General features: G+C 38.3%; 2 protein-coding genes across 3 annotated transcripts in view; one reads left to right on the top strand and one right to left on the bottom strand.

The window, feature by feature from the left end:
* The first annotated feature begins 13,678 nt into the window (after positions 1-13,678).
* Positions 13,679-64,522, top strand: DHX36 (DEAH-box helicase 36). 2 transcript variants are annotated; one of them, XM_007502346.3, is made up of 25 exons: positions 13,679-14,013; positions 20,200-20,324; positions 21,154-21,406; positions 23,620-23,658; positions 26,982-27,152; positions 30,998-31,077; positions 31,968-32,042; positions 32,198-32,364; positions 34,499-34,580; positions 35,794-35,934; positions 36,991-37,093; positions 40,159-40,246; positions 43,513-43,568; positions 45,144-45,208; positions 45,570-45,713; positions 47,901-48,018; positions 48,495-48,593; positions 49,384-49,557; positions 49,721-49,807; positions 50,358-50,441; positions 54,599-54,698; positions 54,781-54,871; positions 62,419-62,539; positions 63,289-63,441; positions 63,845-64,522. In XM_007502346.3, the coding sequence occupies exons 1-25, from the start codon at positions 13,786-13,788 to the stop codon at positions 64,028-64,030; spliced, it is 3,030 nt and encodes a 1,009-aa protein (XP_007502408.2). In that variant the 5' UTR covers positions 13,679-13,785; the 3' UTR covers positions 64,031-64,522. The 2 variants fall into 2 exon arrangements, with proteins under 2 accessions (XP_007502408.2, XP_007502409.1); XM_007502347.3 differs by having other exon boundaries at positions 13,717-13,853.
* A 6,145-nt stretch (positions 64,523-70,667) lies between these two features.
* The window catches only part of ARHGEF26 (Rho guanine nucleotide exchange factor 26), a 156,919-nt gene continuing 155,497 nt past the window's right edge, over positions 70,668-72,089 (bottom strand). Inside the window, 2 exon segments of the mRNA XM_001372560.3 lie at positions 70,668-70,957; positions 72,019-72,089. The exon segment at positions 72,019-72,089 is cut by the window's right edge and continues 34 nt beyond it. Of these exon segments, the coding sequence (XP_001372597.2) occupies positions 70,815-70,957; positions 72,019-72,089 (214 nt within the window). The 3' untranslated portion in view covers positions 70,668-70,814.

The raw sequence follows: 72,089 nt of genomic DNA, 5'->3' as shown, positions 1-72,089 counted from the left end.
GAACACCAAAAACAACAAAAAAAAAAAAAACAGAAAACAGAAACCCCAGAAAATGGGACACCAGCTCTGGAAGAACTCAAAATACAATTCAAAACACAATTAAGAGAGGTTGAAGACAACTGGGAAAAGAACATAAAAACTAAGATAAGTCATCTGGAAAGAGAGGCACTTGAACTAAAACAAGAAAATAGTGTATTGAAAACCAAAATCAACCAGCTTGAAAATTAGGCAAACGAGATGAAAGATGAGGCAAGAGGAAAAGAAGATGAAAGATGGCCTCCAAAGAAAATCAGACCAGAAGGAGAAGGATGACCAAAAAGCCAGGGATGAAATCCAGTCCTTAAGAACCAGAATACAACATCTAGAAACAAGCAACTTCACAAGGCAGCAGGACACTATAAAACAAAACTTATGAAAAAATTGAAGAAAATATGAAGCACCTCATTCACAAAACAGAAGAATTAGAAAATCTTTCCAGGAGAAACCACATAAGAATCATTGGTCTACCAGAAGACCATGACAAAAGAAAAAGCCTTGACATCATACTACAGGAAATTATCCAAGAAAACTGCCCCAATATTCTAGACCAAGAGGGAAAAGTGGAGATTGAAAGAATCCATAGATAACCTCCTGTATTTAATCCCCAATTGACAACACTGAGGAATGTTATAGCCAAATTAAAGAACTATTAGACCAAGGAAAAAATATTACAAGCTGCTAAGAAGAAATCATTCAGATGCCATGGAACCACAGTGAGGATAACACAGGATCTAGCTGCATGTATACTGAAGGACTGAAAGGCATGGAATATGATATTCTGGAAAGCAAGGGAACTAGGTCTACAACCAAGAATCAATTATTCAGCAAAACTGACTATATTCTTACAGGAAAAAAGTATGGTCATTTAACAAAATAGAAGAATTCCAAGCATTTGTAAAGAAAAGAACAGACCTAAACAGAAAATTAATGCACAAGCACAGAACTTAAGAGAATCAAAAAAAGGTAATTAAGAAAGAGGGAAAAAAACAAAACAAAAAACAACAACAACAAAAACAAAAAACTTTTTTTAAGAGACCCAATAAGTTAAAATGATATGTATCCCTATAATAAAAGAAGTCATAGGTAACTCTTAAAAATTGTTATTATCACCTGGACAGCTAGAAGAATTACACTTAGAGGAAACAGTGACAAACTGCATAGGATAAAATGCCAAGACACAAATATGTATATAGATATATGTATGCATAAATACATATATATTTACATAATATATATAACTAGAGCTAAAAAAAGAGGTTAATACTAAAAGAAATGGGAAAAGAAACAAAAGGGGGTAAATTTATGTCACTAATAAGGTGGGATGGGGGAGAACATCAATACACTAGAAGGGTAAAGAGGTTGGAGATAGGAAATACTCCACCCTTGCGTGCATTGAAATTGACTCAAAGAGGGAAGAACAATCAAATACATTGGGGCAGAGAATGGATTTGTGCCCTATAGGGAAGAAGAAGGGTAACAAACGGACTGGTGGGGAGGAAAGCAGTACAAAGGAGGGAGAGGGTGGGGGGTAGTATAAAAAGGCTTTAAAGAAAATAAGGGAGGGGGTAGAAAGGGAAGTAAAATAAGGGTGGGAATTAGGGAGACTGATTAAAAACAAAACATTGGTGTAGAAGGAAATAGTGAAAGAAGAAAAGGCAAGAATAGGAGTGGAAATCAAAATGCTGGGAAATACACAGCTGATAATCATAACTCTGAATGTGAATGTAATGAACTTACCCATAAAACCCAAGCAAATAGCAGAGTGGATTAGAAATGAAAACCCTACCATATTCTGTCTACAAGAAACATACATGAGGAAGGTAGACATGCATAGGGTAAAAGTAAGAGGATGGAGCCAAATCTATTGGGCATCAACTGATAAAAAAGAATGCAGGAGTCACAATCCTGATAGCTGAGAAAGCCAAAGTAAAAATACATCTAGTTAAAAGAGATAGGGAAGGTAATTACATGCTGATAAAGGGCACTATGGACAATGAGGAAATATCAGTACCCAACATGTATGCACCAAATGGCATAGCATCTAAATTTCTAAAGAAGAAACTAGTGGAGCTCAATGATGAAATAGATAGAAAAACTATATTAGTGGGAGACCTGATCATTCCTCTATCAGAACTAGAAAAATCAAGCCAAAACACAAATAAGAAAGAGGTAAGAGAAGTGAATGAAATCTTAGAAAAATTAGAGTTAGTAGATATGTGGAGAAAAATATATAGGGACAAAAAGGAATACACTTTCTTTTCAGCAGCACATGGTACATTCACAAAGATAGACCATGTACGAGGGCAAAAAGACATTGCAAACAAGTGCAAAAGAGCAGAAATAATAAATGCAATATTTTCAGATCATAACAATAAAAATAATAATCAGAAAGGGTACATGGAGAGTCAAATCAAAAAATAATTGGAAATTAAATAACATGATTCCCCAAAATTGGTTAGTTAGAGAATAAATCATAGAAATAAATAATAATTTCATTGAAGAAAATGACAATGATAAGACATCCTTTCAAAATCTATGGGATGCAGCCAAAGCAGTACTCAGAGGAAAATTCATATCCTTGAATTCATAGATTAAAAATTAGGGAGGACAGAGGTCAATGAATTGGACATACAGATCAAAAAACTTGAAAGCGAACAAATCAAATATCCCCATATGAAAACTAAATTAGAGATCCTAAAATTTAAGGGAGAAATTAATAAAATCGAAAGTGAAAGAACTATTGAACTAATAAATGTAAACCTTAAAATTTCTTAGACTTATAAATGTTGGAAATTTCACCATTGGGAAATTTCATACTTGGAAAATTTCTTACTGATAGTGTATTGGAATGTGAACCCCATTGGCATGGGAGGTTCCTTCTCCTCCCTTCTTAAGATTACATTAGGACAGAAACCTTTTGCTGAACAATGGAAAGGGCTTTGACCTATGCTTAAGCACAGAACAGGAATTTCTTTGAGTCATGATTGATTTTAGAATTGATACAATAGAGATACTTGGAATGACAGAATCAGGTCTTGGAAAATACAATTTCCACCCCACTCAGTCCTAACAGGATTTAGGAAGGGCTGCAGTATAGATCAAAATTTAATTATTTGAGAATATGACCTCCAACAGACATGTGCAAAGCCACAGACCTCTGGGCGGTCCTGGGTTAAGCTAGAACCACCATTGGCACAGGGAAATTGATGGACAGTGATTGGTAGATGTGAGAACTGAGGGGAGGGAACTTGGATGGTTTCCTTAAGGATAGAGGGATGTGAGGACTGAGAGGGGGGTTGGAGAGTTTTGGCTCTGAGTGGTTGGAGAGGTGCTCTGAGAAGCTTGCTCTGAAGGAAGCTGAAGGTGGGGGCCTCTGAGACTGTTTCTCCATTTTGGTCACATGAGTAATAGGGACTGATATCTTTTCTTTACCCCAGCTATCTAAGGGCTTGGGCCCTTTGGCCCAGCCTAAACAGAGGGGGTATTTAAGCCCTATTCCCTTCTCTCCCCTTTCTCTCTCCCTCTCTCTCTCTATCTCTAATTCCTTTCTTCCTCCTGTCTGTAATTAAACTCCAAAAAAGGCTGACGGCTGACTTGAGTTTTCATTTAGGAATTACATAGCTGAATTCCTTGGCGATCTTAAATTAATATATATCAGTCTTTTAAAAGTGATTTCCTTGTCACATAAATAAGACTAGAGGCTGGTATTTTGGAAAAATAAACAAAACAGACAAAGGACTTGTCAATCTAATTAAAAAAGGAAAGAAGAAAATCAAATTAACAGTATCATAGATGAAAAGGGAGACTTCACCTCCAATGAAGAGGAAATTAAGGCAATCATTTAAAACTATTTTGCCCAATTATCTGGCAATAAATATGCCAATCTAGGTGATATGGATGAATACTTACAAAAATATAAATTGCCTAGATTAACTGAAGAAGAAATAGAATTCTTAAATAATCCCATATCAGAAAAAGAAATTGAACAATCCATCAAAGAACTCCCTAAGAAGAAATCCCCAGGGTCTGATTGATTCACAAGTGAATTCTATCAAACATCCAAAGAACAGCTAATCCCAATACTATACAAACTATTTGACATAATAAGCAAAGAGGGAGTTCTATCAAATTCCTTTTATGACACAAATATGGTACTGATTCCAAAGCCAGGCAGGTCAAAAACAGAGAAAGAAAACTATAGACCAATCTCCTTAATGAACATAGATGCAAAAATCTTAAATAGGATACTAGCAAAAAGACTCCAACAAGTCATCATGAGGGTTATTCACTATGATCAGGTGGGATTTATACCAGGAATGCAAGGATAGTTCAATATTAGGAAAACCATCCACATAATTGACCATATCAACAAGTAAACCAACAAAAATCACATGATTATCTCAATAGATGCAGAAAAAGCCTTTGACAAAATACAACACTCATTCCTATTGAAAGCACAAGAAAGTATAGGAAAAGAAGGGTCTTTCCTAAAAATAATAAACAGTATTTATCTAAAACCATCAGCCAACATCATCTGCAATGGGGATAAACTAGATGCATTCCCAATAAGATCAGGAGTTAAACAAGGCTGCCTATCATTACCTCTATTATTTAACATTGTACTAGAAACACTAGTAGTAGCAATTAGAGAAGAAAAAGAAATTGAAGGTATTAAAATTGGCAATGAGGAGACCAAGGTATCACTCTTTGTGGATGATATGATGGTCTACTTAAAGAATCCTAGAGAATCAACTAAAAAGCTAGTGGAAATAATCAACTTTAGCAAAGTAGCAGGATACAAAATAAACCCACATAAGTCATCAGCATTTCTAAATATCTCCAACCCATCTCAGCAGCAAGAATTAGAAAGAGAAATTCCATTTAAAATCACCCTAGACAATATAAAATACTTAGGAATCTATCTGCCAAGGCAAACACAGGAACTATATGAACACAACTGCAAAACACTTTCCACACAATTAAAACTAGATCTGAACAATTGGAAAAACATTAACTCCTCATGGGTGGGATGAGCTAACATAATAAAAATGACCATCCTACCCAAACTTATTTACTTATTTAGTGCCATACCCATCGAACTACCAAAAAACTTTTTTACTGAATTAGAAAAAAACGTAACAGAGTTCAGTTGGAAGAATAAAAGATCAAGGATATCCAGGGAAATAAAGACAACAAAATGCGAAGGAAGGTGGCCTTGCAGAACCAGATCTCAAACTATATTATAAAGCAGTGGTCATCAAAAAAATATGGTACTGGCTAAGAGACAGAAAGGAGGATCAGTGGAATAGACTTGGGGTAAATGACCTTAGCAAGACAGTCTATGATAAGCCCAAAGATCCCAGCTTTTGGGACCAAAACCCACTATTTGATTAAAAAAAAAAACTGCTGGGAAAATTGGAAGATAATATGGGAGAGATTAGGTTTGGATTAACATCTCACACTCAACACCAAGATAAACTCAGAATGGGTGAATGACTTGAATATAAAGAAAGAAACTATAAGCAAATTAGGTGAACACAAAATAGTATACTTGTCCAATCTTTGGGAAAGGAAAGACTTTAAAACCAAGCAAGAGCTAGGAAAAAAATCACAAAATATAAAATCAATAATTTTGATTATATCAAATTAAAACGTTTTTGTACAAACAAAACTAATGCATCCAAAATTAGAATGGAAGCAACAAATTGGGAAACAATCTTCATAACAAAAACTTCTGACAAAGGTCTAATTACTCAAATTTAAAAAGAGCTAAATCAATTGTACAAAAAAATCAAGCCATTCTCCAATTGATAAATAAATGGGCAAGGGACATGATTAGGCAGTTTTCAGTTAAGGAAATCAAAACTATTAATAAGCACATGAGAAAGTGTTCTAAATCTCTTATAATCAGAGATGCAAATCAAAACAACTCTGAGGTATCACCTCATACCCAGCAGATTGGCTAACATGACAGCAACGGAAAGTAATGAATGCTGGAGGGGATGTGGCAAAGTCAGGACATTAATTCATTGCTGGTGGAGCTGTGAATTGATCCAACCATTCTGGAGGGTAATTTGAAACTATGCCCAAAGGGTGCTAAAAACTATCTGCCCTTTGATCCAGCCACAGCACTGCTGGGTTTGTACCCCAAAGAGCTAATAAGGAAAAAGACTTGTACAAGAATATTCATAGCTGTGCTCTTTGTGGTGGCAAAAAATTGGAAAATGAGGGGATGCCCTTCGATTGGGGAATGGCTGAACAAATTTTGGTATATGTTGGTGATGGAATATTATTGTGCTCAAAGGAATAATAAAGTGGAGGAATTCCATGGAGACTGGAAGGACCTCCAGGAAGTGATACAGAGCGAGAGGAGCAGAACCAGGAAAACATTGTACACAGAGACTGATACATTGTGGTACAATCGAAGGTGATAGACTTCTCCATTAGTGGCAATGTAGTGATCCTGAACAACCTGGAGGGATCTATGAGAAAGAACATTATCCACATTCAGAGGAAGAACTGTGGGAGTAGGAACACCAAAGAAAAACAACTGCTTGATTACATGGGTCGATGGGGATATGATTGGGGATGTAGACTCTAAATGAACATCCCAGTGCAAACACCAACAACATGGAAATGGGTTCTGATCAAGGACACAAGTAATACCCAAAGAAATTGTGCGTCGACTGTGGGATGGGTGGGTGGAAGGGGAGGGAAATAACGTGATTATAGTAACCAAGAAATAATGTTCTAAATTGACTAAATAAATTAATTAAAAAAAAAAGAAATCATGAATAGTTGTGCTATATCAATGACAGAGTTCAAAGGAGAGTCTAGCTCTTTCCAGGTTCCATTGGCTGGAATGCTGCCCTTGAAGCAGGAAGACCAGGGCTTAAGTCTGGTGCTGGTGAAACATGCTTACGTGACAATGAACATGTCTTGATTTCTGTTCTAGGCAACTCTCTAAAGACGATTAGGGGCAGTGAAAGGGTCCATGGACATGGGCTGAGGAAGTTTCCTTATATGGGAATTCCATATCAATGAAATCTGAGGTCCAAATCTCTCTCCTTTTATTAACTACAGATAAATATTCATGCCATGTCCTATTTGAAGTCTACAGTATCTATCTCAGTAGAATGTTTGCAGATTGTTTCCATCATTAGGCTATGAGCTACCCTAGATTTTAGAGGCTGCTATTTTGGCATTCTTTGATTCTTCAATGATTAGAGCAGGGACTGCTATGGAGGAGATGCCTAATCAGTGCTTGTTGACTGAGTGACAAGTAGAAGTTAACATATTAGATGGTCATTTCATTCATTAAAATGGTTGATTTACCTCTTCAAATTTCCCATAATTCTTTTGACCCAATCCATCCCTGAATCATAGATGGTTATCTGTTTACTCTTTCTTCCCTTCTTCATTGTTAATCATTTGGGGATATGACCTGCTTGATGTCTATCTTTGAAATATAAAGTGCTTAACACTAGATTTAGTGTAGGTTTGGACCCTGGCTGTATTACTTACTAGCTCTGGGACCCTGGATAAATTAGTTCACTATCCGGGACTCAGGCTCCCTATTTGTAAAATGAATGGGTAGAGATGACTCAGTGGATTGAGAGCCAGACCTAGAGATGGGTGGTCCTGGGTTCAAATCTGACCTCAGATACTTCCTAGCTGTGTGACCCTGAACAGGTCACTTAACTCCTATTGATTAGCCCTTATCACTCTTCTGCCCTGTGTAAACCTCAAAATTCCTTAGACTTATAAATGTTGGAAATTTCACCATTGGGATATTTCATACTTGGAAAATTTCTTACTGATAGTCTATTGGAATGGGAACCCCATTGGCATGGGAGGTTCCTTCTCTTCCCTTCTTAAGATTACTTTAGGACAGAAACCCTTTGCTGAACAATGGAAAGGACTTTGACCTATGCTTAAGCATAGAACAGGAATTTCTTTGAGTCTTGATTGATTTTAGAATTGATACAATGGAGATACTTGGAATAAATCTCCACCCTATTCAGTCCTAACAGGATTGAGTAAGGGCTGCAGCCTAGATCAAAATTTAATTATTCCAATCTCTACCATACTCAAGTTAACAGGATTTAGAAAGGGCTGTAGCAAAGGAGTATAGATTTAATCATTTGAAAAATATGACCTTCAACAGACATGTGCAAAAGCCAGAAACCTCTGGGCGGTCCTGGGTTAAGCGAGAGCCTCCATTGACAGGGAAATTGATGAAGAGTGATTGGTAGATGTGAGGACTGAGGGGAGGCAACTTGGATGGTGTCCTTAAAGATAGGAGGGGCTGGAGACTCGGGGGAGAGGATTGAGTTTTTGGTGGGTGTGGTTCCTGGTCTCGGAGGAAGCTTGCTCTGAAGGAAGCTGAAGGTGGGGGCCTCTGAGACTGTTTCTCCATTTTGGACACGTGAGTAATAGGGACTGATCTCCTTTCTTTGCCCCAGCTATCTAAGGGCTTGGGCCTTTTGGCCCAGCCTAAACAGAAGGGGTATTTAAGCCCTATTCCCTTCTCTCCCCTTTCTCTCTCTATATATATCTCTAATTCCTTTCTTGCTCCTATTGTAATTAAACTCCAAAAAAGGCTGACGGCTGACTTGAGTTTTTCATTTAGGAATTACATAGCTGATTCCTTGGCGACCTTAAATTAATATATATCAGTCTTTTAAAGTGATTCCCTTGTAACACCTGGAATCAATACATAATATTGATCCTAAGATAGAAGGTAAGATTTTTAAAAAGAAAAGAAACAATTTTCAAAAATTGTTTTCTGACATTTTGCAATCCAAATTTTATCCATTCCTCCATTCCCTCTCCTACCTAGAGGTGGTAAATAATCTAATATGATTATACCAACACTGCCATGCAAAACATATTGCCATGCACCCTTCTATGGTGCTTATTACTAAATATTTTTTGAATTGGAGAGAATTTAAGTTTTGAACTTCATGAACTCCTAGAATTGATTCTCAAGGAAATGATATGCTCAGAGACCTAAGGAAGGTGAGTGTGTTCTATCTCCTGTAGAACAGGATTATTGTTAGGGGTCATGAATGTCTGTGCTTCATTTGGGAAATGCTCAAAGATGAGGGTGTACATTGCTAATGATGTACAAAGCCTTGTTTTAGAGTAGGAAGCACATAGAAGGAAGCACATGGAAGCACAATTGGGAAAGGTTCTGAAATTATGTGGGAAATTGTGGCATAATGCCAAATCCTGCCAATTTGACCCAACAAGCATTAAATAAGTGCTTACTATTTGTTAGCTGCTTTATAGATTCCATCTCATTTGATCCTTATAACAACCCTGGGAGTCAGGCATTGGTGTTATCCTTATTTTTCAGTAGAGAAAACTGAAGCAAATAGAGCTGAAGTGATTCATAAGTATCTAGTAAGTATCTAAGGCTTGATTTGAACTAAGGTCTTTCTGACTCCAAAAAACCCAGCAGCATCCATTGAACTACCTAGCTGCCTCTAATTTGTCCTATGAAGAGAGACATTCTCCTTGATCGGGTCCACATCTTGGGTTGAGCTACCATCTTCTCTCACTTCAACCAAGGAACTCATTCTTATAATCTTACTATTGTATTATCTGGTATATTCTCATATGTAAAACTTCAATTTCTTGTTGCTTTTTGCTTGCTATAAGGATGATATTAGAAATTAAATCTTGTTATATTAGTTTAAAGATAAGAAGTAGAGAAGCTGGCTTGAGAAAGAATTGGAGTTTCAAACAGACAGGGTCAGTTTTAAGTCTAATGGTTTTTCTGTGTGGCAGTTGGTCTCTGGCAGTTGGCAGAGTCAGACTTTCTGAGGGCTTGGAGGAAGTAACATCTTTTTCTCTTTCTCTCTCCGTCTGAGGTAGGAGGAAAGGAGGGAAAGACCTGAAGGATCTTGGTGTTTTCCTTTTCCAACTTGGGAAACACTAGTGATTATCTACTGCTGTTTTTATAGATTGTTTTAACTCTGAGAAGACCAAAGAAAGACCTGGTCTTTGCTTTGGGTTCTGAGTCTGCTAAGGCTCAGAGTCCTAACTTGCTTCTTGCAGATACGCAGCCAGCTAGCCTTTGTTATTTTTATGACTTGGAGACAAAGTTAAGAATTATAAGGATAATAGTGTTAGTTTATTTAGAATAATAGAAATTGGGGTTAGTCAGATCAGGAAGGATCAGTGTAGCCTGTTGAAACAGGAGAAGCAGTTCCTCACAGAATCAGGGAATTTTATTTGGGTGGAGTTAGAATCCCTTAGTTAGAAATCCTTTTTTATCCTTATATTTTCAATAAATATTTTGTTTTTTATAACAAGAGTCTCTTTAGAGTCCTTGCACCTGGCTCTGAAGAGAAGTTCACTTATGAGTGTCACTTATATAAACTGAAGATACTTTGTAAGCATAGCAAGCAGAGAATCTTAATCAATTTACAATCAAAAATTAATCCATTTCTTTATTATCTTTACAATTCACCTTTTATTTTTACAGTGAATAAATGAGTTGTTCACTATTCACTATCTGTGATTGTCTTTTGTGTAACAATTATTTTGTAGGAAGGGGTGATCATGAAGCTATAATCTCTTCTCCATCTTAAGAGCAACTATGGAAACAGTTTTATTTTGAAAACAGAAAAAAACATCATCCCTCTAGCCAAACAATATCTGAAAGGATATCCAGATGCATTTCCTTCTAGAATATTTTTGAAAGAATGCAGAAAAGGACATTCAGCCTTGGAACATTCCCAAGTCCTTCCTTCATCCCTCTCTTAGGTGGAGCATTAGGCCTGGGGTCAGGAAGGCCTCAGTTCAACAGCTTAGTGGAGTGCATGGTACTTAGTAATTACTTAAAAATGTTTTTATCCTTTCTTCTTTTCTATATATTTGTCCTACATGGACATATATATCCTACAAAGTTAAGTGATATTTTGTACAGAGTTCCAAATTGTTTCCAGAGTAGCTAGATTAATTAACACATCTACCAACCAATATTGCATTAATTTATCTGTTGTCCTATACCCCCTCTAACATTTGTCATTTCCCCCTTTTTTTGGTCATCTTTATAAACATTTGTGTTTCTCTAATTATTGTTAGTGATTTGGAGAATTTTTTTCATAGGATTGTTAACAGAATTCTTTCTTTGAAAACTGTTAATATACTTTGACTATTTATTTAATCCACTGGGGGATGACTTGTTCTTTTAAATTTTGATTAGTTCTTTATCCATCTTTAAAATGTGAACTTTATCAGAGAATCTGACCACAATTTTTTTTTCTCTTCCTATTACCAATTTCTTTTCTAAATTTAACTGTAGAGGTAAAATGGCAGAGTTCAGTACAGTTCAGTACAAGCTGAATTCTCCATTCATTTCCCTCCAAACAACTTTAAACAATGTCTCAAATAAAATTTTGGAGCAGAATCAATAGTCAGATATTTACCTTATCTCAGGCAACTTAAGAGGTCCACAGGCAAGGCACAGTTCTGGCGCATGGCAAGAGTACCATCAGTGGGTCTTAGATGTAGTCATAGCAGCAGCAGCAACTTCAGAAGACAGCAAGAGAGTCAGTCAAGGGGCCAGAAAAACCGTACAAGGAACTGCTGGAACTAGGTGCAGATGACAGTAATATAAGCACTTCTGGATCACTGTTCAAGCCTGGAAAAAAGTAGTTATGATTGATCACAAGGGATCAGGGATCCATGTTACAGATCCTGGTCCAAGAGGAGCACAAATACATAATTCTGCAGAGGAAACAAGGTTAAAGACCAAGACAGCAGTGACCATATCACACACACACATCTCCCATATCACCCTTGGAAGCACTGAAAACTTGCAGACCTCCAAAACTAGCCCTGTAAAATACTAGCACAGAAAAGACTGAAGCTTGAGACCATGCCTTCCCATGCCTAGGTGAATAATACCCAACTTTTAAAAAATTCAAAGTAAATTGGAAAATGAACAAACCACCTATATATATAGATACACACACATACAAACACACACATATATATTTACCATAAAAATGGACTTTGGTGGCAGAAAAGGCCAAGACATAAATTTAGAAGAAAGCAATATGAAAATAACCATAAGCAAAGCCTCAAAGAAAAATGGTAATTGGAACCAAGACTAACAAGAATTCCTGAAGTTTTAGAAATGAGTGGTACATCCAGTTCCTATTATTTTAATCAATCTCACTTTCACAATATCTTTCCTATCTGCCTCTTTTTCTCTCCATTCATCCTGCCAGGACCATAGTTCAAGCCCTTTTCTGAAGCCCTCTCCAACTTCTATCCAAGTCTCCTCCACTATCCAAGAAGGCAGATAATATGATTCAGGCTGTGCATATAATATGACAATTGAATTTAAATTGAGAATCAGTTCTCTGATCTCTGTGGTCAAGAAAGGTTTCTTGTTTTTTGCATTGCAGTTACTGTAACTGTTCAGGATCTTTATTTCTTATTATTTAGAATCTCAGTTACATAAGAATTGATGCATTTATTCTTAGTTTTTATTTATTTTTTCCTCTAGAAGGCAAAGGCATTAGATGAGCAGTACAATTAAAAAACTTGAATTTTCAGAGAAATATTTATCTCAGTAGGATAATTCTCAAAAATTAATATTTCTCCATTGGGCTTATTTGAGAGGTCAAACTGCCACTTTTTTTTTTTAACCCTTACCTTCCTTCTTGGAGTCAATACTGTGTATTGGCTTCAATGCAGAAGAGTGGTAAGAGCTAGGCAATGGGGGTCAAGTGACTAGCCCAGGGTCACACAGCTGGGAAGTGTCTGAGGCCAAATTTGAAACTAGGACCTTCCATCTCTAGGCCTGACTCTCAATCCACTGAGCAACCCAGCTGCCCCCCAAACTGCCACTTAAGCCCTCCAAAAGTACCAAAAGGACACAGAAGAAAGTTCTGGAGGTATCTTGCCCCTTTCCCCTCCACTACTTCTAGTTTATTTGGGTCATATGTAAAATTATGGGGCTTAGAGATGAGCTTTAAAGGCCCTACTCTTCCTCTCAGGGTGACGACATTTGAATGAGGATGGAGGGCGAGCACCCAGAGGAGCCAATTTTAGCAAGTTCAATTTCATCTTGGGTTCCAGGACCCTCATTCTGTGTTTCTGTGAACTTAGGTAGAAGGAGGGACATGTCTGTATTTCCACATAATTTATTTCAATTCCTTACCTTTCATCTTAGAATCAGTAATGTGTATTGGTTTCAAGGCAAAAGAGCTGTAAGGGCTAGGAAATGGAGGATAAATGACTTGCAGCCCGCAAGTGTCTGGGGCCAAATTTGAACCCAGGAACCCAGGTCTGGCTCGCAATCCCCTGAGCCACATAGATGCCCCCCATAATTTCTTCATTTTATGCATTCACCACAATGGTGCCATAGGGTCCAGGGTACAAAAAATGGGGAGCTGAGTGAATATTCGCGGCCGTCAGCCATCCCGAAGGTGCATTCGAACTACCAAAATCAGTAAGTCGTCCTGGGACAAGACAAGATGCAGCAGCAGTTCTCCCTGAGCTGCGCAGGCGTAGAAGCCCTCGCCTAAGCCCCGCCCCCTCCCTCCCCTCGTCGCGGCTGTTGTGTCACCGGAGACCGCTTCTTGTGACGCGACGTCGCGGCTCTCCTCGCGCTGGGCGCCGGAAGCGGAACGGAAGTGCACGCGAGACCTGCTTCCGGGCCCCGTCGCCATTTGTAGCCGTTGCCGGTCCCTGCCTGTGGTACTCTTTTCTGTGGGGACGATGAGCTACGAGCACCGTCAGAACTGGGGCCGCGACAGCGCCGGGCCCCGCGGCTCGGGCGGCGGCGGGTACGGGGGGAACCGCGGCGGGGGCGGAGGCCGGGGCGGCGGAGGCGGAGGCAGCGGCGGGGGCCGGGGCCGGCATCCCGGGCACCTCAAGGGCCGCGACATCGGCCTGTGGTACGCGAGGAAGCAGGGACAGAAGAGCAAGGATGCCGAGCGCCAGGAGGTGAGAGCCGTGGCCTCTGAGGCCCGGCCAGGGGCATACACTCCCGAGGCCTGGTCCTGGAGGCAGTGTCTAGCTGGTGTAGCCACCCCTCTTTGGGCCTTGTCCATCCTGGCCTTTTATGCCCCGCAGTCTGTCAGGGCAGCGTGCGGCCGGATGTAGACATCTCTTACGCTCTCCTGATCTATTCCCTACGTAGCCTGTCAGGGCAATATCAGGCCCCAGTGTAGACTCCTCATCCCAAGCCTTCTCCACTCCAGCCTCCCAGTCCACCCGTGAGGGATGTCTATACTGATCAGGCTAATGTTGGGGTCCAGTGTAGACACCCTCCTCTTTGCTCCTGTTGTTTCGGGCCATCTCTGCCTCTGATCTCCCCGAGAGAGATGTATACACTGTAGTCAGGTGAATGTTGAGGCCCCAGCGTAGACAACGCTTAAGGCCACCCAGACCATCTCCATCCTGGCCTCCCCAGGTGAGGTGTCTGACATTTATCAAGTCAGTGTCAGGGCTGGGTATATATACACCCTACTTTCCCTCCATCCCAGCCTTCTCTGCTCTTGGCTTCCCTAGGAGGAGTGTCTATACCCCAGCCACCCAGACTCACCATCAGGGTGCTCTACATTGGTCAAACGAATGTTGGGTCCCTGTGTAAACATATACCCCCTTCCCTTTGGGCCTCCCCAGGAAGAATGGCTACCTTGGTCAGGTCCATGTCAGGGATTCCCTCTCCATCCAGGCCTTGTCCAGACTGCACCCTCCTTTTCTAAAGGAAAACCCCAGTGGATAAGGACTCCCACTGTCCATCCTGGTTTCATCTCCCCTCTCTGCCCAACCCCAGGCCATTGTCCTTGCAGCCCCAAAGTTTGGGCACATCCTTGCTCTCTACCCAGTTTCTGGGATGCCATTTCTGCTCCATTGGGCACTAAATCTGTGACTGATACAGCAGATCTGAGTGCAGCAGTCTTACTGTTTGATCAATATTTAGAGAGTCATCATAGCGTTTCTCTTTTTAGTCTGTTGTTTCTGCTTTCAATTCCATCCTGAAATGGGGTGATTTAGCTGGAGTCTTAAACCAAGCTTTCTGCAAACTTTTTGTTTCCTCCATTTCTTCCCACTGTTCTTTGAAGGGACACTTTTATATTTTCCCACCAGGCTCTTCTTCCAGCCAGGCACGGGTTTCCATTGCAAAGGGATCTATCTTTTCCTGGCACAGGTGACTTGGCTGTTGTGACTTCCTGTGCTGATGCACTGAATGAATGAAGTCTTCTATGAGCATTGGTGATAGACCATGTTGAGGATTTGTTCCACTTTGGATTCTTCCCTCCCTCCCCCCAACCATGTTTAAGTAGGTCAGGTTGGATCTGTTTTTATTTATATCAAAAGTTTCAAGACAGAATAGCAGTAGGGCTAGGTACTGAGAGTTAAGTTACTTGCTCAGGGTCTGGGACCAGATTTGAATCCAGGACACTGTCAATCCTGCTGTCAATCTCCTGAGCCACATCTGTTGCCCTCATCTTCCTATTCTGGAAGAATATCTTTGTGATATTTTCTCCATCTTTATCTGGGCTGGCCTTTCTCTTCTTTGTCTAGAATTCTCCTTACCTCTCCCTCTTCATTTCCCTGGTTTTCCTTCTAGAGTGAACCCAAGTCTTACCCTCTACAGGAACTTTTTTCTTCTGTTGCCAACTGCTACTGTCTTCTCATTTGAGATTGCCTTCTACCACTTTAGCATATACCCAGGGGTTTTGTCTTTCTTTTGTTCCTCTACATTTATCTCTGTGTTTGGCCCAGAGAAAGCACCTAAGAAATCTTTGTTGACTGCATACCTTCTAATGTTTTTCACCATTTCTCCCTTACATCTGTCTTTGTATTGAGGTGGAGGGTGGGGATTGCACCTCCTAAAGGACTTGGGATTTCAGCTGAGTCTTTCACAGAAGCCAATTAAGCTAAGAGGTAGAGGTGAGGAGGTATGGGCAGCAAGGTGGCAGAGTGGGCTGGGAGCTAAGAAGACTGATCTTCCTGAATTAAAATCTTGCCTCATTCACTGGACAGGTCACTTAACCCTGTTGGCTTTCCATTTCTCATCTGTAAAATGAGCTGAAGAAGAAATGGCAAATCCTACCTGGAAGGGAATAATAAAGCATAAGGGCACCAAAAAGATAGGATTAGAAGAGCCCAGGTTGTGAGGGACTTTAAATGCCAATCAGAGGATTTCTAATATTTTGTCTTGATAGTGTTAATGTGGAGACGCTTGAATAGCTGAGCAAGATGGTTAGACCTGCCCATTAAGAAATTCACTTTGGCAGCTGAGCAAGTGGAGGCTAGAATTGAGACAGGAGAGAAGCTCGATATTGGTGGTCCTGTGTTTGAAAGAACTTCATAGAAAAAGATTTACTTAGCACACAGTAGGGACTTAATAATACTCATTATGTGGATGAATAGGTTCCTGAAGATCAAAGATAATTATAAAAATCTCACGGGTTTTGTCTAGCTTTTGTTTTCAAAAGATCCTGCCTCACCACCTCCTCCTTCTCTTCCTCCTCAGTCTCCTTTGACAGATCATCTACAGTGTTCACTTCAGCTGTGGCTGTACCCTTTAGGTTTTTGTCCTGGGATTTACCTTTGGTTGTGTTCTTGGGTCACGCTTGGTGACCTTACCAGTTCATGGATTTAATCATCATTTCTACTTCTGACTCCCAGATGTCTATATCTAGTCATCATCTCACTCAGATCCAGGCCTTCCAGGGCTCCTTATGATAGTGCTGGCCTCAGTGTGGGCACCTTTCTGCATCTCAGAACCTGGAATTCAAGTTACCCACCAGCCTCATATGGCAGGGATTGCAGCTATGACCATACCCGCCTAGATAATTTTTCTATTTCATGTTTTTCCGGTAGTTTTATAAAGGAGTACTGTGGCATTATCAATGTAGGATCTAACTAAAATATACATAGCCTCTGGCAACCCTATCAATCTAGAACATGTCCAAGAAGAACTAGGTAGACAAGCAAAATGTCTGAGCAGACAGCTGGATGGCACACACTCCATCCTAAACATTTTACTCCCAGGACAACTCTTCAGGACTTATTAGAACTATTTATAAACTTGATTGAAGAATTTCCTAGTCCAAAATGGGTTAAAAACAAATCTAAAGGTGCATGTACATTCACATGTGTGTATGTATTTGTTTATGTGACAGTTCTCAGGAGTAACAATAAGAACAACAGTTGATACCAAGGGAGGAGGCAAAATATATTTTAAAAAATGAACTAGTCTGGGACCATCTAGTTTAGGGGTAAGCAATCTTAAACATCTCAATACTTCTTGGAAACCTCACTAACTGCATTTTGCAGTAGTTGATATTAATAATTATGAACCAGGTAATCAGAAAGACTGACATGGAATGCATTTTAGGAGTGCCTTCAAATCAAATTGTTGATTTTTTTTTTTACATTGTGCTTAAAGCATTAAACCTTCAGCTATTCAGAATGATTCATTCTCTCAGATAGATTGGAATTTTACTTTATTGTGATTCATTTGTGTTAACTCCATTGAACCTTTCAATGACTGTAAAAGAATTATTAACTAAAAAGCTTTTATAATTCCCCCACATTCTGAGTGAAGTTTTACCTGGAATACTTTCATTATACAATTAAACCTATAGTCTACGAATGTTCATTTTCCATAAGAATTAGTGGCTGGAAGGGGATGTTGCAAAAATGAACAAGAAACCTAAGTTCTTCAAGAACTTTCTGCTAGGGAAGAAAAGAATCAATATTTTGTGCCCAACTTTCATTTCAAATCCAAAAGTGCATAGTACTTAGCACCCAAAGGGTTTTCAGTGCTTCCTTATGTCAATGCTGGGAGCAAATAGTTCTGTACAATATAATTATCACCATTTTACAAATGAGGAAACTAAAGCTCACAGGTAATGACTTTCCCATACTCTGACAGCTGATGAGTTTTGGGTTAAAGACTCCTTATTCTAACTCTAAATTCTTTAGAATTTGGAGAATAGGAATTCTGTTGAGGTAGATAGTTGGGTAGAATGAGGCACTCAGAGGACATTGAAGAGTTAATTGGAGGTTTATTTAGCCCTAACAGAAAAGATAGTCAATAAGGATACAGTTGCACTTATCATGGTAAAGTTGTACCTCTTCTTTCCGACTCTGGCTAAAAGGACAGAATGTGGTGGTTTATGTGTAATATTGAGTCAAGTCTGAGGAACCTGACTCCATATGGATGGACTTGTTTGTGCTCTTTGGTGACAAACATGTCAGTAAACCAAGAAGCTTGCCAGAAGGGGAGGTGCCCTATTCCTGAACCAATCAAGCTTTTGATTTGCTATCTTTCAGTAACAAAAGATTGTTTAACAAAAACAAAAACTAATCTGTAGGGTGAGAGATGGGATATGTGAAGTAGAAAAGAAGAACTCTGGTAGATACTGGTACTATCACACTGTGTAAACCATACACCAAGGTAATGACAATAATAATTGACAAGTAATTTTCCAACATGTGTTTAAAGACCTTCAGGCAAGGAGATCCACCACCTTTCTAGACATCCCATTCACTTTTTTTTTAACTCTTACCTTCTCTTAGAATTAATAAATTTTGGGTCCAAGGCAGAAGAGCAGTAAGGGCCAGGCATTGGGATTTGAGTGATTTGCCCAGGATCATACAGCCAAGAAGTATCTAAGGCCAGATTTTAACCCAGGACCTCTAGTTTCCAGGCCTGGCTCTCTACTCACTGAGCTACTTTGCTGCCCTCATTTACTTTTTTTTTTAAACCCTTACCTTCCATCTTGGAATCAATACTGTGTATTGGTTCCAAAGCAGAAGAGTGGTAATACGGGCAAGGCAATGGGGGTTAAGTGACTTGCCCAGGGTCACACAATTGGGAAGTGTCTGAGGCTAAATTTGAACCTAGGACCTCCCATCTCTAGGCCTGGCTCAATCCATTGAGCTACCCAGCTGCCCCAATCCCATTTACTTTTGAATTGCTCTTGATGTAAGGAAATTTTTATTGACATCTTTGTAGCTTCCATATTTTGTTTCCAGTTCTGCCTTCTTGGGTCAAACAGAACAAATCTAATCCATCATTCATGGGATAGTTCTTTGAATATTTGCAAATACCTATTATGTTCCCCCTAAGTCTTTTCTTCTTCAGGCTAAACATGCCAATTCCTTCAATGGATAACTCATGACATGGACTGAAGGCCCTGCACCTTCCTGGCTGTACTTTAACAATTGCATTCTTACTGTGGGACCCTGAGGTTTATAATGTACCATGAGAGATCAAAAGAGAGAGAGAAAATACTTTGGGCTAAGAGTAAATGACTATGAGGAGCAGGGAAAAGCTTCAGTGAGGGATGATATGATATTTAACTTTCATTTCTATAAGCAACAGTTTTATTTTTGTCTTTCTTTTCACTTTCAGACTTTTCACACCATCTTTATGTGTAATCCTAACTACTCTGTCCACCTTGTTGTCACCTTTTTAAGTTGTGGCTCCTGAATTTCAATCTCTTTTTGTGCCTGCTGGATCTAGTGGTGTTTCTCAATCAAGACATTTCTGCCTGTATGGACCATTCTTGTTTGCCCTCCTTGAAGCTCCCCTTGTGGCTAGTCTCATTTCTTCTATTTTTCCAATTATTCTTGTATTCACACAGGAGTGTCACCAAAGAGTTTCCATAGTCAGATATAATTTCTTAATCAGAAATTCTTTTCTATGATTTCTACCACCTTTGGATTGTTGTGATTTCCTAAGATGGAGGGAAGCAAATGAACTTTTCTATTCACTGACAGTAAAGATCTTCCCTCCTAATTCTAGTTTCCTTTTTAACTTGTCCATTGATTAATATTTTTGACACCAGCCTTGGGACAATATACTTGGGCAACCTTTTCCATACGCTTGGGGGAGTAGTGGAGAGTAGCAAAATTCTTTGTTTTTAATCGGAAAAATAAAACAACTCTTATTAGTTGACTTAATTGTTGAAATCTGTGAAAATCTCAAGAAAGGGAAAAAAAGAAATCTAGAAAATGAGAGGGGAAAGGGGTTTCAGGTTTGGGGGTTGTATCATATTAATTCTTAACTACAATTTTAAGAGAAATGAATGTCTTTTATTAATGATTGAAATTAATTTGATTTGCAAGTGTTGGTGACAAACTTTTTTTCTCCTATGACTTAAGAGAGCTGTAGTGCGTATGGATGAACGTCGAGAAGAACAAATTGTGCAACTGCTGAATTCTGTTCAAACTAAGAATGACAAAGATTCTCAGCCACAAATATCCTGGTTTTCTCCTGAGGATCATGGGTAAATAAATATACTTTTGAAAAATGGGTAGAAAGCAATAGATCTTTAGTAGCAATGGCCTGATAAGAATTCCAATTTATAAGTACTATTCTTCATCATTCTACAGTATGGTTTAGTGAAGGCAAAAATTCCTTTTTCTTTCAGACTAATTCTTGACATTATATGGTTTTTCTTGCATAGGTCAGGGACCATATCAGGTGACAAATTTTTTTTAATTTAAGAAAAAGAGCTATACTTTAAAAATTCTTTTTAACAAGTCATTTCATTTTAGCATTTTTTTGGTGGAGTGTTCTTTGAAGAGTCATAAGGCCTTTTAAGGCTTGTTCTAAGGGCATGATATTTAGAGGAAAAGTTTACTTAAGTTTTAGGAATACAATATTTTATTGTGTGTGTGTGGTGGGGGGATATGAGAAAGAGAGGGTAACATAGTGAGTTACTTTTGACTTTGTTTTCACAAACCACAGAGAATATACATCCATAATTCCAATACATCCAATAATTCCAATTTCATTCTCTTCAGATTTTGTCAATGTTCTACAATAAATGCGTCAATCAAGACAACTTAAAAATACAGTAGTTAATTTTAAAGAGGACTTTACTATTCTTTGTAGATTGGATAGAGAAGAGACAAAAGGCTATCAGCATTGCTGACAAAAATAACTCATTTGATGGTCAAAACAACTCAAATATTTCCTTGCTTTTGAGTTTGATATTGTGAAAGTATATGTTTCAATTTCATTCAGTTTTGTAAAAAAAATTCTAGTTATTTTATCTTCCAAAAGTTTGAATGACTCATTGAATCAAGTCTTTGCATTTAATCTTAAAATAGATATGGTGCCGAAGTTCCTGTCCAGAACAAACCAACTTCAGAAAATAAATTTTTGGAAAAAGAAAAGAAAACTTTGGACCAAGAAAAGAAATTCATAGATCGAGGGAAGAAATTGGCTGACATGGGAAAGTCATTTGTAGATAGAGATTCTGAATATCTCCTGCAAGAGAATGAGCCAGATGTGGATTTAGACCAGCAACTCAAGGAAGACCTAAAAAGAAAGAAGTCTGATCCTCGCTATATTGAAATGCAGGTAGTGGAAAATATGATCTTTTTCTATTTTTTTCCCTTAAGTTTTCCTTTGCATAAAACCTTGACACCCTCCTTTCTCCTAAGTTTGGCAACAAAATGACTGGTTAAAGAATGGGAAAATTTCTTGGATGAATCTCCTCATCTTAAGGGGTTTCTCAAGGTCTTTATCTCCCTGGGGGTTGAGGTTTGATGATAAGGGTCTTCCTGGTCTTAAGAGTCTATATGGCCCAAGGTAGAGGGATGACATAGATGTGATAAAATGTTAATATAATATTTAAATGTGGAATTTAAAAGGACCATAGTGCCACTTTTCTTTCCAGCCCAGGTGACTGTCTCTAGCATAAGATTGTATAAATTGTAGTTTCTTAAGAAGCAACAACAAAATGTATAAACTCCTTAATTGGAGGGGGGCAGGGGGCAGTAGTTGCATGATGAAACCGAGGCATGGACATCAGCAGTGGTAGGATTTAGAGCTTTATGGGAACACACATTTCTGCACATTTCATAGAGAAGAAAATGAAGATTCACAGAAATGAAGTGATTTTCCCAGAGTCATTTAAGCAGTAAATAATAGAGACAGCTTTGGCACTCAGGTGCCTTGTCTTCAGATTCAGTTCAACTTTACATGATGCTACCTAAAAAGCTAAGGGAATTTTAATGGTTTATGAAGAGAAGACTAGTGAACATTGGTCCCCAGAGAAAGGTCTGGAAAGAAGAGCTTAGAAAGAAGATAGAAAGAAAAGAGAAACAGCAAATCTGGAAAGGAAATAGAACCCAGGAGCTCTTCTGAGCAATGAAGGGCACAGTTGAGGGGACATTGCTTAAGGGTAATTGAGTTTATTTTGTGGACCCCAGAAGCACATTAGGGAGACTGCTATTTCACAGGGCTGACAAACTGAGAGCTAAAGAGAAGTGAGCCTAGAGCCCAGGAAAAATCCGTTGTTTCTCCAAGGATACCTAGGTAGGGTTCTGAAAGAAAGAACTCAGTCAAGGAATTGGGGGGCAGATGGGGAAGGGGACAAGAACACAGACAAATGGATTACAGAACAGTGATCCTAAATTTCATGACTTGAACTAAGACACCATCAAGGCCTCTAGAATACAATAGGCAGCAAGCATTGCTAGACATGTGGGCATTAGGCATTCAGAGCTAGAAAGGACCTTGACAGTCATTTAGTTCAACTCTGTTATTCTACCAGTGTGGAAAATGACTCAAAGAAAGGGGAAGTAATTTGTCCAGTGTCACACAGTTGGCTACTGGTAGCCTTTGTATTTGACCTCATTTGTGTTAGTTACAGCTATATATATGTACAGTTAGGATTTTTAAATTACCTTAAGAAATGTGTATATATATTTTATCTAAACATATTGTACTATAATTAATTTGCAAACCATAGCATGAGAATTTTTAATATAAACCATGCCCTAATATACTTTTAAGAATTAGAACTAGATTTTTATATAATTGAGAAAAATGGAAGATACTTGAAAACTAAATCACTATGTATTAGTCATAGATTTTGAGCTGGAGGGGGCCTTAAAGATCATCTAATCCAATTTACTGCCTCATTTTACAGATTAGGAAACAGACTCAGGGAGACTAGGGGACTTGCCACAGGTCACAAAGGACAGATTTGGGGTTCTTACCTATAGATGCTCTGACTTAAGATCCCAGGATCTTTCCTTTGCACCAAAGTTCATTTAGGAAAAGTAGTAGTAGAATAAAAACTGGGGGGTATGATAATGGTATTGAAGAAAGGAGCTGTCCATCCCTTTGTCATATTAGAGCAGCGTTGGTGAAGGTTTTCAAGTTCATGTGCCCATACTGCGATTTCAAGCTGCCTGTGAGTCCCCCACATTACCCCAAAGAGCAGAGGGAGGAAGTACTCACTTTGAGCAGCTGGAAAGAGGGGTGGGACATGCAAAAACTGTCCTCAGACTCTGGGAAGAGAGGAATGGAGCAGCAGTGGCTCTGCACACATGCCAGTACTTTACTAATGCTGTACTAAGAGTATACTGATGTTGACTATTGTTTGTGATAATAAGTTTGTTTGGTTTTTTCATTAGGGATTACTCTACTGTGTGAAATGTTATCGCTTATTACAAAAACTTTATTGTTTAAATTTTCCTTTGTATAGCTTGCTTTTTTTTCATATTACATTTAGATTGCTTTGTCTGTATTCTTAAAACTACATTTACTTTATATTATTTCAGCATTTCCGGGAGAAGCTACCCTCATATGGGATGCAAAAGGTAAATTATTTACTACATGTTAAATTTGGAAAGTCTTTTTTTTTAAGTGATAATAAACTATCCTCAAGATTTAATATGAGATCATAGAGCCTTTTGTTAATAAAATTCCTAAGGAAGTAGGAATTTTTTTATTAAATAAATTTATTAAAATTAACTCCAAATACTGCTGTTGAATTTGCATTGAGTTCTATGTACAAATCTTGTTTTATATCAAACATTGAGTTTTAACAATTGACATTGTTATAAAACAATAAATATTTTATTTTAAATGGTCAGTTGTATTGAAGCTCAACAATTAACTGTGAACTATATTTAATTTCTGGGGAAATTCCAAATTAATAATGTTGAGCTTGTCTCTCTCTCTCTCTCTCTCTCCCTCTCCCTCCTCTTTACCCCTTCCCTTGAACTACATACTTCCTTTGAACTACATTTATTTTAAAACACAAATCAGAATATTTGCTATTCTTGACTTGTATACAAAAGTGTACCAATATCAAACTGATGCATTTCACCATAGTGGTTCAAGCAAGGTACATACACAGGTTTCCAGCATTACAGATATCATTGAATAGATGGATGGATGGATGGATGGATGGATGGATGGATGGATGGAAGAAAACTGAGGAAAAGAACATAAACTTTCATTTGAAGGCAACTAATACGAATGTTGTACATAGATGTAGCTCAGAACCCATTAAAGAAATGTGACATAGTGTCTGGGAAATGGGCCTTAGCTAGGTGGCATTGTTGATAGAGTTTCTGGATTGAATTGGGGAGGACCTGGGTTCAAATATGGTCTAAGGTATTCCCTAGCAATGTGTCCCTGGGCAGGTCACCTAACCCTTTTTGCCTAGCCCTTACCCTTCTGTCTTAGAGTTATTGCTAAGACAAAATAAGAGTTTTTAAAAAAAAGAGCAATGGGGCAGTTAGCACTTGAAAACAAGAGCTCAGACAGGCAGAGAAACCATAGGATTATCTGTAAAAAAAGGATGTTTCAGAACATTTTCCCTTTCACATGAATAATGAAATACTTGTGCTCCCACCCTTCTAATATGAGCCTGTTCCTTCACAAATATTTTGAAATCTTATTAACTGATTTTCAGCTTGAGTAGAATCCCAGTACCAGGAAGTCATAAATGCTGAGAGGCATCAGCCCTCCCCTTTCCCCAAACTCCCCAATGCCTCTGCTCTGGGAGTAAGATGGAACACAAAGAACAAGGAGTAACCAGACAGGAGCTATATGGATGACAGCATTGTCCAGCTTTCAGGAAGCATCCAGGGGCTTAGAGATAATTCTCCCAGATCCTGGGATGTAGCAGAAAGTAACCCATTTCCCAGCATGCCCTCAGGTCTTTACACCAGCTTGCATGCTTATGTGTGAGCCCCCTTCTCTCCTTGGCCACAAACATAAACCTAAAGAAAATAATCAGGGTAGCTAGGTGGTGCAATAGAGTGCCTGTCCTAGATAAGGAACACTTGTTTTCCAATCTGACTTCAGATACTTATTGACTATGTAACCCCTGGGTAAGTCACTTAACCTTTGTTTGCCTTAGTTTCTTAATTTGTAAGATGATCTGGAGAAGGAAATGAAAACTCTAGTATCTTTGCCAAGAAAACCCCAAAAGAGGTCAGGAAGAATGGGACAGGACTGAATACTAAAAAACAGCAAAGAAAATGCTTACAAGTTTAAAAATAAAATATTGACCTTGCCAACTGCTTTGAGGATCAAATCAGATATAGCTAGAAAGTTCTTAGTAGCACAGGTCTACCACATAGTAAGGGATATGTGATTGCTGGTTCCCTTAGGTACAGAGAGATAGAGAGATAGATGAATGAATGGATAGATAGATAAGTAGGTAGATAGAGCAACACATATTTATTTTAGGGGGCACAAACAGTGGTTCTGCTTTTCTAAATATCTTTTTTTCTCTTTGTTACTAATCAAACTTTACTTCTCCCCATTTCAGTTCCTAATGCTCTATAGATTGTAGAGTGTCTCCAGGTACCAACAAGGAGCCTAAATAATTGATTCCCTTGACTTTCCCTGATTGAGATGAGAAGACTGCCAAGACTTTTACTTTTTAATGTATTTTACATTTCAAACAGATAGCTCTAAAGTTCTCTTTAACTTGTTTATCTCCTAAACTATAGTGAATCTCCCACAAAGTCTATCACTACCTGAGGAGCTAATATTGGTGTGGATTTTCTATAGGTTTTTAGGCTGTGACTTTTTTTTTACCAAAAGGAATTTTGTTTGAATAATTAATAGTTTAGAATGAGACTAAAAAAAAGTTAATAGATTTTTTTTATTTTAAATTTTCATTTTTTTAAAATATTTTTTTCATGTTTATATGATTCATTATTAAAAATTAGTAGTTTGGAATGAGACAAAAAAGAAAAGTAGTTATTTTACAAATGAATTAAGTTTTTCTCATATAATAACTTATATTCTACAATTATTGAATCTAGTCTTAAGGCTATTTAAAAAATTAATTTTCCCACATACTGCTCTGTTGAAGAGCTGTGCCTTTATTTGACATTGAGCAGTTGACTTTTAAAAGTGTGACAAGTTAGCAAAAACAGGAGTCCTTGTGTATTGTTTTAGGGGGCTGCTCCAGCTTACTTTGCACAGCAGGGCCTTCTTTATTAAAGTAAATTTCCCAGGTAAAGTCTCCTCAGTATACTTTTACTTTTCATTATTCTAGGTGGAAATCTTTCTGAATAGGATACCACCAAACATACTTAACCTTTCCTTGACATGAACACCATTATTGTACTTCATCCTGATTCATTAATCCCCTGGGGGGTTCCAAAGGTGGGCTGCTTTTTCTTCCATTGTAGGGTCCCATGTCATTTTGACTTGATATGTTCCATTTTACATTGCGCCCCCCCCCCCCCCCCATTCACTTGCAGCCATCACTTCCTACCACTGCCTGGCTTCTGCTAGCCAAATTCCTTTTTAAGTAGCTGCTTTTACTTCATCATATCTTGGGAAACTTATGTTCAAGGCACAGAGCAGATGCTTACAAAATGCTTGTGCATTGAGTTTGTCTGAGCAAGAGCCAGAGGAACTGTTTTAGGAGTCTGACACAAGAATATGTTGCTTCTCTGACCATGGCCCTTCTTTTGGGCTGGAGGTGAATGGAGAGAATGCATCTCTATAGAAGGGAAGCAGTTCTCTGTATTTCTGCTCCATTGTTTATTCTGAAATTGCATTAGCTTCAACCGACAATGACATTTTAACTGCTGGATTGTGCTCTCCCTCTTAGATTAGAAGTCTTTACTTAATATTTTCTCTTCTTTCCCACCTCTATTTCAAATAGGAATTGGTAAATTTGATAAATAACAATCAGGTTACTGTCATAAGTGGCGAGACTGGTTGTGGGAAAACCACCCAAGTTACTCAGTTCATTCTAGATGACTATATTGAAAGAGGAAAAGGATCCTCCTGCCGGATAGTGTGTACACAGCCAAGAAGAATCAGTGCAATTTCGGTAAGTTATGTCCTGTATTTAAATATCTTCCTGCAAGATTCCTCTGTTCTCCTTGTGAAAAAAGGCTTCAAAAATAATAACTGAAAGAGACCCTGTGCTGTAACCAGCCAGAGCTAGCCTCAGAATTGGAATGACCTGGGTTCAAGGCCTGACTGGTAACCCATTAGGCAAACCATTCACCCTCCCAGTGTTCCAGGCAAATTCCTGAGACCACAGGTTGTAGGACTGGTACTAATCTGTAGATATTTAGGGACATCTTACTTTGAAGAAATCCCAGATATGGAGCTCTCCCACCAAACCTACCCCATCCCTCTTCCCAGTACTTAGCTAGATAGTTTAGAAACTTACTAAGAATTTTACCTTTATCCTTCAACTTTTGCTGACATGAAAAACAAGTTGGTATCAAGCATTTGGTGGTGAAAATTGAACTTATAGAGACAATATTTTCAATGAAAGGTAAATTTTTTATTTATAAACAAAAAACAAGTTATGTATTATTAAATTTATGATGTGGTATTACAGTTTCAGATTCATCATAATTTCCAATCCTGCCTTTTGCTATCACTCTATTCAAATGACATTGTTTGTACACTTGTTTGATGTAATTGATTCACAAGCATACCATCTAACTACAAAAAATGTTGAAGAAGCTCAGCTTAGAATCACAGAATTTTACATTTAGAAGTGTCCTCAGTAGCTGTCTGATTTAACCTATACCTGAAAAGGAATTAGCAATAAAACATACTATATAAAATCCTTATATGCCCTCTCTTTGAAGACCTCCAACAAGAACTATTCTACTTACCTTCCAAGGTAGCCCATTCATTTTTGTCTTTGAGCTTATGTTTGACCCGTTGCAGATTCTACCCATTGCTCCTCCTGTGACCAAGCAGAAAGTGTCCAAACCCTTGTCCACATGATAGTCCTTCAAATACTTGTTTATTTATTACCAATTATATATTATGACAAATTTTCACACAAGTTTTCCTAAGTTCCAGGGTCAAACTTATCTCCTGCCCCTTCCCCCTTCTGGTGCTGTCAGGCAATTGATCTGAGTTGTACACGTATTATCATGGAAAACATATTTCCATATTGTTCGTTTTTATGAATAATCTTATAAAAACCCAAACTCCAAAACATAAACCCAGATAAACAATTTAAAAATTGTATGCTTTCATTTGCATTCTGATGCCAACAGTTTTCTCTGGAGGTGGATAAAATTCTTTGTCATAAGTCCCTGAGATTTGACCTGGATCATTGTATTGCCAGTAATAGCAAAGTCTATTACAATCATTCAACAGTAGTGTTATTACTGTTACAATTTTCTCCTGGTTCTGCTTATTTCACTCTGCATCAGTTCATGCAGGTCTTTCCAGCTCTTTCTGAAATCATCCTGTTCATCACTCCTTATTGCCCAATAGTATTCCATCACCATCAGATACCACAATTTGTTCAATTGTTCCCCAGTTGATGGACATCCTTTAATTGCCAATTCTTTGCCACCACAAAAAGAGTAGCTATGAATATTAAAAGACATTTCCCGAGAGTCTTTATAAATGAAAGTAAACGTTAATATCATTGATGAATACTTCACATAAGCTGTATTTTAATGGTATCATTGATTCTTTTGATTTGACAGTGAGACCTATTGACAAGATTGCAGAACATAGAACTTGAAAGGATCCCTGGGATCATCTGAGTATAAAATTTGTGTAATTATGTCTCCTTTTTGAGACTTGCAGGATTTTTTTCTTTTCTTTCATTCATAGTTCTATATTTTTGCTTTAATTATACTCATATACATGATTATGTACTTGTAGCATTTTTTTTTTGTTGTTGGAAAAAGCCTTCAAGGCATTTGGTCAATCTCACATTTAGATTAGAAAGTAAGGTCCTTAGAGATGTTACAAGTGACATATATGAGGTAATAAACTGAGGAGCAGATCCCAGATTCAAGCCTGCTCTCTAGCTCTAAACCCTTTCTAACTACATTATGTTCTGCCTTCATTGCATACATCTGCCTACATTGAGACAGTCCACTATAAGATGTGGTTTTTACAGTAAAAAGCAAATCATTTTCCCTCATGAATGTAGTCTTATGCAGATTAAAACAACCAAAATCAAATCTTGCCTTTACAGTCAGGCCTTGTCATAGTTTTCATGCTTGTGCAAGTCGATGCCATATGGAATAATAAAAGGAAAGGGAGAAGGGGATAGATTGCCCATGTACAATCATCTTAGGTGGCCTTTCTCAGAAATCTACTTGGTCAATGGCCTTGAAGTTTTAAACGCTGGCCACCACTGTCCTCTCAAGATATCCCAGTTCCTTCCTTTTGGTTGCTGATACTCAGGTCATTGTGCAGTTATAGCCTTTCTTGTATCATGTGTATAATTATTTCCTGTAGCCTTCTGTCTGATAGGTATAATAGAGAATATCAGCTATTCACAAAACAACTGCGAGCAAGAAACAGAGACACATGTGCCAAGTCCTTGTAGGTAGTCCCATCCACCTTGGATATTTCTTAGAGATAAGAGCAATAAGAAGAGGCAGAAACACTATAAAAGAAACAGAAAAAACTCAAAGCCCAGCAATGTGAGGCCAATTTGCATAAGGGCACATCCCTGTCTGACTCAAGAGACCCTGACAAAATAAATCCCTGAAGCTATTACCATTTGTGATTGTGATGTGGTCATCAAGAAGGAATTAACATATATCTAGTATATTTGATTTCAGAAGATGTGGAAGTATATATCCCATTTTTACTCAATTTTTTTTTGAAAATTATTAAAATTCAGTTTTAACAACTAAAAAAGGTAAGTCCTTGGCTACTTTTGACAATATGCCTTTCCAGAACATTTTGTTCCTCAAGCTCTGGGCAATAGAGGTTTTACTTGGCAGTTAATGTCTATTATCTGGCCTAGGACTGGCTTCCTTGTTATGCCTGGAGAGGACCTTCTTTAGTCAGACTGATCACTCCATAGACAAGAGTCCAGCTTCTCTTTGTCTCCCCAGCAAGGCAGTTCCTCAGAATGCAAGCAGTATGCATCTCTGAAAGCAAGAGTTTTTTTGCTTTTGTTGTGAATGGAGCAGACTGGGGCAGCCTCTGAACTCCTCCTTGGAATCATGCTTTGAAAGCCATAAAATACAAGCCTTAGAATTCCAAAGGAAACAAATTATATTAAAATATAGATTATCACAATATTCTTTTAAAAAGTTCAGCCCTTGGGGGTCAGAACCTCTATTACATGAGATTATGTTTTTACTTCCTTCATATATACCCATTTTATACACACACACACACACACACATATATATATGTGTGTGTGTGTATTTTTTTTTTAACTAGACCACCATTCACAACCAAAACTTATATTTTTTAAACAAATTGCAGCATATCTATTGAGATTTGGGTTTCATTCTTCATCAAATCCATGAAGCTATCATGATGACTTGATGTGTTCAAGAGCCCTTTCTCTAGGTAAATGTTTTTCACCCTGATATTTGTTAATTAGCTTTAAATTAGGGTTTCTTATCAACCCTATATTCTGCAATTGCTCATGGAATACTTCAGCAAATTAGAATGGGTTTGTTGACCATGGGGCTAAAAAATATCATTGGAAAATTTAGTTTTCATAAAAACTAATTTTTTAGCCTGTGATATTTATATTCATCCTAACTAATGCCCATTGACATCAGCACCATTGATTTAGAATAGGAAGTGTCAGTGATAGCTTTGAGAATTTTTAAAAAGTCAGATCTCTGTGTTTTCCCACCAAATCCAAGTCCTTATTGATATCTCTCCAGAGGTTACTATATGTCACCAACATTTGTGTTTGGATTTAAGGTTGCGGAGAGAGTGGCTGCAGAGAGAGCTGAGCCATGTGGCAGCGGCCATAGTACCGGGTACCAGATCCGCCTGCAGAGGTAAAGAGACTTTCTTTCATTTCTAGGGAAAGTCAGTACTCATGACCTTGAGCACAAAGGCATGCAAGCCACAGGAGGTGCCTGTGCTCCACTCTGAGGGGCAAAGGGAGAGGCGCACTGATAGACTAAATCTGCTTGGTCCAGAGACCTCAGGCATCTTTAGAGTCTTCCTCAGTACAACCTTGAGCAGTGATTCTATATTTGTGGCTCACCCAGCTTGTATTTTCGTGCCAGCCTCTGCTTCTCTGCAGTAGCCCTTCCTCTTGGAAGCATGCCAAATCCAGATGGCTTATTTATCCAGAAAGTCCAAACTGCCTTTACAGTTTTCTACACTGCCCTTCCTCATTTAATACAGTTTAAAGCCTTCTTCAAGCCTTTCCTATTGGGACTCCTCATGTAGTAAAAGTCCAAGTGACCTTGTGCCCAACTGGGAAATAACTTTGTATTTCAAGATTGATCTCAATAGGGATATAGTTATTCTCTTTGATGATGAGGGGCCCTTTGGGAGTAGTGACCCTTATTATGAAGCCACTTAGCCCAGGTGCACCAAGAAGATATATATATATATATTTTTTTTCCCTTCCTTAGCGACAATTAAGAACAGGGTTGTTTTGGTTTTGAACAGTACATGTAGCTAGAATTAATAAAAATAGTTTGGGTAGTTGGTAAGTCTTGGTGTGGCCCTAAATAATTTGTCTACTTGAAGGAAATGAAAGGATTCTTATGTCTGATAAAAATTATGTTTGGAAAGTTGGTTTTGTCATAGGAATATTCTGGAATTATATATTCTGTTGCTTAGCCATCATGTATCATGTACCCTAATGCAGGTCAGAAAAGACAATCTGCGATGTCTTAATAATCATCACCCTTTTTTCCTCATTCTTTCCTAGCCGGTTGCCAAGGAAACAAGGTTCCATTTTGTATTGTACAACAGGAATCATCCTTCAGTGGCTCCAATCAGATCAGTAAGTATATTTCTCTTAAGGCCAAATAGTGATTGTTGTTTATCAAAGACTTATTGAATTGGGATGTACTAATTATTGCATTTAATTTCCAGTGCCTTTGTTGTTATAAAATGTTCTGTGGAAGATGAGTTATACACTTTGCACTTCTGTTTTAGGCAATTATCCAGTGTTAGTCACATTGTACTTGATGAAATCCATGAAAGGAATCTGCAGTCAGATGTTTTAATGACTGTTATTAAAGATCTCCTAAACTTTCGACCTGACCTGAAAGTAATTCTGATGAGTGCAACTTTGAATGCTGAGAAGTTTTCGGAATATTTTGGTGGGTGTGATATTTCCAATTTATTTCTGTGGAAAGGGCTTAAAAATGTTTAAAGGTTACTTTCAATACTGAAATTTGTAGTTTTTGTTTTTTTTTTTACTAACAAAGAATTTGATTAAATGTTTTACTTTGCATACACATGTGACAACAGCATCAGTGTGATTTTCTTTTTTCAAGCTGGGTTATTTCCAAAAATGCTGGTTTTTCAAAGTTGGGATTTGTAAGGAATGACGTAAGTAGAAAGAAAAGCATTTTTTCATTTAAACATCTTAGGAAACAAAGTTTCAGAATTTGCTATTGGAAATGAATAAAAGGATATTTAGAAACTCCTAGCAGAAGGTTGAAAAAAATGTCATTGATCCCATACCTGAGTTTGATTTTCACTAATGTGCCCATCACCTCATCCTGAATGGGTTTTACTAATATCCCAAGAGAACAGAAATTTCCTGTCAATCTCTTCTGCCTTTAGTTAGTAGTATATGCATATTTGATTAGTTCTCTCTATTAGTGCCTTGGGAAGGAAGCTGAACCTTTCAAATAGGTATATGGCAGACGCCATGATGCCTATTCAGGAGGATTAGCAATCAAATTAGAGAAAATGCTAATTCTCTGATTTAGAAGAACATATTTCCTCAAGAACTCTGAAATGCATGTTAGCTCTGATGAGGGCTTCTCCTTCCAGCTCTGGTACATCAGATCATCTACCCAATAGCATTGTGTAGAAAGCCTTCATGAGCCACTTCTCTTAAAAGTCATAGCCCAGAGGAGAGGCACCTCTAGGCCCCAGCATTGACTTTACGAGCAGGTTTTGTGTGTTTGTGTCTTGTGTGTGTCTCCTGTGGCACAATGCTAGGCACAGAGCAAGCATTTGGTAAATGGCCGTTCTAGTAATTCCATTTTGTGTCATCCCAGCCTTAGTTTGTGGGTAAAAATGTGCTGCCATCTCTGCCTCCCTTTGCCCAGGGCAATTGAGGTGACATAAGTGGATTCAGAAACACATTCAGGCATGGAGGGGTGGGCACTTGTTTTATAGATCCTTCTTGTGCTGTTGCTACAGTAGTTTTTTTCAACCCTTATCTTCTGTCTTAGAATCAATACTAAGTATCAGTTTCAAGTCAGAAGAGTAGTAAGGGCTAGGTGATTGGGCTAAGTGTCTAGCTCAGAGTCCCACAGCAAGGAAGTTTTTGAGGTCTGATTTGAACCGAAGAACCTCTGCTACAGCAGTTCTTAAGCTATCACTGACCAAGTCTGGGACATGCTCAGGAACCAGAGATATCATGCAAATAGAATTCTTCACTAAAGCATTGATCTTAACATTTCTTTTGTCTATCATGGAAAATAATAGCATTTAATGCTCTCATGAGGCAGAATTGTGATTCAGAAACAGCTGGTAGGTAGACCCTCAACTTGAAGGTATTTGTTAGTTGTTGCTGTTTTTCCAATTTTTTATTTACAAGAGGTGATACATCTCATCTGCATCCAAAGATATACTTTTGCGTTTTAATAGTCTTTGGTGGTGAGTTTTTTAGGGAAAACTTTGCCTCCTACATGCATGTATTAAGATGATCTTAATAGGAATTAGCAGTGTTTGATCTAATTCCGAATAAGATGCAATTCTTTACCTTTTGATTTTTCAGGCTGCTTTGGAGGACTGCAGTGGAGGTTTTTTTATTCTAGAAGTAGGAAAATGGTATTGAATTAATTGGAATGAAGTGTCTCTCCTTAAAGGTAGTTAAGTGGCACCATAGTACACAAAGCACCGTCCTGGAGTCAGGAAGACTAGAGTTCAAATCCAACCTCAGAGATACTTCATAGCTGTGTGACCATGGGCAAGTTACTTCCATTCTAAAATTACTATGATAGCAGCCCTCCCTTCCAGAGTTGTTGTGAGCAAAGACTTAATGAAATGCAATTTGTAGAGCACTTAGCCCAGTGCCTGACATATAGTAGGCATTATATAAATTATAACTATTATCATTATTAAAATACAAAAGTTGCTGCTCTTTTCAGTCTATCAGATTGCCTTGGGACATGAGAAAAGAATGAAGATCCATCCATCTGTTTCTGTATCCCAACTTACAATGTAGGTTTTTAAAAGTTCAGTATGTATTTTGTCATCTTTTTTCCTTAACAGATCACAGCCCAATGATACACATACCTGGTTTTACATTCCCTGTTGCTGAGTATCTTTTAGAAGATGTGATTGAAAAGATAAGGTGAGTAGATTTCAAAAAAGATTGACATAGCAGATTTACTGCTTATATAGGTCATTCTTTTTACACCAGCTCTTAGTTAAAAAGTCAAACGTTTCTTAACATTGTTGTAAATACTTCCCCCTGAAATAGCCTGTGTTATAAGCAGAAATAGCTGGTGATATGGAAGAGGTATTATTTGAAAGAACCAGGTGAAATGTAAGAATTGTGTCCTAGATTCTCCTGTCAGCCAAAGAGAGTCAACTTCACAATTCTCTTTGCTTTTCACTTAAGCTTTCAGAATTAGAGTGAGGTGAAGAAGAAAGATTCTTAGCAGTAACAGCGTTTTGTAAAAAAAAATTCTATTAATGTTCTTACATTGTTAATATTGGATAGGAAGGAGGCGGTTTGGGTTTCTGGTACCATCCATTCAACAGTATACTAAGCAATTAAAATTGCTAACTTGAAATGGAATATTTTTTTCATGATTATAAAAGCTACTTTTCAGCTCTGGAGGGATCTTATAAGAATGCGAATGCAACTAATGAGTATATCAGATGTTAATGTGTCAAATAGGCATTTTGGGAGCTTGGAAATGATAGCTTGTTTTTGTTTTTTAGTTAGATGTTCAGTGAAAATTACAATAATGCAATTTCCATAGCTCTGTATTTTTATGGGTCTTCCAGTATAGGAATCTTAAATATGAAGTTTGACATGCTGAATATGAATCTCCAACTCTTATACATTGCTACTTTAATTTTAACATTTTGAAATTCCATGGTTTTGCCCATGTGGGTACTACCTTTCACTGATGTTGATTACATTTTTATTCACTGATTATCCTTTCAATAATGAACTTAGTTCAGCTGGTTATCTGCTTTACCAGTAGGATCATAGATTTAGTCCTAGGCCTTGGAACCCAAACCCCTCTTTTTATAGATGAGGAAAGTCAATCTCATAGAGGCTAAATTACTTAGCCATGGTCAACTCATACAGTATGTGTCTGGAGTGGACAAATTGTACCCATATTTTGGGACTCCTACGTCTATGACTCTTCTCTTATATACCAAGTAAATCAAGGCCTTCTAGCTTGGTGTAGGACCTTCTTTGGCATGGACTTCAGTTACCCAGGATCACTTCTGCCACCATAAGGCATTGTAGTAAGACTTCTGGGGAAACAAAACAGAAGATGATATTTTGAAATCTGAATATCTAAGATTTCTTGTTTCTGATTTAGGTATATGCCAGAAAATACAGATCGCAAACCTCAATTTAAGAGGGGTTTTATGCAAGGTCACGTTAATAGACCAGAAAAAGAAGAGAAGGAAACAATTTACAAGGAACGTTGGCCAGACTACGTTAGGCAGCTGCGAGGAAGGTGGGTTTTATCTGTTGGTCATTTTACTGAGTCCCCAAGGAAGGATGGTTGTTCTGCTTCTGTGCCAAGCAGGGCCAGTGGTTATGCATACCTCTGCTGGTTCACATTTGCCTCTGGCCATCTGGACCACAAGTCTTCACAGGAGTTTGGGGAAATGGTGGTTCCATCCCTGATATGAAGCTATAGCCCTGACTGGTAGCTGGACAGAAAATAAAGAATATTTGTCTGTCCTTGATGTATCTAGGAATAGAACTGGTCCCAAGCATTTTGATTAATGGGGGATAAATTGATCTGTTTGTTTTTTTAGCTCTCTGCTACACTCAGAAACCCTGGGGAAGCATTTAGGGTTGTATGCCAGGCACAAGAGCACAGTGACTCTGGGAATCTGGAGAGGAAAGGAGTGAGACCTCTGCAGATTATTTCTCCAGATCTTTTGCAAATCTCTATGGGGTCAAGGCCAACATGAGAACCTTTTATCTGTAGATTGTACTCCCCCTTGCCTCCCTCTTCAGTTTTTGTTATTGGGCTTTTCCCAGCTTTCTTTAGTGAGAAGGAAGAGACCTTAGAGGTCCCTTTTGGGATTTAGCTGGGGTTTTTCACAAGTAGCAAGGAATAAATGGAGCCATGATCTGAACTGTCGGCTTCTGTGCTTGTGGCGTTGTTCCCTCAATTATAGAACAAAAAAATTGCTGCACTTGGATTTCTCCAATGCCAGTATACCAAGGATCCGTGTATGTTTGGTAGGGGGAGAGGTGGTGGCAAGAGGGATTCTTGGTGTGGGGAATGCTTTCCACCTCTTCCTGGACTTCACCCTTGATCTTACAGTAGAAGCCTTACTTGGTCACACAGTAAATATCAGAAGTAGAATTGGAACTCAGGATTTCCTGACTCTTAATCCCAGCATTCTAAAGTCCACTAAGCCACACTATCCCTATTTGTGGCTAAATGCCCTTGAGATAATGAGATGATAAATTTTGGTCTTTTAGCAGTGACCCTTAAATGGCATTGTTTCTTTTGTGTATTTCAAACAACTTAACTCCTTTTGAACATTAATAGGTATTCGGCAAATACCATAGATGTTTTAGAGATGATGGATGATGATAAAGTTGATCTGAATTTAGTTGCTGCTCTTATCCGACACATTGTTTTGGAAGAAGAGGTAAGTTTGTTTTTTTGTAGCATGGTTTTGGTTTTGTTCTTTATTGAATTTGTTTGGCAGTATGTGTGATATTGGGCAATCCGTATCATGGTGAGGAAGGTACAAGAATAGGAAATTAGAGAAGGAGATCTGTAGTTTAGATATTTTGAATTAGTGACTATGATCCAGGGAGCTTCAACTCTTTTTTTCTTAAATAGTTTATCATTTCCTTCTAATCTTGGTTTTTGTTTAGCAAATCCTTCAGAGATTGTTACTATTAAATTCAGGCTATTTCCTTCTAAATTATTGCAAATTTAAAATTTGGTAAATTTCTCATGAGATTTTAAATGTGGATGGTTGAGATTGAAATGTATTAAGTACCTGTGTTGTGCTATATAAACACTGAGGTTACAAATACAAGAGCTAAGGCAGTTCCTCCCCTCAAAGAAATTATATTCTAAAAGGAGGAAAATGTATACAAAGGAGAGTTGACAAGGAGGGACACTTGGATCTAGAAAGTTAACCATTATGGACTAAGGCTTGAACTGGGCTTTAAGCCTTTTGATTAATGGCTTTGATCATGACTTTTAGTTATAGCATTGAGTCTGTGAACTGGGGGAAAGGAAGAGGGAAGAAAAGGCCATTTTTTTTATGTATGAAGAAAAGTAGGGGAGGTCAGTTGGAAGTCATGATCATTTAATGTTGTCTTCTCAGAATGAGAGCAGAGCCTTGGCCCATATTTGGCCAGTCAGTGTCTCATCTGACTAAGAGCCATTTTTATATACTAATAGCGTCTCTGCTAGTGATAATCAGTCATTTGGAGCTAGGAGGTACCTTAGAGCCTATCTAGTCTCTGTTGTTTGATGAATAAGAAACTCCCAGGCAAACAGAAAACTGGGGGAAAGATTTTGGTGATCATTGCAATCTGTGATTTCAGTAGTCTGTGACATGGCCTGCATTAATACAGAATGCAGCCACTTTATGCTTCATCTCCTTGCACTGCTATGGCCAGCCTCATGGTGATGAGCTTCTCCACATCTGGCCAGGCTGGCTTTTTTATGATGCATAGCCTGTCCTGTTGGCCTGTCCTGGCAGCCTTTTTAGCTTGGTGTGATAACTGCCAGAGCCAACAGTCATTTGGCCAAAGCCTTTGAGAATCTAGGATCAGTTCTTTATCAGTGTGTCAGAAGGACTTCAGTGAAGGCCTCTTTGGTGGTTGGTGGTAGCACTGCTGCTGAAGAACACCCCACCACCACACACACAATTATTTCTTTGAGAATGTTTTCCCACCATAAGATCAATATTAGTTTCTATAAATACTCAAACAACATCCATGTTCAGAGATTTCCATCGTCTAACATGCATCATCTAGGAGACTGAGCTATTATATACTGAGTTTAATATAAACCTAGTATATTTTTTAAACATTTACATATACAAAGTAAAACAGAAAAAGATAAAGATAAAAGACAAAGTTCAGTATTACTTTTTAGATTCTAAAGAGTTTGGTTTTTGTTTAGCAAATCCTTTAAGATGCTTAAAATCTCTTTATCTTTTTTTATTCCTCCAGGTGCCCTTTTCTCCTAAATTTATAGGCAGGGAGAAATTTTTGGTTAACTGGAGTTTGCATTTAAATAATATTTTATTCAAGTGGCAAGATTATAGAGCAAATTACCTATCTCCAAGGTTTTAAATTATAATTTTCTTTATGAGAGAGATGCTTTACAGGAAAAGGGTAAATTAAAAGACTAGGTGATAGGAAAACAAGGCCACATGCTTCTTGGTTGCTTTGTTTCACCTTCTCTAGGAAGGTATTTAAGTCACTTTTTTATTGACTTAGTTTCTCCAGTTGTTAAATACAAATAATACTTTTTTCTTTCCTCTAAAGAAATCATTAAAAAATAAGTTGTATGTGAAATGTGTATGTGATTTTTTTTTTTTTGGTTAATGTATGTGAAAGTATTAAGTTCTTAGAAAGTTGTTTTTTTTTTTAAATGAAAAAATAATCCAATGTTTCAGAGATTTGTATGGGGACATAGGATTTAGTCATATGCACAATGCTTATTGTATGTTTCCCATCAGACAATAATTGTTTTTTGAATTATATTAGACTCACCACTAATCACAGCCTTTAGGCTTTTTTATGTATCTATTAGAAACAAAAATGTATTGAGAACTTTTATTATCTGTTCTCTTTTTATATCTTCAACTCTAATCTATTTTGTAGTTATATTTTAGAAATTTATATTTCTAGAAATAATACTGAGGGAAAAAATTCATTACCAGGAAATCATAGTTTTAAAGAAATAGTTTTAAAGTGCTTAATTTCAGATATTACTGAATATAAAAATTCTCTCATCAGAACTTGTGGACAAAAGTAAATTAGAGAAATGAATGCTTTATCAACCACTACTAAAGTCACTACTTTAGTCTACTAAAATAAGAGCTGGTCAAAAGGAAGACCATAGCTGTAATCCAGTAAAAGGGGAAGGAGTTTGGAGGTGAAGAAAGCTCAGGAAGAAGTAACCCCCAAGCTTGCAGAGAGGGAGTCACTGGTGACTATTTGTTTGGATATTGTCCTTTGAGGATAAACAGTAAATTGAAAGTTCCTGCTGTGTGTGTAAAGCTCTAAGAGACTTGGGGGTTAGGGGGAGAGAAACATTTTCCCAGTAGCAATGCAGCTTCAATCTCTTAGAACTCTGAAGGTATTTTACACTAGTTTCCATAGGAAAGTTCAGGAGGTGTCCAACCCCTTCTCATTAAGTGACTAGAAGATGACTGGTTCTCAAAAGACAAAAACAGAAATCCCAACTGATTTTTTTAATGCTATGATCTCATCACTCAGTTATCAGATGAACATTTACTGAGCTCCAGGCACTGTTCCAAGTGCTGGACTTATCTAGAAACTTGATGCTCTTTGATAATTCTAGATTTTACATTTCAATAAAGCAGATTTTTTTTGACCTGGTAGAAATTGCTTTAAGAGGTGCTTAAGGGCCTCATATTGCTATGAGAACTATATGATGATCTGAACATGGTGTTCAGAGTTTTGTACTTTTGTTATCATTTTGTCCCTTTGCATGCAGGATGGTGCAATCTTGGTATTCCTCCCAGGCTGGGACAACATCAGCACTTTGCATGACCTCTTGATGTCACAAGTCATGTTTAAATCAGGTATTATATTTTTGCTTGTTTCTTGTGTGTGTTAGTGCTTGCTGAGAATAGTCTATGAGTAGCATGTTGGCATTACTCACTCAGCTGAAGAATTTACATATCTGGGACTGGAGCAACGCATTCATGGTAGAAGGCCAGTGAATGCGTAAGGTATACTTTTTGAGAGAAAACAAATGACATCTCTCGGGCTTTTATAGGGTTAATGAAAAAAAAAGGGTAGATTATATGCCAAAGTCAAAGTTGTGTAGGTTTTGCTTTAAAAGGATTATTAAAGTCTTTTGTTTTATTTACCTGATCACTTAATACTGGCAAAAACCTTCTGGAATATTCTATTTCTTGGACCTGTGAAAAAAGTTACAAGTATTTTGTTATTTGGTCATTCTTTAAAACAGTATTTTGTGGACTCAAATCTTAGGAAAACTTATGAAGAAAAGAATCATAACTATTGTTTTAGCCATTTATTTTCCTACAGAAATCTTAAAGCCTTTACTTCTGTTTTCTTTTTTATTATATCTACATATAGCATTTTATTCCAGTTATATTTAATAACAATTTTTAACATTTGTTTTCTAAAATTTTGAACTCCAAATTCTTTCCCTCCTTTTCTCCTTTCTGCGTCATCCCCTCCCCCCGAGATGGTATGAAAATTTGATCTGGTTAATACATTTCATTATGCAAGACATATTTCCATATTGGTTATGTTGTGGAAGTTTCATATAAAATTTTTAAAAAGTAAAGAAAATTAAGTAAAAAATAGTTATGCTTCTATCTGCATTCAGATTCCATTGCATCTTTTCCTGGAGGTGGATTGCATCTTTTGGTCATTAATACTTTGGAATTGTCTCGGATCATTGTATTGTTGAGAGCAGCTATGCCATTCATATTTGATCATCATACAATATTGCTGTTACCATGTACAACAGTCTCCTGGTTCTTCTCACTTCACTTTGCATTAATTCATATAGCTCTTCCCAGGTTTTTCTGAAATCTTCCTACTCATCATTCCTTATAGCACGAGAGTTTTCCATTACAATCATTATTATTACTTGATCTGCCATTCCCTAGTTGTTGGACATCCCCTAAACTTCCAGTTCTTAGCCACCACAAAAAGAACTATTAGAAATGTTTTTGTATAAATAGATCCTTTTTCTTTGATTTCTTTGTGATACAGACTGATAATGGTATTGCTGAGTCAAAGGAAATAAATACATGCTCTCTATAATGGTTGGATCAGTTCACAATTCCTCCAACAGGGTATTAGTGCCCCAATTTTCCTATGTCCCCTCCAACTGGTATCATTTTCCTTTTCTGTCATAATAGTCCATCTGATAGGTGTGAGGTGGAATTACTCTAATCAGTAGTTATTTAGAACTTATTTTTATGATTATAGATAACTGGTTTCTTCCTTTGAAAACTGCCTATTCATAGTATTTGACCATTTATTAATTGGGGAATGACTGATATTCTTATAAGTTTGATTCAGTTCTCTATATATTTGAGAAATGAGGCCTTTGTCAAATTAACTTGCTATAAATTTTTTCCCTAAGCTTTCTGCTTCCCTTATAATATTGACTGTGTTGGGTTTTTGGGGTTTTTTTGTGCAAAATTTTAAATTTTATCTTCTATTTTCTAAAAAAATTTGCAAATGATCCTTGATACTTTGCTTGTTCATCAGAGCTCTGTGCAATCAGCAGAGAAGGTATGGGTAGCTCAGGGATGCGGCTCCTCTTCAGAGAATGTCCTTGGGAGCATTTTCCTAAGCACTTCCTTTGTCCCCATTTGTTTTCCTTCTGCCTCTTTTTCATGAAAGTCACTGTGAGTGTGACTGTATAAAGGAAGCTAAATGAAATGAAAAGCCCTGAAACAGACGGGACACAGTTTTCTCTTTCCATGTTAGATTTCTTTTTACGCAAGTCAAGTCATCATTATCCCCATTGGCTTCTTTCAGCTTTTCAGTAGCATTTTGAATTCTCTCTTGGTAACATTCAAGGATGACATCAGCCTCCTTGTCAGTTTCAGCCTATTGTCATGCAGTATCCTCACAGGGCTTCAGGAGCCCTTGGAAGGGGTATAATTTGCTTTGGAGAGGGTAGAACGTCCAGTTTCATGTTGGTGGCTCCACTCTGGTGGGGGAAATCTTGGCCTTTTGTGTCCTGGAGCTATTGTTGCTAATGGCTATAAAACAAGCTTCCTTTTCTGTAGCTCCACAGAAGTTTCTCTGTGTCTTTGCCTGTTTGAGGTTTTTTTCATTCACTTGCATATTTGTAGTAGAGTCAGATTCTTTATAGTCTTAGATTTGTAGGCACTGAAGAAGTGGCTACCCTATCTTACTGGGTACATGTAGAAAGGAGAACTTCATCTGAAGAACTGGCTGCAAATAGCGACCTGTCAAACTACAACATTTTATGAGGTTGGCAGGAGAAAGATTAGAGGTAAAGACATGTTGCCATGATAGGTCTTCTATGTTAAGAGTGTAGTTTTCTCATTTGCTGATAACCAGAGACTTGGCATCAGCTCTGCTTGTGTCCTTAAACTGGAGATGTTCCCATCTGTTGGACCATACTGTTTCATGGGTTGCATGTAGTTTCTTACATTTTGAACATTAATATAAAATTATGTTATACTTTTAAAAAACTCACATGTACCCAGCTCACTATTGGCATTTGATCTGTACTGTCTAATTTCAAAAGGCTTAAAAAAACCCCAGGATATAATGTAAAGAATTTAGTGAATACTATATTCTTAATACTCCGTTTTTCAATATGTAATTAAAACAGTAGATATAGATACCTGAGAATTATATTATTATATAAGAAAATTCAAATCTTAAAATGTTATATATATTTTTTAATTCAAAATTTCACTTAGGTTATTTAAATATAGATTTTGTATTCTTGTTTTTTGTATTTTTTTTTGTATTTTGTATTTTGTAACTTTGTATTCAGTTACAGAAAAATATTCATTTTGTCATTTAGATATATGTAAATTTTTGTACAGCAAGTGTTGTCTTTAAAAGTTGGATAGCCCATTGTTGGCATAAAATTTGAGGAGCTTAAACAGTAGAAATGTTTTTTTATATGTTACATTATTCCCCAAAAGTGGAATGTAGTGATTATTCACTTAGTTTCTGAACCTTATGGGTGGGAAAAGGGTGTAAGCCAAGACCATTACATAAAGCAATCAGTAGCACTACTTTTGAAAAGTGTCAAATCAAACTTCTGTAGGAATATTTTTCCTAATGTATCATTTTACTCTTTAATTTTCAGATAGGTTCATTATAATCCCTTTGCATTCATTGATGCCTACTGTTAACCAGACACAGGTATGTTGTCACATTTCTTTATTGGCCACCCATTTCACTAGTAATATATCATGGATTACATAGAGTTTGTCAGGCCATCTGACTTCATATTTTGTTTTCACAACTTTAATTTTTATGAATTGGTCAGGGTGTCACACATTCTAGGAATAACTCTTAAGAATCTATCTTGGAGAGGCCAGCTGATTTATTGTTAAGATTAGATTTAAGGGATTTTTAATAAAGACAAGTGTAAGACTTACAAGTCTCACTAATATATGATTTGAGTTCCATAGACTGGAGAGAGAAAAATATTGCATCTTAATGTATCAAGTTCTCAATTTTATGAAATGCCACAATAGCCGTAAGCTTGGTAAATAAACATTATTGACTTTGAGTAGGGAATTTGGGGCCATCTTGATTTATTACTGAAGTGTGGCTAAATTGTCTCTAGTTGGATACAGGGATGTCTAGTTGCAGTGAATACAGTACATCTAGAAACTGTATCCTCATCTTGATGGATAGTTACAGTGTACTTACAAGATGAGGTACATCCCCTCAGTGCATTTAACTTTTCTGAGAAATAGCAAAACATTTCTCCCCTTGGCCAGGCACAGACCCATTTCCTAACAAGTTCACCTCTTGCCTGTCACAGGCATAAATAAGCATTAGGACTGGTTAGAAGGATCTCATTGGAGAATGAGAAATATTTTGTGGATGGGATCCTTGGGGCTCTGCCAGATTTAAATGTCCCATCACGTAGATGGGACTTGTTTTCCGTTTTACAATAAAAGTTGGCATTTACTTTCTAGACAGCTTGTTGTTTTTCCCTTTGTTTTGTATCCTCATCACTTAGCCCAGGCCAGATAGATAGTAAACACTTAATAAATGCTTGTTGATTAAAATATAGAGAGATAATCTAGATATCTGTGTATATATAAATATATTTATTGTCGCTATCAATGGTAGACAGATAGACAGACAGATAAGAAGATCATCTGGTATAGCTCCCATTGATAGAGATGGAAACAGACCTCAAAAAGTGGAGTGATATCTCTAAAGTCATATTGCTGACAGCTGACAAAGCTAGTACATCTGGGAAGGGGGAATCCTGGAAACTGTCATGTTAGAGGTCACATCTGAACGAAAGAGAAATAATTTGAGTGGAGTGACAGTACAAAACTCCATGGAATTAGGAGATATTTTGCCATGTTCAGGAAAGTACTTCTTAGGCTCTCGGTGTGTGCTAAGAAAAGTCCCTATCATTTCTTATATTTCTTTTACTTACCACATAAAGAGGCACTGTTGGTTAGTAGAAAGAGCACTGGGCTGGGAGCCTAGAGGCCTGTGTGCTAGGCCTGTCCCTTTGGGTGACCTCAGCCCAGCCCAAGGGCACCTTTCCTTTTATAATATCATTGAGAATTTGTAGAATTATTAAAAAATTTCTGTGGCCACTTTAAGCAATACATCTGAAAATATTGAACATAGACATAATACAAAAATTTTTTACTCTCATGATAGTGAAAAGTAGCCTGATTGTAAAAATACTGTGTTTTAAAATAAGTCCTTTTTGGAGTTTTGATGAATGTATTCTTATAGGTATTTAAAAGAACTCCTCCTGGTGTTCGGAAAATAGTCATTGCTACGAACATTGCAGAAACTAGGTAAAGTTGTTCCAAATTTACTTTGTTGCATGACTAAATTGTGAAATACCTTAAAATGTTTGGCTGCATTTTAATCTATTTTCCCCCACATTTTTTGAAAATTGGGTATGATTTCCATCTAGATCTTTTAAAGAAAAAAACAAACACTTTTTCTTAAAAGGTGCTATGGGAGTCTAATACATCCCCTTTATCTAATATGGGGTAGTATTTGCTATTATTTCTCACTCAGAAGTACTTATACTATTGAAGTCACTCAAACACTATCTTGTTGAAATTGATATTAAAATATGACACCATTGGGGATCCCGCATAAAGAATGGATTGCCTGATTTTAGTGTTTTCTACTTTCCTATCCAAACAGTATCACCATAGATGATGTTGTTCATGTGATTGATGGTGGAAAAATAAAAGAAACTCATTTTGACACCCAAAATAACATCAGTACAATGGCAGCAGAATGGGTTAGTAAAGCAAATGCCAAGCAAAGGAAAGGACGAGCTGGGAGGTAAGTTAGGCTGATTGTGAGCCCTTTTGCTGTCATTTTAGTGTTTTGTTGGCAGAATTTGTTATCAGATTATTGACAATCAATAAATTATTTGAATTTTTAACCTTGAATGGTGACCTTTCAATTTCCTTGTAACTTATTGGAGTTTTCTCGTGGGAAAATAGTTTTAATTATAATTATTTGAAATTTTCCCTTTGATTAAAGACATCATTTTCCAGTTGGGGGAGGGAAGGGGACTTTTCTATTGCAGTTCTCCTTACTAATAATAATTTATTTTGAGGGATCTGTGATTTCATTTGTGTAGGTTCCCTTTCCACCAAAGTTGATTATCCTTCCTTTATGATTTCTCAACCTGTATAATTCTTATCTTGTTTTTTCTATAAATCACCAATAGAATATATGTTGCCTGTTAGAAGGCTTCCTTTTTTTCCTTTTATCTGTAGCACTCAATGGGTCTGCTTGGAATCTCTGTTACTGTGATTCTCATTACATGACTAGTCCCCTTCATTTCTAGCCATCTATGTCCTCAATGATATCCTTTACAACATTTCTTGCACATGGACCATAGTTAGCTTACTAACTAGTAATTAGTCTGTTAATGCTCACCCTAAAGGTTTTCCATCAATTACCTTTTTGGGTTGTTTGTCTCTTAAATTCTTATGAGAAGGTGGTGATGCAGAATTCATAGCCAGATGACACCTGCAAAAGAATATTGCTTAGATTAGAAAATACCATTATATGGGCATCCTGTCATTGAGTCACTTGTTTTTCTTCACCAAAATCAAAGTGAGTGGGCCCAAAATTAAGTCAGAAAGAGATCGACTGATGTTAATTTGATTGATTTTACAGTAAGTGATCTCCGACTGCAAACTGTATGATACCTCAGAAACCCATCTTCTCAATACCAGTACTTCTAATAATACTTTATGTCAGCATGATAATAAACTTAATGTCCTGGAAATTATATCACTTGTTTTCTTTAGGTATTCACATAATGCTTTCCATCTTTTTAGAGTACTTATAAACTTGTCTTTCATTTTCAATTATTAATTGCCAGGATCATCCATGAAGATATCAAGTTTGCATCTTTTCCCCCTTGATATTACTTCCAAAATGCTAGGCATTGTCCTAAATCTTCAAGACTCTTCTATGTTTAGAATGAGAGCAGAGGGAATGGTGGCTAGGGAAGAGGTATCTAAATAGATGGTAAGCAGATAGGGCATTTGGATGGTGTGTTTTTTCTAGCAAGATGTGGAAAAGTGGAGGTGAGGCATTGACTAGGGCTCGGGTCTTTCGTGGTATAAGGATATTAAAAATTAGGTCTTATATTAGTTTAGAGATAAGAAGTGGAAAAGCTGTCTTGAGAAAGAATTGGAGTTTCAAGCAGAGCTGAGACAGAGTGTCAGTTTCAAATGTTGACAGGTGTGGGGGTGGGGTACCAGTTTTTCTGTGGCAGTTTTCTGTGTATGGCTGATACCTACTCTCGGAGTGGTGGGAGTAAATGACATCTTTTCTCTCTCTCTTTACTGTCTGAGGTAGAAGGAAAGGAGGGAAAAATCTGAAGGAGCTTAAGTAATTTTCTTTTTCGAACTTGGAAAACACCTAGTGACTGTCTATTGCTATTACATAAATTGTTTTTATATCTGAAAAGACCAAAGAAAGACCTGGTCTTTCATTTGGACACTGAAACTACTAAGGCTCAGAATCCTAACTTGGTTCTTGCTGAGGCTCAACCAGATAGCCTTTGTTATTTTATAACTTGGAGACAAAGTTAAGAATTAGAAGGATAAAACTGTTTAGTTTATTGTAGTAGAATAATGAAAATATGGGTTAGTCAGATCAGGAAGGATCAGTGTAGCCTGTGGAAACAGAAGAAGCAATTCCTTGCAGAACCAAGGAGTTTTATTTGGGTGGAGTTAGAATCTCTTAAGAGTTAGAAATCCTTTTAATCCTTATATTTTCAATAAATAGTTTATTTTTTGCCTATTATTTTTACAGTGGCCTAGGAGGATATTGTGGTGAGTAGAATGGGGTCTGCTAGATCTAAAGAGCTCTCACGACTTATTTTAAGTGTTTCTTTGGAATAGTTGTCTTTTCCACTTTAAATATTTTAAGTCAAATAAATCTTACAGCCCATTGCTAAGAAACTATTGTTATACAGCTTCTTTTTTCAAATTCATTTTTTAGAGTTCAACCAGGTCACTGCTATCATCTGTATAATGGTCTTCGAGCCAGCCTTCTAGATGACTATCAATTACCAGAAATTTTGAGAACACCATTAGAAGAACTTTGTTTACAGATAAAGGTAAATATCTTACATTAATTTTTTTTTTCTTGAAGGGTAGTTATTTTTGTTCTGAAATATGAAGGAAGATCCTAACTTGTCCTTTTTCTAAATATATATAAAATTTTAAATATAGCACCAGATGCATGCAAATGAAAACCTTTCCTTGGGCACATCATTGTAGTTTGATGAAGCCAATTCATAAATGTTTACTAAACTGCCTTTAATAGAATATGTCATATTTTTCCTGAGTATCCATTAGTTCTTATTTTCAGCACCTTTACTGAGTACTTACACATTATTTTTGTACCATAATGTCATTCTCAAGTATTTGTATAAGATAGTACTTCATTTGCCTTCATGGAATATTAATTGTTTCCTGAATTTTCCAAGATATATAGATTCTTGAAAATCTGGTTTAATTTTAGTAGCTACTTACACTTAATTATTAACAATAATATTACATTAACACGTAATAATTCATTTTTTTCCTCTAGATTTTAAGACTGGGTGGAATTGCTTACTTCCTAAGCAGGTTAATGGATCCACCATCTCATGATGCTGTTTTATTGTCTATAAATCACCTAATGGAACTGGTAAGCTTGGTGCTTAATACCATTTTCTAGCTTTCATTTCTATCTTTAATAGGAACATTTGATTCATTTAGTAATCTTAACTCACATATGTGTTGGTAGACACTGATATGTAAAAATTGCTTAATTTCAGGGTTTGGGGTTCAAATTCTACATCTCTTGCATGTCTGAAAAGTAATTATGTTCAACAGTTGATAATTTTTCATGTCAATACAATGTGAAGTTCTTCAATAAATCATCTTTTAAAAGATTAATAGAAAATTCCAGAGCCTCTTCACATTATCATTCTCTCTCAATTCTTGCTATTTCAAATGCACTTGGCTGATTGTTCTAGTTCTTCCTGATTAGATATCATTTTAGGTCAATTGTCACACTCAGGTTCCCATGGATGGGCCAGGTGAGGACCAAGAGAGAGCTTTCATCCATAAGCACATGTTAAAGTGCTTATGTAATTGTGTACCTCTGATTCTTCCAAGCTTTTAATAAGCCCCAGAGTAGGGGCCTTTTGGAATTAAGGCATTGTTCAAGCCAATGCCCTTTTTTTTTTTAAACTCTTTCTGCCTTAGTATTGACATTTAAATATTGATTTCAAGGCAGAAATCAATATTTTTTTTTATTTATTGAGTGGTAATATCCAAAACAGTTTTTTTAAAATCAAAAAATCAGTACCTACATTGAGGAATAATTTGATCACCTCCAGAAATATGTGTATATGTAAATGCGGAATAGTTTAACATATAATGATTACCCTAAAGTTTCTTTTCTTTTTTTTTAATTAATTTTTTTTTTACAGAATGCTTTGGATAAGCAAGAGGAATTGACCCCCCTTGGAGTCCATTTGGCACGATTGCCAGTTGAGCCACATATTGGAAAAATGATTCTCTTTGGGGCCCTTTTCTGCTGTTTAGATCCAGTGCTCACCATTGCTGCGAGTCTCAGCTTCAAAGATCCCTTTGTCATTCCATTGGTAAGAGAGAGCTTTCATCCAAAATGTGCACTCAATCATAAGGAAGTTAATGTTTGTGTTCATTAGGAGCAGCAGGGTCTGGAAAACAGTACTTTATGCAAGCCTTCTGCTGGAAGGATCTGAAGAAGCAACTTCCACTTCTATTTCTCTTTCTGGTTTTTAGGGCAAAGAAAAAGTAGCAGATGCAAGAAGAAAGGAATTGTCTAAGAACACGAAGAGTGACCACTTGACAGTTGTGAACGCTTTTGAGGTAAGGTCCTTGAGTTGCTGCAGAGGATCAGTTGCCAAAGCCTGTGGGGGCAGCCAGTGATTATCTTAGGCAGTAGAAACTTGGTTGTGAAGGGGCCAAGCAGAGCTGGCCCAGAGTTTCAAACCATCATTTACAAACCCTCTCCAATTAAGTAAACCCTTGATTTCTTTGTAAAATGAGGCATTGGAAAAGGTCTCTTATTTTAAAATCCATACTTTATAGTCCCATTATCTGAGAAGGCTGTAAGTCTTGAAAGTAATGCCTTTTCAACCCAAAAGCCTAATGGAACAACTCTTTAAGATTTGAAACTGGGTTTGACCAGTTAACACTCAGTTGAGTCTGTCTTATTGATTGCAGAAGAGCCATTCATTTGTTGAAGTATGGTACCCACATTGAATAATCCATATGTTCAGTTAGATAATTCTATGTTTCATATTGTTTCTGTGAGTAACTTAGACTATCTGTAAGTAGTAAGTAAACATTTGTTGCTCTTTGAATTTACACCATCTCTCTTCCTCACTCTCTGCCTTTTTTTTTCCCTGCTGCTAAGGGATGGGAAGAGGCAAGGAGACGTGGTTTCCGGTTTGAAAAGGACTATTGTTGGGAGTATTTCCTCTCCTCAAACACACTTCAGGTATCAATGCCTCTTTCATCTTTTAGCCTTAGATGTGCACTAGGAAGTCTGGGCTTGTTTGTGTTACCAGAAAGAAGAGTGTAAATCGGTGTTCTAACTACAGCATTTAGTCATGACATCTTAGAGTCTTACAGAGCTCCCTTGGTAGAAGGAACAAGCTTTTTCTTTTTCTTTTTTTTTAATAAACCCTTATCTTGGGCAGAAGAGGCCTAGGCAATGGGGGTTAAGTGACTTGCCCAGGGTCACACAGCTGGGAAGTGACTGAGGCCAGATTTGAACCCAGGACCTCCTGTCTCTAGGTCTGGCTCTCAATCCACTGAGCTACCTAGCTGCCCCCAGGAACAAGCCTTTTCAAATGTCCATCATGTCATCATTTTATAAATTGATGTTTTGGTAGAGTAGCGTTTTATAAAGCAGGCAATCCTGCCACTAAACTTCTCTGTAGCAAGATTTTTCTCATACACAAACCACCCTAGCTTAGGGATGAGCCGATCAAAGCCTAAGAGACGGTTTCTCAGTTGGTTCCTAAGAATTGAGAGGAATTGGTGATCAGGCAAGACCAAAGATATCCCTAAAGGTCTGTAACTGACCCTTTTGTCCTTATTTTACCCTTAGAGTCTGTGCCTTTGCCCCTGCTGCCTCCTACCCCAAATCTCACCTCCCACATCACTGCTCATTCATCTACATTGTCCTTAAGGCTCATCACAAGTTCTTCTGCTTCTCATCACAGCACTTGGTGTTCCTCAGGCAGTTATGTGTGATTTCTCTAGAGGGGCTTGATGTGGGTCATTTAGTACTTAGACCCAAGTTCTCTGAGGACAGGAACTACATTGTGTTGAAATTATATCTATCTCCTCAATACCAAGTATGTTCATAAGTATTTGAATCAGTGAATTAAGGGTATTTAGAAAGAACACCATCACAGAAGGACTACCATTGATGGCTGGATTCAGTAGGATATTAGCATTCCAGCTTAGAATGAAGAGACCCAGGACCTTCCTCCTACTCCCCTCCTAGAAACAAGATAAGGAGAATCCTTAGCTTTAAGCCCCAGGTTGTAGTTTTTGTGGCTTGGAGACAGGACTAACAAAGCTGGTCCTATCAGCTCAGATTGCTTTTGAGGTGAAGCAGAAATCAGGGGTGGGTTTCAGAGCATCCCAGGAAGCATCAGTCTATAACTTCAAAGAGGTCAGGGATGGAAACCTCAATGAACCACAGCTAGGAAAGAAAGACATCTTTCTGTGACCGCTGGCCTAGCTGGTTTGGCCTTTCCTAAGCATCAGACACTCGGCAAACCTTTGTTGAGTCCCTATTTTGTGCCAATTGTTATGATTTTTAGGAAAGGGGGAAAGGAAGGATATATATAAGGGAAGAATCATATATAAATAAAATGGAATTTATTAAAAAGAAGGGAAAGGAATTTTTGCATCTGACTCATCCCATTTAGTATACCCATTATCTAACTACCCTAAATTAAATACCTAAGTTTCCTAAGGGTACATCCAACAGGGAACCAGATTTCTCACACACAGAGAGTCTTTGGTGGGTGAGGTACAGGAATCCAGCTGAGTCCTCAAATGTGCCAGAAAAGAAAGGTTTCTCCAAGTTTCCACTCTGTCCACCAGAGTGTATGGAGAATTTCCTCTCACCCTTGTTTGATGAGGTTGCTTGCAAGCTGTCCAGGAGAGTTCAGGAGAGATCAGATCTTCACCTTACAAGCTTCACTTTCAGCTCCAGGCTGACAGTTGGAAACTTGCTCCTTTCAACAGCTTAGAATCCTGACCCTGTGTCTCTTGGAATCCAGGCCTGTTAATCATACTCTTGCTACTTTTACCCTCCCTTGCTACAGTCCCCCTTTGCACAAAGCCTAAATCGTATTGAAAACACTATTTTGGCATTTGTGCACTAATTTACCTACTTATTACTTCAACTAAAAATATCTACCCAAAATAACAAACAACCTTCACTCAACTATCTTAACCTATCTAATACTATCCTATTCTAGAGATTTAATCCAGGAAAGGAAAAAAACGAAATGAAAAGATGAACATTTACAAATTACAAACACATCAAACATATGCAAAACACAACAATCGAATAACATAAAAAGCAAAAGGTAAACACAACATTCATGCAAATATTAAACTCATAAATACTACTCTTATCAACTAATACAGAACATTCTACTACTATTGTAATGCATAACAGCAAACTTAGAAAAAAATTGAAAATTACAATAAACACAATATTACATGAGTTTTACAAAGAAATTAAACCAAAACATTAAACTCACTTAGGCAAAATACATGTAACAATAGATAAACTTGAACATAAATGATCTATGTATAGAAATTTTACATATATATAATACATACATGCTATACATATATACATGCCTTATAATACAATTAATTTTGCAGTTCTATTATACGTCCTATTTACATATATATTTACAATTTTGTTTGATATGTGATGTTATATGTCATTTGTATTATGTAATATATGTTATATATTGTAATGTATTTTTGTAGTGTAATTCAGTATCTTACCTTATCTTATTTATCTTAAATTCTATTCTAATTAAATCCTTAATTTCAAAATTCTCCTGTCTGCATATATTCCTATACTAAACTAAGTAACTATTTTTTATTAGTAACTAATTATAACATTTTAATACCCTAGCTATACATTGTTTCACTCATTCACATAGTGAATCAATGTAACCTAACCATGTTTATGGATTTGTGTTTATGTATTGTTATGTTATTTTTTGCTGTGTTATGTTTTGCTAGTATTACGTCAGTGTTAATGTTATGTTAGTGTTATCATTATCCAGTTTACATTCTTCACTATTTTCCCTTATTTTACATTCATTAGAATTTTCTACTAATTTTACATTAAAATTTTCTTTTTCCCTCCAATTATTACTAATTACATTATCCTTTGATTCAATCAATTAATTTATATCTTCATTAATCTTATTACCATTACATTCATTTTCATTTACTGTCAATTAATTATCCTTTGATTTAATTACAGAAGAACACTGGGTAAACTTTCATAAGGAACATGCCCCTTTGCCCTGATCACCTTTAAACACCTGACTTATATTTAGGCCTTGCTCCAGACTTAACTCAGTCTTGCATTGTGCTCAGATCTGGTGCTTGAGGTTCCTGACAGCAGTCATTTTGGCACGCATTTCCATTATTTCTTCTCGAGTAGTTATTATTATTCTAGTTATTATTGTTGTTCCAATTATTTTGCCTATTAAATTCTCCATATCTATTCATTTGTCTTCCTTTACAAAATGACTTATCTTATTGCAGAGGAAGCAACATTTCAGCTCAGTTAGAGTCTCAGAGTTCTGCTGGGCCCCACTGTGGAATGTTCCACTTGCTGAGTACTAGATGGAATCTTCCAGCCTAACTGACTCTTGGCTCTCATAACTTTTTCTATATTAAATCTATATTCCTAAGATTTCTTAACCTAGCTAACTGCCAAACTGTTATGATTTTTAGGAAAGGGGGAAAGGAAGGGTATACATAAGGGAAGAATCACATATAAATACAATTGAATTCATTAACAAAGAAAGGAAAGGTAAGGGAGGATAAGGGGAAAGGTTTTTTTGCACTGACTCTTAACCCAGTTATTAAACCCATTAACTACCCTAAACTAAATACCTAAGTTTCTTAAGGGTACATCCAACAGGGAACCAGATTTCTCACACATAGAGATTCCTTGGTGGGTGAGGTACAGGAATCCAGCTGAGTCCTCAAATGTCCCAGGAAAGAGAGGTTCCTCCAAGTTTCCACTCTGTCCACTGGAGTGTATGGAGAATTTCCTCTCACCCGTGTTTGGTGGTATTCAATGAGGTTGCTTGCAAGCTGTCCAGGAGAGTTCAGGAGAGATCAGATCTTCACCTTAGAGACTTCACTTTCAGCTCCAGACTGATAGTTGGAAACCTTCTCCTTTCAACAGCTTATAGAATCCGGACCCCGTGGCTCTCGGAATCTAGGCCTGTCAATCATACTCTTGCTACTTTTACCTTCCTTGCTACACAATAGACCCTGTTTGAATCTCCACCGGCACTGCCTTTAATTGATTCCTCACTGTGTACATGAAAGTCACTCTGCACCTTGTATTCCTTGCTTGTGTAGATGCTGCACAACATGAAGGGACAGTTTGCTGAGCACCTTCTTGCAGCTGGATTTGTGAGCAGCAAGAACCCCAAAGATCCCAAATCCAATATTAATTCAGGTAAGTATGAAGACAAAGCCTAATAAATAGCTAAGCAATATTTCCACCTATATCATTTGTCTCTATTGTTTGTTTATTGCAGATAATGAAAAGATAATTAAAGCTGTTATCTGTGCTGGCTTATATCCCAAAGTTGCTAAAATCCGGCCAAGTTTTAGTAAAAAAAGGAAAATGTGAGTATTTTAAGATTATGGCCTTTCTTCTTTGCCACACCCTTCCTCCCCCCCACCTCCCCCTTCATTATGCCGTGGTTGGTAGACTCATTTAAATTGTATGATACCAGTCTCACTTTTCTCATAGTGCTTTATTTTTTTTCTGACTTTGTCTTATCTATATTACTCAGGGATATCACCTATTTCACAGAGAATGCAGGTCTTCTATAATAAACTAAAGAATGTGAAAATTATGTTGGAGGCAGCTAGCAGTTAGAGTGCCAGGCTTGGAGTTGGGAGGATATGGGTTCAAATACTTCCTAGCTGTGTGACCATGGAGGCAAGTCACTTAGCCCTTATCCTAGCCTCTACCACTCTTCTTTTTTAGAATTGATACTATGGCGAAAGGTTAGAGTTTAAAAAAAAAAAGCTATGCCGACTTCTGAAAACAAATTCATGCTCCTTGGAACTGCCATTAGTTATTATTTTCTTCCTGCTCTTTTGGTGCAAGTGATTAAAATTGTTCATTTGTTTGATGAAAATGCCGTTTGCCTTATTAGAAGCACTTATTAAGGACAGCTATTCATACAAGGTTCCAGAAAAGGTGCAAAGTGTACATTTTTAACAACTTTTTATTTTTTTTGTGTGTGCATGTATCATATGCATCCTGATTTGTCCAGAGCATATTTCAGTCTTTGGCAGCTTCATTTACAATTTCTGTGCTTGTACTTGCTGCCTATGGGCCCACTATTTTGGGATCTCTGGGAAAAGAAAAACAAAACAGCAAAATTAATTCCTTCTTCCATTCATTGGAATTGTCCTGAGTGGGCAAGCTCATTTAGAGAATATATTAATGCCCGGTTCTATTTTTAACTTTCAGGGGTGGCTGATAAGACATTGAACACCTGGGCAAAAGTAGTGGTGCTCAGTTCCTACCTGATTTTCAGTGTCAACTCATGGTTCGGATTGAAATGTTAGAAAGTTCATTATGCAGATCAATATGGGGGGAAAGAGATACCAAAAGATAGGAAAGAAAGTGGTGGAAGTTCATTGAGTTGGTTCAGAGATTTTCCTACTCAGTGTGGACAGAGAAATGCAAGGGTTAAAATAGGGGTTTTGACAAGATAAGAGATACAGCTTTTAATAAATTAAGTTTTAATGAATGTATAGTAGAGTTGTAAATTCCTATTATCCCTTTTAAGCCAGAGAAAAGAAAACTTCTATCAGCTTTTAACATATATATATATAAAGATGGAAAAGAGGAAAGAGATATTACTAATCTTATACCCTATAAATAAACCTAAAATTTCTTAAAAACTGCTCTGCCTTCAGGGCAGGTTCTTCTGCCTGGACCAACCAGGCCTAATCTAACCTACTCTACCTAAATTGATTCACTAACTACCTATGTACACTAATAAATAAACAGCCACCACCCACAACCTCCTTAAATAAAGTTTATCCTTCAATTACCAGTGTTTAACTTCTACCCTTGCCCTCTCGGTAAGCTCAGGCCTGCCATTATATAACTTAACACCAATCCACACTACCAGCAACCACCCCCCAAAAGATCAACTCACACCCAGCTGCCAACTTCCCTACAACTGCCAGCCCCAACTGTCATCAACTGACTGCCTGCAACTGATGCTGGCTCAGCAAGGGACTCCCCGGTTCATACTTCCTGTCACTGTGGGCTTATTATTTCCTACACATCTCTATGGTAAGAGGTCTTCTGGGACCCCCTAAAATTAAAGAATTCCTTCTTACAATCTCCTTGGGGAGGGTAGTCTCCCCAGCGGATCAGTTAAACATATCTAACTTACACTTCTAAAAAACCTTCTAGTTAAAGGTGCCTATAATATTACACTAACTAATAGAAAAACTAAAATAATAATAAGGAAAAGGAAAATAAAAGAGAAAGAAAGCAAAATCAATGGTAGGTAGACACATTGACAAAAAGCCAATTAGGGGGCAATCCCCTTTGGCATAAAAATTTAGATTCATTAAATGCATGAAACCCCCTTCAGTTCAATGAATACTTCCCACAGTTCACTTTAGATCTTCGATACAGTATAGGTTTCTTGTCTCCTTAAAACAATTCATTTTTCTTGATTCAGGGAGTTAACAAAACCTAAAATTACTCTCAAAAGGTTTCAAATCTTGGATTTTACAAAATATAATTCCCAATGGCAAATAATTACAAATTACAAATAATACAATCCTAAATCTTGAAATTTACAAAAATTATACTCTGTGAAAAAAACCTGGAGATATCATTTTAAATCTTAACAGATAATACATAAAAAAGCATACAATCAATCTCCCCTGAGGCGGATGTTGACCAATACTTATAACACTTTGTAACACTTATCATTTATTTTAACTTTTCTCTTTGGTCCTATAAAAGTATAATAATAACCATTTCTAAACAGAATACATGCCAGTAGACATTTAAAACAAAATACAAATCTGAACATAATAAAAATTATATACTTAACCACTGGCTAAACTCATTTTATTTGCAAAATCATGTGCTTCAAGTACAAGGAGAAATCAAATGTCCTCAAAATAAAAATTTCAGTGTTCAGTGTCAGTGAAAATAGTGTCCAGTTGTCTCTGTAGTTTTATTGAAGAATGCATGTGACAGGATATAGTCAATCAGTTTCAATGAAAGGTACTTGTTTTATGTGGGGGCAATGTATCCATGAGGTCTTTTCTCCAATTTTTATAGCTGTTGGAGTGATTAACCACATTAACAACCATTGTTAACCACAATACTTGAAACAGACTTTGCCAGGCCAGCTGAGTTGCTCCTGTGTTCTGGAAGTTCATTTTATATATATATATATATACACACACACACTTTTATCTCCTGGGTTTAGATCATGAAGGGGAAAGTCTATAGGCCTTACTTGTACTATAGCTCTGGATACTTGAAGTTCTCTTAATTTTATTTGTAAATCCCATATATAGGAAGCAGTAGAAGTATCTCCCCCTAGCAATGAAGTGTATGCAGGGGGAAAGGGCCTAGCCTGTAGAGGAACTGTATTCGGAATCTGGTTTACTCAACAACACTGATCTGGAGGCAGCAGTATCTAAGAGGCAATGATATTACGTATTTCTAACTTTCAAGGTTACATAAGGTTCATTAATATATAGGGTAGAATGGACTGGAATAACTGATGTTAAGATATCAGTGTCTGGGAAACCAAAAGTTTATTTTCTGATTCCAGACTCCTCTCTCTGACCTTCATAAAGGTCATTGGTCATTTCTTTGAGGTTCCTCTTGTTGAGGGGGATTCCCACTCTTGAGTATAGCATGGACAAGCCCAATTTTGGATATATTATTGTAAATTATCATTTGTGTTATTTGGATATATAGTATTTCCAAATGCATTTCTATTGTTATTATTATTTCTAAAGTTGTTATTCCAAGAGTTCCCATTATCCCGAAACTATGTTATTGAGTACCTGGTTCTAGTTTCTGCAGTTTAGTATTACATGACTCCTTTTTCCACAGAAGTAACGCATTGGTGTTTGATTTGTGTATTTTTGCAAAGAGGCTATGGCCACTGCTCAGTTTGCTTTTTCCCTTTCAATTTCCTCCTTTAAACTTTTAATTTCTCTCCTTAATGTTTCTATTGAGTCACTGTTCTCCTCATCTTTCTGTTCATGGTCATTAAATACATAAAGTGCTACTCTCCTCAATTCTTCAAGGTCCATATTAACCCAATTTGGACAATTGGTCTTAAAATAATCTCTGACTACTTTACAACAGTTGTTACAAGAGAATCACTTTAAAAGACTGATATATATTAATTTAAGGTCGCCAAGGAATTCAGCTATGTAATTCCTAAATGAAAACTCAAGTTTGCAGTCAATCTTTTATGGAGTTTAATTACAATAGGAGGAAGAAAGGAATTAGAGATAGAGAGAGAGAAAAAGGGAGAGAAAGGAATAGGGCTTAAATACCCCTTCTATTTAGGCTGGGCCAAAAGGCCCAAGCCCTTAGATAGCTGGGGCAAAGAAAGGAGATCAGTCCCTATTACTCACATGACCAAAATGGAGAAACAGTCTCAGAGGCCCCCACCTTCAGCTTCCTTCAGAGCAAGCTTCTCAGAGTACACTGCCACCACTCCGATCAACTCCTCAACCACCACGAGTCTTCAGACCCCCCTGATCTTTAAGGAAACCATCCAAGTTGCCTCCCCTCAGTTCTCACATCTACCAATCACTGTCCATCAATTTCCCTGTGCCAATGGAGGCTCTAGCTTAACCCAGGACCGCCCAGAGGCTTTGCACATGTCTGTTGAAGGTCATATTTTCAAATGATTAAATCTTTGCTCCTTTGCTACAGCCCTTTCTAAATCCTGTTAACTTGAGTAGGGTAGAGATTGGAATAATTAAATTTTGATCTAGGCTGCAGCCCTTACTCAATCCTGTTAGGACTGAATAGGGTGGAGATTGATTCCAAGTATCTCCATTGTATCAATTCTAAAATCAATCATGACTCAAAGAAATTCCTGTTCTATGCTTAAGCATAGGTCAAAGTCCTTTCCATTGTTCAGCAAAAGGTTTCTGTCCTAAAGTAATCTTAAGAAGGGAAGAGAAGGAACCTCCCATGCCAATGGGGTTCCCATTCCAATAGACTATCAGTAAGAAATTTTCCAAGTATGAAATATCCCAATGGTGAAATTTCCAACATTTATAAGTCTAAGGAATTTTGAGGTTTACACAGTTTTTCACAAACTGTCTCCTTATTTGTCTGACATCCCTTTCTCTGGCAAGATCCAGATCTATAGATCTACCTCCCAGCTCAATAAGTCTATCCATAATTTGGGACGGGTTTTCATCGGGGTTTTGTTTAAGATTTTAAAATTTCGTCCATATGGGGGGAAGCTGGATAGCTCAGTGGATTGAGAGGTAGGCCTAGAAATGGGAGGTCCTAGTTTCAAATCCGGCCTCAAACACTTCCCAGCTGTGTGACCCTGGGCAAGTCACTTGACCCCCATTGCCTAGCCCTTACCACTCTTCTGCCTTGGAACCAATACATAGTATTGACTCCAGGGCGGAAGGTAAGGGTTTAAAAAAATTTTTGTCCTTGTACCAGGCCTATCAGAGCAAGTTCTTATTATGGTTAATAATGTCTCTCTAGCCTGGCATAGTCTTGTGTAATCTTGCTCATTGTTGGGCTTCCACTTTGGGTCTTGCAGAGGCCAATGAACTGCTCTCTTTCCCTAAGCCTAATTGACAAGAGTGACAATTTTATTTTTCACTTTGTCAAAAAAATGGAGCAAATTTTCAATATCAATACATACAGGATCCTATGTGCGTAAAATGCTCTCTAGCTTTTTAATAATCACAAGTGGCTCATCCTCCAAAGGAGATTTTTCTTGAATCTCTCAATATCTTTGGGGGAGGGGTGAATGGTGGATGATGCCTTAGTAAAATTACATCTCCGTTCTTATTAAAGGTGGGCACTTCTTTTAGGGGAATAGTACTGTAACTGAATTATTTTTGGTTACTGCCTCTAATTTTTTTATTTGAGTTGCCATAGAACAGGTAATGGATGTAGGCGGGGAAATAAGCTGAGTGGGAGGAATTTGGGTAGATTTAGATATAGTTAGAACAGGACAAGGAGGAGTTGAGGTGGTTTTAGTATGAGCAGAAATACGTGGAACAGAAATGGACAGAGACTGAGTCAGCTTTAATGATAAAAGAGTGTTGAGAGATAAATCTCTCTTCTTACTCTGAGGATTTCTCAAGCTTTTCTCGATGCTTTTTACATAAGCTTTTTTATATAAGCCTTGAGATCCCCCCAAAGTCTCCTCCAGCTTCTCAAGGCTACTTGAGTTATTTTCTAGTTTTTCAGTGTGAGCTTTAGTTCAACTAACAAATTATCATTTTGTTTTTTCCTGAAGAGGAATAGGTGGAATGCCAGGCCTCCTATCAGTATAAGTACAGCTAGGAACAGTGCTATATAAAGCCTCTGTGTAATATTGTGCTGGATAATAAGCCATTTTAGATAGACAAGAAGAAACAGCCTCACAACTTGAACCATACTACTCAGAATCATAATTAATCTATTTGTTAATTTTCTTTGCAGTTCTACTTTCTGACAGTAGATGGTGCTGTTTAACATAAAGGATCAACAATAACAATTAATTGCTAGGAACTTGACTTGGGGATAGTTTCACTTAAAAGTAATGAAAATGATCAGAAGGTTGTGGGTTCAAGGTCCTGCTGCCAATTGGGCACCAATTAAATGCAAGGGTTAAAATAGGGGTTTTGACAAACTAGAACAGCTTTTAATAATTTGTTTTAATGAGAATATAGTAGTTATAAATTAATATTATCCCTTTAAGCCAGAGAAAAGAAAACTTTTAGCAGCTTTTAACATTTAACTATATATATATAAATAGAAAAGAGGAAAGAAAGATTACTAATCTTATACCCTATAAATATACCTAAAGTCCCTAATACTACCTAAAATTTCTAAAACCCTACTCTGTCATCAAGGATAGGTTCTTCTGCCTGGCCAGACCAGGCCTAATCTAGCCTTCTCTACCTAAATTGATTTACTAACTACACTAATAAATAAACAGCCACAACCCATGACCTCTTTAAATAAGGTTTACCCTTCAGCTGCCAATGTTTAACTGCCAGTCACCCCTTGTTGCCTCAGACAGCCTCAGCCTCTTGCTCCCTCAAAGTCCAGAGGCAAAAAAGTCCCCTCAGTAGACTCAGGCCCACCTTCATATGACTAAACACCAATGACACCACCAGCAACCACCCCCACCCCCCAATGAGCAATTCATTCCCAGCAGCTAACTTCCCCACACCTGCCATTAAAAAAAGAATTCTTTTTTACAGACACATATTGAAGTTTCCTATTTTTATGCAAATAATAAAAAGGGCATTGATGATGAGAACTGGAAAAATTTGGAAATGCATCTAAAATAAGCACTTTTATAGACATGATGAGAGTTGACTACTCACTAGATTATCGTTTAAGGGAATTTCTTCATTGAATTCTACTAGAAATATGAACTGCAAAAGGAATTTCCTGTCAAAAAGGACACTGACTGAAGATTTATTCTTTTATACTGTTCTTATTGTCCAGGAGGCATAAAGTGATCTCCATTATGTTCAGTTTGAATTAAAGCTTGGCTGTTTTGTGTGGTAGTCTTAGTAGGCATTTATTTTAAATAACATTTAATCTTGGAGTTACTTAAGTGGGCTTCATTTAGCTTTAACAGTGTAATGAGGGACTTGGATAATTGTGCCTACAAGGGGAGATATCGCTAGTAGGACTATTTGAAACTATTAGCTGCTTTTGTGGTTTTTAGAAAGAGTTAACTTAAATGTGCCCAGGTTATCTGTACAGATAGAGAAAACATTTAGGTTCTGATTCCATGCCAGGCACATTGCTGTATGGGTATGGGAAAATGCAAAGATATTGAAGGGAAGTCTTTAAAAAGTAGGGAAGGGAGAGAGTCCCCCAGAAAGGATCTTTTTGACAAGTGAGATTTAACTCCAAATGCCTCCCTCCTATCCCCTTTTTTTTGAAGGGTTAAAGTTTGCACCAAAACTGATGGAACAGTTAACATTCATCCCAAATCTGTCAATGTGGAAGAATCCGAGTTCCATTATAACTGGCTGATCTATCACCTGAAGATGAGAACAAGCAGCGTAAGTAAACCTGAAAATTGTTCCAATTCTGCCTGCCCAGAGGAAGTTATATTAGTATATGTTAGACCATCACTTAGGATCGCTTTAAAATTTCCCACCAAATACCACTTGAGGTGAATAGCCATTTTCACCTTAGAAAACTTTTTTCCCCAATTGTGTATGCCCACCCTCGCCTGGGGAGATTTGGTTTAGAGAGCTCACTTTCTGGCAGGAAGATCTTTGTACAGATGCTCTAAAGGGCTCTGCCCCTCCTCAGCACCAACCCCATGGACCCTCTTATTGGTACTTGGACAGTGTGCATTATAAGTGTCAATTTGAGCTAATAGTGTTTTTAAAGACAGTTCTGTGTGCTCTTAAATCAAAATGCTGTGGATTTCCAGCTTGCATTCCAGAAATCAGATGAACAAAGAGAGTACTTATTAGTTAAATATGAGGTGTCAATAAGGACTTCCCCAAAGTGTACAAATTGTGTGAATTTGTTTTGTCAGACTATTACATAATTCTTGACATCTATGAGCAGTTTGTTCATAGAAAATCATACTGACCATGTTTTAAAAACTTGAATTAAAGCAATGTTGATGGGAGATGTAATAGTACAGATTCTTTTCTAGGAAACTTCTTCTGAATTTCCTTTGGCTTTATGGTGCCTGTCTGACTAATGCATCAATGAGATTAAAAACCTAACAAAGGGGGCTGTTTTCTTTTTGCAAAGAATTCAGTAATAGACTTATTGTCCGGTCTTGTTGCAGATCTATCTATATGACTGCACGGAGGTGTCTCCCTACTGCCTCTTGTTCTTTGGAGGTGACATTTCCATCCAGAAGGATAAAGATCAAGAGACTATCGCTGTGGATGAGTGGATTGTCTTCCAGTCTCCAGCAAGAATTGCCCATCTTGTTAAGGTGACTGCAGGAATTTCCAAATGAGTTCTTTCCTGAAGAGTTGACCATGGAGATTTTGTTCTACATTTCATCCTCAATAATACTGAGTAGTACTTATGTTATAAAAAGGAATGTCAGTGTTTGAGTAATTTATTATTTATATGCTATTTTTTTTGTGTTGTTAATCTCATTCAAAGCTATAGATTAATGCAAAAATTAGAATCTGTGTCTTAGTGATGGTTTCTTAATCATTAACAATTTTCCTCCTACAACTTATGAAATACTTCATATTTGAGTATAATTTTTAGATATTCAGTTAACAAGATACTTTCAATAGTGTTTATGAAGGAAATTGCTTTTTTGCATTCATATTTGAGAGTACCTTCTGCCACTTCAATGACCATGTGTAATTTTCCAATCCTAGGAGCTAAGAAAAGAACTTGATGCCCTTTTGCAAGAAAAGATTGAAAACCCTCATCCTGTGGATTGGAAAGAGACTCAATCCAGAGACTGTGCTGTGCTTTCTGCTATTCTAGACTTGATCAAAACTCAGGAAAATGGGACGCCCAGGAACTTTTCTCCACGATTCCAGGATGGATACTACAGTTGACAACTTTTCCGTGGCAGTCCAAAAGCATTTCAACCATTTTTTCTCACTCTTAGTTTGCTTTTTGACTAAGTGGTGAATCTTAGGGCTTGACTAATTCCCGTGCATCCTGTATGTAGATAGTGGTGGTGACCTCAAGTGCATGACTTCTAATGTTAGCTGTAGCTTTTATAAATATCCCATGGAATGCAGTACATTCTCTGATCACATCCACGTGTGTGTGCTAGTCATGTCTGAGCTTGGCTGGCACTCTTTTTAAAGTAAAACAGACAGATTGTGTACTGCTGAAAAAGAAATTTCTATTTCCTCTTCTGCCTCTCATTAACCATCATTGTGTATTGTGATCATAGAACCAATAGAATTACAGTGGTTAGTCAGACGCAGGGTCAGTGAACATTTGAACGGTGCATCATCTTTTTTTACACAGCTTCCACTGGAAGGAATCGAATTCACGTGTAATAGCACAGTGTTTAATAAAGTGTACAGTGGCGTAAAGCAGATCTGCAATTGTCCTTCCCTCGCGCAGTGTTTCTCTTCCCATTCCCTGGGCAACTGACAGACCTTGTTGGCACCAGGCAGTTCTGGGGGATTCCTCACCCCTGGGGGACTACAGGGCAGCTTTCTATTTTAATTCATACCTACTATAGAAATTCAGTTTAGGGCAAGACCCTAAACAAGAGAGGACTTGGATGAATAGTGAGTGCTGAAGCTCACTTTAAGAAGTTCTGTTTAATCCCATTGACAACAGAGAATTTCTCCTGATTTGACCCTAGAGCTAATTTGTTACCTTGCTATTTTTTCCCAGGGTTCTTCGTATGATAGCAGGATTTTTAGTTAAAAAATTAAAAATTTTAAAACCAGCCTGACCTGCTGTACCTTCTTTAAGATGCAAGGCACTGGTTTTATTCCATTACCAGCCATTACTCCTTGTCTTTGTTGGAATGATGCAGATCCTTATGCAACTGCCTTCATTTTCCTTCTCCTCCTGTCCCAAAAAATCCACCCCAAACTCTTCCAAAACTATGCATATTTATCTTCATTCTGTAGTCACTGTATAATATTTAGAATTAAACATCACTTCTTAGCTGTGTGACCTTGGACAGGTCCCTAACCCCCACTGACCAATCCTCACTGCTTTTCTGCCTTGGAACCATACGCCGCATTGATTCTAAAACAGAAGCAAAGGCTGTTTTTTGTTGTGTTTTTTGTTTTTTTTTTTATAAAAGGAATTCAACATGACAGATATCTTTGATCTCATTGCCCTGTTTACGTAGGATTATAGACTTGGATCTAGAAGGGACATGGTGCCTCCAGTCTCATCCCTTCCTAGCTTTCTAGCTTAGACCCAAACACAACTCTCAGCATGGAGCAATGTAAGGGGTAAATTTTATGGTTGGACTGAATATATATATATATATATTTTAGTTGATCACCAGGGATTTTAAATTCTAAATCCCAATGAAATACTCAAGTCAGAATGGAATTTTATGGTGGTTTATTTACAATAGACGGAAGAAATTAAGAATGAGAGATAGAGAGGAAAAAGGGAAGAATATCTACTCCAGCCTGGTCTGAGCTAGGCAGGAGTTCAGAGGCCTCAACCAAGGGGTCTCTCCAGAAAAGCCAAGGAAAAGGGAGTCCCAAGAGATGGGCCTTTCTAGAGGCTGTTGCCTCCAGGAAATCCAAGGAAAGGGGAGTCAGCCTTATCACTCACCATGTGATCTTCTAAAGGAAGAAGTCTGAAGTCTCACACTCGATCTCATCCAGGGTCGAGTGCCAAGGCCATGTTCCTCTCACAGGAAGTGACACGAAATATAAAGGCAGTTGTTTACATCACTGCCTGTGTCTTTCATGTACCAATGATGGCTTAAACTTGGCTTTGGACGGCCCAGGGGTCAGTCAGTTGTTTCTGATTTGTCACTTGCTAGCACATGTGAGTCATGGACCTTCCTCCTCCACACTTAATCCTTAAGTGGGGGTGTATAAATTCCTGGGTACTAGAATTCTAAAGACTAAGCAGGGTGGAGTAAAACTAAAATTTACAAGGTCTCGAACCTGGACCCTCTGGGCCAAGGGTCATCCTCTGCATGCCTCAGTGGGCTTTTATTCAAGGAGCCAAGATTTCAGTCAATGATCTTGTTCCAAGAAGCAAGCGCCAATATTTAGCCATTGAGACCCTTCGGGGCTCCGTTTGGCTTCACTCCCTTGCAAATGAGTAAGGCCCTCCCTGTTTTTCCCTCCAGCACAGGGAGGCTCCAAGGCTGAGTCTGACCTAGAGTCTTCCTGACTGCCCAGCAGTCATTCACCAGTGCAAGGTTCCAGTTCTACCTCTGGGGGAATCTTAGGATCACCGAAATCCCTCACACCTCCATTAGGGGACACCCCAGGCCCTTCCAGAGAGGTGGGTTTGGGGAAAGTTAAGAGGAAATCAGTCCCACGTGTATAATTGAAAATCTCTTACCCTAAAGAACAACTACATTTCCCGGAAACCCACTTACTTCCTGTGCTTACGTACTTCCTGTAGACAGAGGATATTAGCGAGTGGGCAGTCCTCTTGGGCCTCTTTCTTGGGCTCTGCAGCCAGCATGGTGGCAGTGGTAAGCTAAGCGCAGGGATCTTAAATGGGCTAATCAGCCATGGGCACATGGTCTTTATTTTGTATCCTCTTTATTCCTTGATTTCTAATGATCATTAATAAATCCTAGCAAACATTGGTTTTGCTTTTTCTCTTTTCTATTTCCCTCTTATCTCTAACTATTGTAGTTTCCTCTTAGAAGGTGCAATATTGTATACCCCTGTAGTTAGAAAGTTTTTAAGGGTACAAAATGATTATGTTAAATGATCAATGGGGAGACTAGTCTCCCAATGATCATCAGGGGAATTGTGAATATTAAATTTAACTCTCCCCTGATTATAGCAATGAAATTACTTAACTCTCCCATGATTGTGAAGATTAAATTGTAACCCCTGCCTATTTTTAGATTAATCACCAAAAGTGTAAACATCCTACTTATAGTAGTGGGGAGATCTGCCCATTGTTTAGATTTAATCATCAAAGGTGTAAACACCCCATTTAACACATTAAGTGGGAGGTCTGTGACCCATGTGTGAAATAGTGGGTGATGAATCAAAATCAACGGACTGCCCCAGGGCAGTCCTAAAAGCAAAAGCATCAACTGTGATTGGTAGACATAAAAATTAGGGGAAGTGATGCAAAAGAAAGTGGCTTTAAAAGGGCGTGACAACTGCCTCAGTGCAGTTTGCCTTGGAACTCTCACTTGGAGTGGAACCTCCTGTGAGAGTAAGTTCTCCTGGGAGCTCTCTTGGGAGTTTGACTTGGAGTAGAGGCTGATAAAGAATCTGCTGACTGGACTGACATGTGGTGAGTGAAAAGCTGACTCTTAACTGCTTGTTTTGTTTTGAAGAGACCAGCCTCAGGAAAGACCGATCCTTTTGAGACTTCCCTGGGTCCTTGGCTTTGCTGAAGCCAGTTGAAACTAACTCTCCCTGCCCGGTGAGGGCCAAGATGAAATTACTTAGTGCTTAGGCTAGATATCTTACCCTATCCTCTCTCTGATTTCCTACTTCATTCTTCTCTATTATGTAAACAAATTGTAAAATAAATCTCTTTGGAATTAAAACAAATGTAAAAGTTAAAATTAAATCTCAAATAATCAAATGTTATATTTTAAGGGATTTATTAACTGCCTTCTTGCTAATATCGTTCATCTAAAGGAAGTACATAATAACAGGAAGTCAGTGGGCTCCCGGGAAATGTAGTTCTTTTTTAGGGGAACAAATTTTCAATTATACACACGACAGATGAGAAGCACCTGCCAGGGCCATGACATGGATTCTAGAGATGTTGACTCCAGAGGAGCCCCCTGCCTCTGGCAAGTTATAGGGGAGTCCTTCCAAGGTGACCCTGCCCCAATAGCACCTCTAGAGTGGATGCTTCAAGGGGCCCAGTGTGGGGTGGGAGGTGGGAGGGGGTATGAAAAGAGGGAGACTAGAAGGTAAGGAGATAGAGGGCCCCTGGAGAATGAGGGCCTGAAGGGGCGAGTCCATTTCAGTTGTGTCTTGTGCGTCTGGACCAATGTTGTGTCCCTTGGAGACTAAGCTCTGGGCCCAGACACCAAAGGGCCCAGTCACTGAAGGGCCCAGTCACCAGAGGGCCCAGACACTGAAGGGCCCAGTCACCAGAGGGCCCAGACACTGAAGGGCCCAGTCACCAGAGGGCCTGGACATCAGAAGGCCCAAACATCGAGGGCCTAGTTGCCAGAGGACCCAGACAATGAAGGACCCAGACACCAAAGGACCCAGACACTGGAGGGCCTAGTTGCCACTGGACCCAGACACTGGGGGGCCCAGTCAATAGAGGGTTCAGTCGCCAGAGGACCCAGACACTGGGGGGCCCAGTCAATAGAGGGTCCAGTTGCCAGAGGACCCAGACACTGGAGGGCCCAGTCAATAGAGGGTCCAGTCACCAGAGGACCCAGACACTGGGGGGCCCAGTCAATAGAGGGTCCAGTCGCCAGAGGACCCAGACACTGGAGGGCCCAGGCACCAGGGGACCCAGACACCAGAGGGCCTGGGCTCAGGTCTAGCCAGACACTTCCTGGCTGGGGGACCCTGGGTGAGTCATTTAACCCCCACTACCCAGTCCTTGCCACCCTTCTGCCTCAGTCAATTTGTAGCATCCTTTGAGACAAGGTAAAAGATTATTTTTAAAAAGGATGTGACTCCACAGGACAAAGGAATTCTGCTTCTGGCTCTTGGTTCACCTTAGTGATGCTGGGCAAGTTAGCCACCCTGCCTTATCTGCAAAATAGGGATAACGACACCCATCTTCCACAATTATCGTGAGGACTGATGGGGCAGCTCTACAGTGCTTGGCAGCCCACAAAGTGCTAGGGAAATGTGGACCGTCTGGAATGCTCACCCTTAAATCTTGTTCATGATTTCTCTGACAGGAAAGCTTTTCACCTCAAACTTAAAACAATAATATGGCGGCAGGGTTGGGGAAAGCATAGAAGAGGGTAAAGCACTCGCACTTGTTTGTGTGTCATGGCTGACTTAGGGATCCCATCTGTGTTTTGGGGGCAAAGATAAAGGAGTAGTTTTCGAGCCTATTTTATAAATGAGGAAACTGAGGCAAACAGGGTTAAACACTTGCCCAAGTGTCTGAGTCTGGATTTGAACTCGGGTCTTCCTGACTCATTCAGGGCTCTCTACGCATTGCACCTTCTCACTGCCTATTTTAACTCTTAACAAATGCATTTTCATAAATACGGTTAAGGTCACTCTATTCTATAAACAATCCATACTTAAGACCTTCATTACAAAGGACTCTTGGGATGTGAGCCGGGGCCAACGAGCCAAATGAAGGGGAGCATCGGATTTGGATGAAGGAATCTGGGGAGAGTTTAGCAGAACGGCCAGAAGCTTAGGCTCATGAGACTGGCTGAGGACAGAGCAGCCCATAGACAGTCGAGGGCTGCAGGAAGTCATCAGACCCCAAAGATGCTGGATTTAATTGGCTCCTGTGAGAAGGGAATTGTTTCAAGGAGCCCATTGAGGGAGAGCTCAGGTGTTGGACATGTGGAAGAGGAAAGGAGCAGTGAAGGGACGATCCATCCCCAATGGCATCGGGTGCCCGCAGACCCAACAGGGCTTCTGTGAGAACCCAGCAAGCTAAGGCAGAGAAGAACCAGAACAGCGAAGGGTTGTCCCGGGTGCCCAGAGCCATCCAGACCGCAGAGACGGGTCTGGGGAAGAGCAGGCTCAGCCTAGCTCAAAGCACGGATCCCACCACCCAAATGACATGATATTTGTAAAGCTGGACCATAGAAGACACAGAATAAAGGTTTCTCCTCTTTCATTCCCTTCAGGGGCAGCTGGATAGAGTGAGTGAGGAATACCTCAAATGTTTGACAGTTGTGTGACCCTGAGGAAGCTGATCTCCCTTTGCTCATCCATAAAATGGGGATAACAATCATACACCTACCTCCCACGATCTGAGGTAAAGCGCCTGGCACGTAGTAAAGGCCACCACCATTACTCCTCACCAAGATGTCCCCGGGGCCACAAGAGCCTTTCCCTCAGCAATAGTCAGCCAGGAAGTCTGAAGGTCCCTCCTTGAGGCATAAATGCCAGACCTGGACCCTAGAAGGTTGGGATGAGGAGGGAGACTCCATTCCCTTCAGACCTCAGGGCTCTCACACACCCAAATTCTGAACTGAGCCCTCTGGACCTTTGACCATATGGCGTGACGGACCCTTCCCTTTTCCTGTTGACAAGCTCTCCTGAGAGCTCTGAGGCCAGGAGAAAAAGGCTAAAGTTTGCCAATGGATCTCTGGGAATGGCCAATCCAAGAGCCTTCTTGTGGACGCCCAACCAGAACCGGTTATGGAATGTCTATGCCGCTCCAGTTTCGGACAAGCATCGTCCTGACTCTCCCAGAACCTGGTTGGGTTTTCCAGGTTCTCCAGGCAGAGAGACGACCCCCTACAGGTTCTGCTCCTGCACCCGACCCCGTCACCCTGAAGTAAAGCAGAACTGAGCCCAAATCTCTGCTCTGGAGAACTAGAAGCATTCAAGAGACAGTCTGTCTCCTAAGAGAGCAGGGTAGCTGTCCAGGTTTGAAGAAAAGTGATTTTTATTATCATTTAATAAAATAGGCTGTGTTAAAAAAATAATAAAATAACAAAACTAGTACAAACCAACCAGCCCACCATGACCATTTAGTGCAAATCTTGGCATCCCCAAAGGGGAGACACTGGGAGAGCTATACGTTGGTCTCCAGTCCAAGCAACCGTCCCATCCGCTCCACATTCTTATCTATCGTTGCCCGACAGGTGATCTCCTTGGCACACTCCATGGGAAACCAGCCCCTCTCGCCATCCCGTAGACGTTCACCTTCGTACCAACCTGCAAGGACAGTCAGCCAAGGTGCTAAGTGTTCGTAGTGGCTCTACTATGTGCCCGGCCCCAAACTAGGTGCGAGCAAGCAGGGATCCAAGGAGAAGCCCAAGAGCTGTTCCCTGTTCTCCAGGGACGCCCAAACTAAATTATCTTGTATTCCTCTTAGTATTTGATGAATTCTCCCTATTAGATACTTGTTTTATTTATTGATGATTAGATTTAGAGCTGAAAGGGATCTAGTCCAACCTCCTTCATTTTACAGATGAGGAAACTGAGGCCTGGAGATTTGAGTGGACTGTTCAGGGTCAGAGCTGTAGGAGTAGTAGAACCAGGGTATAAATAAACCCAAGGGCTATTTCCCTAAAACTCAAAGGGATCTTATCCCATTTTGTCCAATTCTCTTATCTTACAGTTTTCAGAAACTGAGGCCAACAGAGGTTAAACAACTGACCCAAGGTCACCAGAAGTAAATGGCAAGACTATCCTTGAATGCTGACCCGAAATACAGCAAGGACTATATCGCATGCTCTCTACCACATGCTCTCCTGACTTTTCTAAATGTTTTAGGGGAAAGGAATACCACAAATTCATTACAAAACCCCTATCTGGAAAAGGTCATGAGACGTTTGTGGTCATCTAGAATGTCCAGAATCCAGGATCGCCTGGTTTGCTCAGTGTAGCTCCCCTGAGGCAATCATACCCTTCCTTTTTTCCTGTTTAAAACAAGTCTTTAATTACATGTAAAAATAAGTGTTTAAAATTGTGAGTTCCAGATTTGTTTCCTCCTTCCCTGCCCCTTGACAGTAAACAATCCAATGTAGGCTCTACGCTTCTTTTCAAGCCAATCTCCACCATTCCTCACCCCTGTGGGCCCCCAAAGGTGGGCAATCAGTGATCAGCTCTTAGATTTGCCAGTAAGCACCTACGTGAGAGGCTGCTCACCTAGAACAGTCCCACTCACCCTGATGGTCTGGAAGAGACCGAAACTGAAAGGAAGTGAAAATGGCTCTTTCTGGTCTTGAATCCACCCCTGGGGAAGAGCTCCAAGCCAAAGAACATGTACCCACCGTCACTGACGTGCTGGTAAACCAAGACCACATCCGACACCTGGAGGGACAGCTCGTCTGGCTGCTTGGCA

The sequence above is a fragment of the Monodelphis domestica genome, chromosome 8 (genome assembly GCF_027887165.1).
Source record: "Monodelphis domestica isolate mMonDom1 chromosome 8, mMonDom1.pri, whole genome shotgun sequence".
NCBI lineage: Eukaryota > Metazoa > Chordata > Mammalia > Didelphimorphia > Didelphidae > Monodelphis > Monodelphis domestica.
This window is presented reverse-complemented; position numbering and strand designations above follow the sequence as displayed.

Bases quoted from the DNA above. Each gene is read 5' to 3' on its own strand.
- DHX36 (XM_007502346.3), top strand. From the start codon at position 13,786: ATGAGCTACGAGCACCGTCAGAACTGGGGCCGCGACAGCGCCGGGCCC. The intron at 45,714-47,900 runs GTAAGTTAGGCT...TTCATTTTTTAG, and splicing joins AGGAAAGGACGAGCTGGGAG to AGTTCAACCAGGTCACTGCT. The intron at 63,442-63,844 runs GTGACTGCAGGA...TTCCAATCCTAG, and splicing joins GAATTGCCCATCTTGTTAAG to GAGCTAAGAAAAGAACTTGA.